This window comes from Ammodytes marinus (genome assembly GCF_949987685.1).
Source record: "Ammodytes marinus genome assembly, chromosome: 23".
NCBI classification, from domain to species: Eukaryota; Metazoa; Chordata; class Actinopteri; order Uranoscopiformes; family Ammodytidae; genus Ammodytes; species Ammodytes marinus.
The window spans coordinates 22,112,330-22,184,418 of record NC_137227.1 but is presented as its reverse complement, the minus strand read 5'-3'; the positions used below and the strand labels follow the sequence as shown (position 1 = coordinate 22,184,418).

The 72,089-nt window shown below is 40.5% G+C and overlaps 3 protein-coding genes across 3 annotated transcripts in view; all 3 read right to left on the bottom strand.

The window, feature by feature from the left end:
- The window catches only part of LOC307269044 (uncharacterized protein), a 22,195-nt gene extending 4,556 nt beyond the window's left edge, over nucleotides 1-17,639 (bottom strand). Inside the window, exons 1-2 of the mRNA XM_080051867.1 lie at nucleotides 17,493-17,639; nucleotides 990-1,666 (exon numbers count right to left, since the gene is read on the bottom strand). Coding sequence (XP_079907993.1) covers nucleotides 990-1,666; nucleotides 17,493-17,543 — 728 coding nt within the window. The 5' untranslated portion in view covers nucleotides 17,544-17,639. The remainder of the gene's footprint in view (nucleotides 1-989; nucleotides 1,667-17,492) is intronic.
- A 14,372-nt stretch (nucleotides 17,640-32,011) lies between these two features.
- Nucleotides 32,012-59,318, bottom strand: LOC307269154 (serrate RNA effector molecule homolog). The gene is made up of 7 exons (XM_080052000.1): nucleotides 59,222-59,318; nucleotides 58,423-58,535; nucleotides 57,587-57,667; nucleotides 57,015-57,162; nucleotides 56,093-56,191; nucleotides 33,078-33,192; nucleotides 32,012-32,650 (listed from the first exon to the last, which is right to left on the bottom strand). The coding sequence occupies exons 1-7, from the start codon at nucleotides 59,289-59,291 to the stop codon at nucleotides 32,575-32,577; spliced, it is 702 nt and encodes a 233-aa protein (XP_079908126.1). The 5' UTR covers nucleotides 59,292-59,318; the 3' UTR covers nucleotides 32,012-32,574.
- Nucleotides 33,322-50,355, bottom strand: LOC307269420 (serrate RNA effector molecule homolog; the record flags this gene model as incomplete). Its single annotated transcript, XM_080052388.1, has 7 exons — nucleotides 33,322-33,456; nucleotides 33,952-34,032; nucleotides 34,942-35,054; nucleotides 36,647-36,800; nucleotides 37,761-37,871; nucleotides 38,314-38,373; nucleotides 50,272-50,355. 7 exons carry the CDS (start codon nucleotides 50,353-50,355, stop codon nucleotides 33,322-33,324), a joined length of 738 nt encoding a protein of 245 aa, XP_079908514.1.
- Nucleotides 59,319-72,089: the final 12,771 nt, after the last annotated feature.

Below are 72,089 nucleotides of genomic sequence, written 5' to 3'. Positions count from 1 at the left end.
GCATTAATGCAATAATTTCAACAGCATACAACTTGAAAGTTGCAAAGGGTCTAAGGGCAGAGGGTGTCGTACAGTATGGAATGTAAAGCCCACTGAGGCAAATGTCTATTTGTGATATTGGGCTATACAAATAAAACTGATTTGATTTGATAGTAATGTCACATGTTGTAATAATAAATGTTTTCAAAAATTACAAATTTTATAAAGTAAAAAATACACGAATGGTATAAACCATAGGCTAATTAAAACCATACAATGATATATAAATGCACAACCATATGAACACTATAAGTAGTCAACACAGATGGTTGTTCTGAGCACAACAAATATCAGATGAAGTCAGTCCTACTGTTTTTATCCACTTTTATCTTTAATATTTGGTATGTCCACCTTTTGCTGCAATCACAGCAGCACATCTCTCTGACACAAAGTCAATATATTTGCTGAGAACTTCAACACTAATGTTATCACACATGCCTTCTACAACTCAAAGCAAAGGCTTTCCTTTGAATGTACAATAGATCTGTCCAGTTTATTTTACAACTCGCCCCAAGTTTGCTTGATGTGGTTGAGGTCTGGACTTTGAGGGGGCCAGTCCATTATTTTCAATGTTCCAGCAGATTCCTTCTGTCCCAGGTAGTACCAGTAATAGTTATAGATAGATTATAGATAGAGTCTATTGTCAGACTACCAAGACGAATGTCAACACATATGAATAAAATACAAAAAGATGATTATTAAATGCAACAAAATGAATCAAATAAAAACATTAAACGTTGGTTATCCTGGGGCGCTCGTGGTACAGTGGTTAGAGGTCTGGAGAGTCGATTTCACATCTCAGTCTTTTACTATCGCTTCTAACTGTGTAACAGTGTGAACACATTCAGCAGTGTGCTCAGATGCTCAGAGTCAGATCATGATGTGTAAACCCCTCTCTGCATTTCATTTACAAACTCACTAAAGACACAGGGGTCCAGGTTTAAACACACTTGTGCTTCTTCAGGCTGGAGTTTGTGGTGAAGCTTTTCATACATTTGTCACAACAGTACGGTTTTTGTCCTGTGTGGATTCGCTCATGCACTGAGAGGTTAGACGATGAGATGAACCGTTTGTCACAGTGTTGACATTGGTGCTGTTTGTCTCCAGTGTGGATAAGCTCATGACTCCTCAATCCGGAGGAGAAACTGAAGACTTTCCCACAATACTGACATGGGTAGATTTTTTCCTTTGTGTGGATGTTTCTGTGATCATTGTAAGAACTTTGCAGGGTGAATCTCTGGCCACAGTCCTCACAGCTGTACGGCTTCTCTCCAGTGTGAATACGTTGGTGGACTTTGAGGGATCCTGCTCGAGTGAAGGTTTCACCACATTGGTCACAGCTGTACGGCTTCTCTCCGGTGTGAATACGTTGGTGGCTTTTGAGTTCTCCTGATTGAGTGAATGTTTTGCCACAGTGTTCACAGCTATACGGCTTCTCTCCAGTGTGAATACGTTGGTGGTATTTGAGGGTTCCTGATTGAGTGAAGGTTTCACCACACAGGTCACAGCTGTACGGCTTCTCTCCAGTGTGGATTCTCTCATGAGTCATTAAGGCCGACCTCGATATGAACTCTTTCTTACACTGTTGACAGCGGTGAGGTTTAGGTTTCTTTTTTCCTTTCTGTTTCTGTAGCGACAGACAGACAGAAATACAAAGACAGAGTATGAGTGAGGCAGAGATGTGCAGTCAGGGTCGGCAGTAGGGATGGGAATCGTCAGGATTTTACAACAGATAAAAAGAAGACAAGGACTTAAATACTCAAAGACATTGGAGAAACAGGTCACACACATTAGGGTGGGGCCAGTAATCACACAGAAGGGACACTTGACAGGAAGAGACAATGTTTACCAAAATAAAACAGGAAACATGAAAAGACGACACCAGAGAACACAGAGCTTGACGAGTCTTAACATTTGCCTATAGCTATACAGGTGAAACTCGAAAATGTTTAATATTGTGCAAAAGTTCATTTATTTCTGTATTTGAACTTAAAAGTTGAAACAAATATATTATATAGACTCATTACATGCAAAGTGAGATATTTCAAGCCTTAATTTGTTATGATTTTGATGATTATGGTTTACAGCTTATGAGAACCCCAAATTCAAAATCTCTGAAAATTTTAATATTACATGAAATCAATAAAAAGGGGATTTTAAATACAGAAATGTCAGCCCTCTATAAACTATAATCATACAAATGTACTCAGTACTTGGTTTGGGCCCCTTTTGCATGAATTCCTGCCTCAATGCAGCATGGCATGGATGCTATCAAAATCATCACTGACTGTTGAAACTTGGATGTTTTGCCTCTCCACTCTTCCTCTAGACTGTGGGACATTGATTTCCAAACGAAACGCAACATTTCATTAGGATTAGTGATGATTTGAGGTATCATGTCATCTGCTGGTGTTGGTCCGCTGTGTTATCAAGTCCAAAGTCACCACAGCCATCTACCAGAAGATTTTAGAGCACTTCATGCTTCAGTCTGTTGACAAGCTTTATGGTGATGACAATTTCCTTTTCCAGTAAGACTTTTCCAGTAAGACTGTAACAGTATAGATATTCCCTTTAGATTTGGTTATTTTTCTTTTAGTTAATTATATGAAATGTTGATATTGCTCATACACATAATATAAAACCAGGCAAACATATTGAATTTGAAGCCTACAACTGAAAGTATGTTGAAAGAGTGGGCCAGTATTTTAAAGTCCAGTAGTTTGATGATTGTTTTTATTCTTGAATTTGGGCAGTTTAATGAATAGTTCACCTGCAGAAGTCATGTTCAAACATAAAAAAAAACAAGAGATGAAGGTCTCTATCATTCTTTGTGGTGTGGTAGGCTGTTTTTATTACTTTCTCTATATGCATTAGGGATGTGAATGTGTCGACCGAATGACCGGTTTTCCACTTGCGCTCAAGTTGACTTTAAAAATAGAATAGAAATCCGAAAATCAGTGGGTTATGCCGTTTTTTTAAATGGGAGATTTCACCGTGTACGAGTTCACGTCTGGTCGTGAGCGCGCTGCAGGAGTGTCACTTCTCCATGAAGTGTCAGCTTCACATAAGAGTCCGGTGTGGGACCATTTTTCAAACTATTGATAAAAAACAATGCAGTGCAAAATATGCAGCATAAGTTAAACGCTCGTCTAAGACTATGACGTTAAATCACCTTAGAAACACACAATGCCTTCGTCCGATCACAGCAGCGTTTCACCGTGTGATCTCGCCAGCGAGTGAGCCGCCACGCAGATGAACTGTGGTTTGTGGCCAAAATAATAACCGGGGATATTCTCCCCGTTAGCGATTTCAATGGGAAAGACTTCCGCGATCTGATTGAGTGTCTCGAGCCTGAAAACACAGTGCCAAACTGCGCGACTATAGGAACTGTACAGTGAGCGGAGTCCCTCCGTTCGTTTCTGTCTACAACCGACACAATCACCGGAGACGCATTCACAGCCTCTCATTTGTATTACCATTGGGGCTTGGATGCAAATACTGCAACATTACGGCGGCAGATAAAGGAAAAGCGCAGTTATCATTTTCTGCACCTCAACCGCTGCTGTGGGAAGACAGAAAGGGGGCAAAGCAAGTCGATTGATTTGTCGACTCGCAGGCGGAGGGTAGGCAGCTCTGCCAACGGAGCGAGAGTGCCCCCGCTTGTTGCTCCGCCTGTCAAAACGCCCACGCATCGGTTGTCCACTGGCCTTTCATTAAAAAAATATATTTTATATTAGGTTTATTATATTGAGTCTTAAATAAACACTGCTTTCATTCTGACTCTCAACGCGCATTTCAATGAACCATGATGTAGTCTACAAAAAGATACTGAACTGTGATTGGCCTGCATATGATTTTACTGGCCCCGGGCCATCGGGCTATACATTATGTCGAACCCTGAAGGGAGAAAATATTTGGCTGCTCCACCTTAAGTCAGCCCAGCCAGGTCAGGAGAGTTCAGTTTCAGTTTTGTTTTCATCTCCGTATTGGAGCGGGAGTCAGACTAAAGCTTGATGATCACTAAGTAAAAATAACTAAATTATAAAATAAAGTTATCTCTTTTTCCCTCTGTCTGTCTGCATATCTTTCTCTCTTCACTGCACACTCAGTCACTACTATCCATGCTTAAAACTACTACGAGTAACTTTGTCCGTTGGCGGCCCCTTTGGACAAAAGCGGTGGTATTTTTACGACGCCAGCTGTCGTAAAGCTGTTTTCTAGCGCGTGCTGGGCGTGCGAGAGTCAAATGATCAGGAAACAATATAGTGCATGTCCGTGTGTTGAAAGTGTGAGGGCACCGGACTCTTTTCGGCTCCGTGAGAGTGGTTAGTGACTCTGCATCAACTAATGCCAGTCAGTGCCACACACACCTGATTGCAATGAGTTGATGCAGCAGTGTCACCTAACTACTCTCACGGAGCTGAAAGATTCCGTGTCCTCACAGAAAGCGAATGAACGAGAGACGGCAGTTAGTATGGATCACAATGAGGTAATGTGTTTATGTTGTTGTAAATAATGACTATTTCAGATGAATAATGGTCATCTGATGATGGTAAAGCAAAGTAAACTTTGTTTTAGTACCGCTCATTCATTTAGGAGTAAACACTTCAGTCTAGTTCACTCCCGTGGAATTGTGAACACGTTGCTTGGCAACACCCTTCTCCCGCCCGTCTATCACTCTCCCTTTTAGCTTATCTTCATTGCATTTTTTTTTCTTTGATGGTTCAGCCCCGTTATCAGTAGGGATGGGGATCGAAACCCGGTTCTATCAAGGACCCGGTTCCACTTTTTTCAAAACCCGAAAATCAATAACGTTTGGGCTTATCGATACCACTATCGAGTCTCGTCGTTTTTTTTTCTCCCGTAGGTCCTGTAACGCAATTGTGTGTCCCTCGAGTCACGTCACGGCATTTAAATCAAATCAAACCAATCACTGCTGCGTGTCCGCCAATGTTTATGAATGAAATGCAAACAGGTATTAAAAGTAAAACAAGTGAAGTCTGGCAGTTAACTTCGCTCGCGAGGATGGCTGAACGGGCGAAAAGGTCTAGGTTTGGCTTTATTTTACCAAGCTCGAATATAAAGCAGAAGCGAAATGCAACTTATGTTGCAAAATAATTTCTTGTAAAGGGGGGAATGCAACCTCAATGGCCAAGCACATCAGCATTGTGCATCAAATAAAGACCAAATGCAGTACCTTCGACTGTCTCTGGATTGAAAAGACTGTCAACTCCTCCTCCTGCTGCTGCTGCTGCTGCCGCCGCACCACAAACGGGCCCGTCTTCATCATCCACAAAGTACCAGCGGTAAACGCATACACACTATGTAGCTTGTTGTCCCGTCGGTTAAAAATAGCAATCCAATTGTGAAATCCGTGTTGTAATCGGCAGCATACAAGCTAGTTAGCTTAAAAAGTAAACAAAGTTTTCAGACGTGCTGCGTGATGATGTGTTCAGGATGGCTCAGTAAAACGACCATTAGGTTATCATGATGCGTTCAAGTGTAACGTAAAGGAATGGGAAATTGAGTTTTTGGCGAGAAACATGAGTAATATAGTTGTATAGTGCTCTCATCATTTTAAAATATATAATTAAACTACTGATGCCAATATTTTATTAAAAATGTAATTGAATTTAAAATACAATTATTTATTTTCTAAATATTTTCCTAATCACTAAAACATGATGAAAAGTGACAGTAGACAATACATTAACCAACAAGTGCGAACATTTATATATTTGTTTCATAGATAGTATACACTTGATTTTTTAAAACCAAAAATAAAATTTTCTTCAAAATATTTATAATAATAATAATAGAAAAGTATCGATAGTGGTATCGATAAAGACCCGGAGCGATAAGGCGTATCGATAAAGGTATCGATATCAATAAATATTAACGATCCCCATCCCTACCCTTATCGTCAAGTAGGTCTTATGACGTAATGTTAAATGTCAAGCAGAGTCGTGTCATTTAAAAATCTTATCACTTCAGTGTCATATCTTATCACAGTGGTCCGCATCATGGACTGCATTAAAAGTGTTCTAGGCCTACCTTCAATTGTCTTTGGATAAAAAAAAAACTCTTTCAACTCAGTATCGGTCTACCGGTGCTTGTGTAATAATAATAATAATAATATTACATTTAATTTATAGGCGCCTTTCAAGGCACCCAAGGTCACCTTACAGAGCATAAAAATCATAAAATCATTTAAAAACAAGACATTGTGAAAAAAAAAAAAAAAAACAACACAACAAAACAAAACAAACAAACAAGACAGGGACCAGTTAGACGTTGTGTGCAAGTTTGAACAGGTGAGTTTTGAGTTGTGACTTGAAGGTTGTAATGGTGTCTGACTGTTTTATGTGTGGGGGGAGGGAGTTCCAGAGCCTGGGTGCTGAACAACTGAATGACCGGGCACCCATTGTGCTGAGGCGTGATGTGGGGATGGATAGTAGTCCAGCAGAGGATGAGCGGAGGGAGCGGGAGGGAGTGTATTCTTGGAGGAGGTTGCAGAGGTAATTGGGGGCTACGTTGTGGAGAGCTTTGTAGGTGAGGAGTAGGGTTTTGTAATGGATGCGGTAAGGTACTGGGAGCCAGTGAAGTTTGATGAGGACAGGGGTGATGTGTTCAGATGATTTGGTGCGGGTGATGATCCGGGCGGTTGAGTTCTGAATGATCTGCAGTCTGTTGATGAGTTTGGTGGGGAGTCCGGTGAGGAGGGCGTTGCAGTAGTCTATGCGTGATGTGACAAATGAGTGAACCAGGATTTCAGTGCTGGATTGTGTCAGTGATGGGCGGAGTCTGGCGATGTTGCGGAGGTGGAAGAATGCAGTCCGGGTGATGGTCATATCCGCGCGAAAGGCTGCGATTTGCAGTAAATAAATGTGTCTCCAAGAGTCTCTGTAGGCTATTTAAAAAGAAATCAAGCAAGTAGACTAATAATAACATTAATGAATTATTGGTTATCGCATCACAGAAGGCCTATTGGCATATAATAATAAAAAAACACCACCTTAACTATGTTTACAGTTTTAAAATGTTTTGAATGAAATGCAAACCTCAGTGAATCATTTGCTCTTTTTTTTAATGTCTTTATTGAACATGGTTTAAAAAAATAATAAAAATAATACAAACAAAAATAAAACGATTGAGCAGTAAAAAAAGGAAAGAAAATAAATTAAAAACAAACAAATGGGATCCTCAGGATCCTAAGCAACAAATACATAACTCAAATAACATAGTTCATGTTCAAAAGGGATAGGAAGAAGTTAAGAAAAACTTTTCTGGTCCTACCCCCTCTTATTTTTTATAATTGTTTACAAAAAAAAAAAAATGTTCAGTTTGAATCAGTCAGTAAATAAATCAAAACTTTTCGACAAAACAATAACAAAATAAAATAATGGAACAGATGAACGAAAACCATCAAATTGAAAATAGCAAAAACAGAAATTCACTGCTCCAGGTCATAACAATTTAATGTTTGATTTTTGAAGAGTTTTTTTAGTTTTGATATTGTTGTACATTTTTTCAGCTCATCATTGCAGTTGTTCCACAGACTTACAGCCTTTGTCGTAATACAGTGTAGTTTTGTATTGGTTCTTATAGATGGTTTCTTGAATATACAGGTTCCTCTTAAATTGTATTTGCTCTCTCTCAGTTGGAACAACTCCTGGGTGCCATGAGGCAATTGGTGATTATTTGCTTTAAACATTATTTGAATAGTTTTATAGTCAATCAAATCTAGAAATTTAAGTGTTTTTAGTTCAACAAATAATGGATTTGTTGGTTCTCTGTAAGCGGTTTTATGTATAATTCGTATAGCTCTTTTTTGAAGGATGAAGATCGGATGTATATTTGTTTTGTATGTGTTTCCCCATATCTCCACACAGTAGGTCATGTAAGCAAGTATGAAGGAGCAGTACAATGTATACAGGGAGGTTTTATTCAGTAGGTCTTTGGTTTTATTCAGTATTGCTATTGAATGAATGAATGAATACTTTATTCCGGACTCAAAGTTCCATATAAAAAGACAATACAAATACATGACAACACAAATTAAAATACATACAAGCATCGATTCCAATGTTTCCACAACCCAGAGGAGAACCTTGTATCACTCTGTTTAGTGTCAGTGAGTGCAATTATTACTTTGTTTTTTGACTGTAAAAGTCGACACATAAATTTAAACATTAAATTCCTCAACACAGCATGAAAGGTGGGGACATTACTAGTCACAAACAAGGAGCTAGCACTTGTCCATCTAGGAAGCTTAAGGAGGATCCTAAACGCATCGTTATACGCTACCTGTAACTTTTTCAGTTTTGCTGTTCAATATTTACACCAGAGGTGAGCTGTGTAAAATGGAGTACAGTAGGCTCTGAAAAGACTAACTTTAACATCATCAGTGCACATATGAAATTTGCGTGCCAACATATTGGCCTGAGCATAAAGCTTACAGCACTGGCGCTGGACATCATCATCATCACATAGATCATCAGTGATGATGTGACCTAAATACCGTACCTTCCTAACCACCTCTAGAGTACGGTCAGACAGTAAGAATGAAGGAAACGTTTGCTTTTGATCCTCCTTAGTTTTAGCAATCATAATGACGCTCTTCTTAGGATTGAACTTGATGTCATATTGAACTCCGTAGCTAGAGCACACTTTAAGCAGTTGCTGTAACCCAGCACTATATGGAGACATGATGACCAAATCATCAGCGTAAATGAGGTGGTTGATAAGACTGTCTCCCACCATACAACCAGTCTTACATCCGTTAAGCTTCTTAGAAAGATCATCCATATACACATTGAAGAAGACAGGTGACAAGATGCCACCCTGTCTCACCCCATTGGTGACTTGAAAGGGTGCAGATAAACTACTGCCCCATCTAATTTGCATGGTTTGTTGTGTGTACCAGAACTGCAAAATCCTTATCAGGTAAGGTGGAACTCCTCGCTCTTGTAGTTTGGCAAACATCTTACCATGGTTAATCCTATCAAAGGCTTTTGATGCATCTAAGAAGCACATAAACATGGTAGAGTTCTGTCGTCTGTATTTACTTATGACTTCTTTAAGTGCATATATACAATGATCTGTTCCAAGTTTACTTTTAAAACCAAACTGGTTGTCAGTGGTTTCCACATACTCACTAATCCTATCCAAAATAATTATTTCCAAAACTTTAGATAGTATGCTAGCCAGAGCAATTGGCCTGTAGTTATCTATGCTGGAGATTTTCCCAGTTTTGACTTTAATCACTGGCACTAACAATACGGACAACATAGAGTCAGGTAGTATGCCATGCATCAACAAACCAGTAAAACACATAGCAAGCAAGACAGGTATTCTACCACAAGCATGTTTTAGATGTTCTGCTGTTATCTGGTCCAGACCACATGCTTTGTTCATAGACAGCTTCTCAATGGCATAGCACACCTCATCAGGTCTGATAATCACCCCGTCATTAAAAATAACCTTTTCAGCATTACATTCCTCACTCTTAACACAGTTAAAAATGTCACTATAATGTTTTCTCCAAAGCTCTGCAATATTTTCAGGTCCAGTGATTCCAGCAATACTAGACGGCAAGGGCACCTTACTGTTATTAATAACCTTTACTTCTTTCCAGAAATCATTGGAATTATTCTGCTGAAGCTTCTTAGCCATGGAGTTAGCCCTCATAGCCTGCTCGTTTCTTTTAATAAAGCGTACAGCATATTTGAATCTTGCATTTGCCTGTTTCTTGCGCTCACACTCAGGCCCATGCCTAGCTCTCCCTGATAACACCCATGTTTTAAAAGCTTCTTTAGCCTCTGCATGGAGTTCATACACATATTCATTCCATCCTGGTCTGACATTATGTTGTTTACCACTTTTATTGCAGAAAAGCTTACCACTACTAATAAGACAGTTCACAATCTTCTCATATATCATACACAGATCTTTCCCATGATTCTGGTCCTTACAGTTAATGTCATCACATAGGATAGCATCAGATGGGATATCAGCATTACTAAAAACATTTTCAGTCAATGACTTGTAATGCCACAGGTCCTTTTCTGTCATCCTTGCCCAATTTAGTTTTCCTATTGGTTCATGGTTATCATAGCTGGACAACTCAGGTATATTCTTAACATTTAATACCAATGATACAGGTATGTGATCAGTTGTAGCCATCCCATACATGATCTCAATTTTATCTAAACAGTCATGAGCATCATCTGTGCATACACAGTGATCCAGCCAGGATGTTGTATGCCATGCTTCACTTGTATATGTGTAGCTATCTACAGGCAAAAGTACTTTGCTGGAGAGAACCAGCTTGCTGTCATCACAAAACTGCACTAAGTGTTGGCCAAACAGGGATTTCTTGTCAGAGATATCAGCATTCATGTCGCCCACAATAAATATACATGTACATTCGTTTTCTTTAATAAAAGAGCTAATAAAACCAAGCCGGTTAATATATTCATCCTCATTTTTGTAACATTCATATGGAGTATAAACATTTAAAATAACAAAAGCTTTGTCATTATGAACAACTTTGATGGCAATACCCCAGTCAACCTCAAGCCGAATCACACTGATCAGTGGATCGTATTTCTTATGCCAAAGTATGGCCACTCCCCCAGGAATTCTTCCCCGCAATATTCCAGTGCTTAGATCTGTTGTAGACTCCCCTGCCCCATGGAAGTCATTATTGACAGAGTTCAGCTGATCTAGGTCTTGTTTCGCTAAAAATGTTTCTTGTATGCACAAGATGTCTGTGTTCTCCAAGAGCTTGTCAATTACAATTCGCTGCGCTTTGTCCCCTGCCCCATGTCCGAGGCGTAGGCCACGCGAGTTGTATGACAACTCTAATACCGGTCATAGGAGACACAGACATATCTACATTACAGTCTCGTTCACAGACACCACATTCCCTGCATGATCACCCACTGGACATGCGGCAACCCTGGGTGATTTAGATATTTTAGCTTTAATATAATTTATGTGAGGTTTCCAACTTAATTTGTTGTCAATTAATACTCCCAGAAACTTTATTTCAGATACTCTTTCTAGTTCTATGCCATTTATCATGAGTTTCTTTTCTGTGTTGGTTGGTCTATTCCCAAAAATTATGAATTTAGTTTTACTTAGATTCAATGTAAGTTTATTTTCATCAAACCAGATCTTCATCCTGTTCAATTCCTTTTCCATAGTATCCAGAAGCTGTTCCAAGTTGTCTCCAGAGCAGAGTACATTTGTGTCATCAGCAAAAAGAACAGTGTTGACAGTTTTTGATACTTCACATATATTATTGATGTACAGAATGAATAATAATGGCCCTAACACTGAGCCCTGGGGCACCCCACATGTAACCTGTTGCAATTGTGATTTATGATTTTGAATTTCGACATATTGTTTCCTGTTCTGTAGGTAGCTGGATAACCATGCCAGTGCAATGCCTCTAATGCCATATCTTTGTAGTTTTTTTATTAACAGCTCATGATACATACATACAATACACCGGTTTGAAGAGACTGATTGCAGATGTGAGTTAGAGGCCTTGCTATACATTCAATTACATTTTTGACAGTGCACATATCAATATCATGACAGTCTGTGGACTTTTTGCTCTTAAGTTTTTTAACAGTGTCAATAATTTATTTTTCCTCAGTCCCTCTCAGAAACATTGTTTCATCAACATATATATCTTTACTTTCTACACCATCACTAATACCAGTCTTTGGAATTTCCTCGGCCAAACCAGGACCAACCCCGACAAAGAATTTATTAAATTCCTCTGCGGCTGAAGCCATATCAGTGATTGTTTTGTTATTTGGAGACATGAAAGAGTTAGGATATTCTGCCTTTCCATTTTGTTTTTTGATAATGGCATTTAATACATTCCATGTATTTTTAATATTGTTTTTGTTGTCCTCCAGTAACTTGCTATAGTGATCCATTTTGCTGCGTCTCATAATTTTTGTTAGCTTATTCTTATATGTCTTATATTTTTGTTCAGCTTCTGTTGTTCTTTTCTTTTCTTCTTACATGCTTTTGATATTCCTTTAGTTATCCATGGTTTCTCAGCATATTTTGGTTTCACTATTTTCTTTACAAGAGGACAATTTTTTTCATACAGTTCTGCTACAATTTCCAGAAATGATTCATAGACTTCATTTGCACCTTTAACATATACCTTGTTCCAGTCTTGTTTCCCTGTCCTGAGATGCACACAGACTGAGCAGTCTTGTTTAAATGTTACAAATTGAGCTAATAAACTGAACTTTGAATTTTTTTGCTGCAGAAGTTATCTCAGCTAATTTGATAATAAGGTGATTGTATGCAGAATGCTCCTGCCAGAAACTCATACAGTGGTTTTGTACAGATAAATAAATAAATATTAGCAGGTTCTCAATAGTATTTCAATTTAGGGGGGGCGCGAAAACATTTCTGTTTCAAGATGGCGGCCGCATTTCTCGTCAGCGCCAATAGGCAGTAGCGGCCAACGCGGCGTCTATCCTTTATAAAGTCTATGTTCAAAGTCTCAAGCAGCCGAGCCGCAGCAAGTTGGACAAAAAGGCTAACCATAATGCAGTGCGCTCAGCAAGACGAGCGTCATAATTGCGCAGGTCTTAGCAAGACGGCAACAGGTCGAACGTATGGAATGAAATCAGTATCAATATTAATGAATGCACAGAGAAGGATTCACACTTGTATTTTGTGATTTATATATAAATGACTCTCTTCTCACAAATACATTTCAGTGCACACACAAATGAAAACCGTCATATATAAATGTAAAATAAATCCATCTATAAGAAAAACGTTTCACAAACACATTTCCGATCCACACACAAATGTGTATTGTTTTAAATAAATGTTATATAAATCCATAAATATATTAATTTAAAAAAGATTTGCAATTTTCATCAAAAATGTGTTTGGATGTTGTTACATTTATATACAAACTGTTACATTTGAATTTACAAAATGCTTTTAATTTGTGAACTTCCTTGCATTCATGTGTGAATTGGTCTGTATTTGTGTGTGGAATTTTGAGACTCGCCTGAGGTCGCTGGTTTCACAAATGTGTTTTTTTCAACCAGGAACTACCTTTAGCCAATCGGATGTCTTCCTCGTTTTTAGCCAATCACATGAGCGCAGTCTCACAAGGGTCCGTTTACGCCCAGAGACAGAGGACTGTACGGCACGAGTCGCACTACTGAATGAGTTCAACCTCAATGCATTATTTTTAAAACTGCTGTGGAGTTGTTTAGCCGCAGTGGACCACGTTTTTGGTGAATCATAAACGAGTCACCAAAAATTCCAGCATTTGCAGCGTCCATTTCTCCAAAGAAGAGTTTAGTAACTTTGGCTAGAAGGCTGCTGGCTTTGCAGAGCAGCTATGACTAGCTGATGCCTGCTGGAGCTGCCTTTCTTTACTTACTACCGACCCTGTGCTGATTGCCGATCATGTAAGTCACTTATCAGCTTAGCTGTACATTACATTTTACTGTCTCATTAGCTTTAGTTATGCTACTACAGTGTATTTTACTTGTGTGTGTTGCTAACATTTAGCCCTAGGCCCAGTGTTTGAAGCTAACGTAGCTAACATTGTTATCATAGTAGCCTACTACCGAATGTTTATTTTTAGCAGGTCATGCTAGCTACCTTGATGACAATCACACAAAATATAGCCACTGAATTAAGAATTATATTATACCCTAACAGAATATCTCTGTATTACAGCATTACAGACAGCCTATGCCAGAGTGAATGCTAGTGTTGAGGGCTAATGCGACATTGAGCCTGAACCTCTCATCTCAACCCGGGACCCTGGAAGACAGACGATGTGACCTACACATGCAGTAGTTAAAGAACCATGGAGACGAAAAGGAACAGAGGTATGATGAAGAATCTACTCATGCTAATGTAATTAAAGATATCCTAAACTGCATAGAACTCTCTGTATATTATATTTGATTGTTTCACTTAATAAGCTTATTAGGTGAACAAGCAGACTGCATTTATTCTTCTCATAAGGACTGTTTTCTTCAGTGTCATCATTGTAAATATATTCAATTTCTTCTTAAAAGCAGAAACAAGGTTTTACTCAAAGACATCTCGAAGTGCATCTTCACAATCTCACAAAAGTATTCATACCCCTTAGACCTTTCCACATGGATAAATCACACGTACATTTATTTTATTGGGATTTCATGTAATAAACCAACACAGCATTGCTTATAATTGTGATGTGATGATAAATAGTTTTACATTTTTTATATTTAAATAAATTAAAAAAACTGAAAAGTGTGGCTTGTAAAATAAGTTCAAGTGGTATGAATACTTTTGCAACCCACTGTAGATCATTTGACAACAGTTAGCCAGGCCTGTGTGTGTTAACCATAAGCAAACCTTTACCTATTTTCTGTCACTGTGCTTTTGTTTTGCAGTTATCAAGAACTGGACGAGAAAGGACAAAGTGTTTTTGTGGAAGTGTCCTGCTCAAAGACCTACTGACTTCAAACTCTTTAAATAAAGCCTCACATATTTTCATTCAACACTGTGTGCATGTGTATTTATGCATTTTCAAATAATTATTTTAATTATAATATAATTGAAGTGTAATAAATGATGAAGCATTTTCAAATAGTAGATACAGTATTATTGAAGAATGATGGATATTGAGTTATCTAGTAAGCTGCTTTCCCTCTCAAAGGCAGGGTTCCATAATGTGCCCTATATATACGTAGAGCAGCTTCTAAGGCATAAGGGTTGAGAAACATTTGGTTCAAGGCCTTGAAGAAGCGTCCTGCACTTTGGAGGCTCCTGAAGCACCTCGTTCCTGACCTGGAGAAAGTATTATTGTACAGGGACATGCACTGGTACAGCAACAATGTTTTTCATAGTAAAAGTAATTTAGTTTATGCTCCTTCAGCCAAGGTAAGCCATCACAGAATATAGATAAAGAGATTTGAGAGGTATAATACATTTATTATTTACTGCACACCAATGTTACAAACTGCGACATACAATTTCAAATAGTTACTGTCGTCGTCTGGCACTCTCCACGGGAACACCTGCAAGTACAATATGTTGTTTGTTAATTGTTTATTGGGCATTTATTGTACATACACTATAAGATTAGCATATGTATTCATCTGCATCCAAAGTATGAAAATGAGACAACCAGAGGACACTCCTGGACAACACCTTGACGACTTCCAAGTTGGAGGTCTGGTACAGTGGGCTGAGCTTCAAGATGTCTTTGAGTAAAACCTTGTTTCTGCTTTTAAGAAGAAATTGAATATATTTACAATGATGACACTGAAGAAAACAGTCCTTATGAGAAGAATAAATGCAGTCTGCTTGTTCACCTAATAAGCTTATTAAGTGAAACAATCAAATATAATATACAGAGAGTTCTATGCAGTTTAGGATATCTTTAATTACATTAGCATGAGTAGATTCTTCATCATACCTCTGTTCCTTTTCGTCTCCATGGTTCTTTAACTACTGCATGTGTAGGTCACATCGTCTGTCTTCCAGGGTCCCGGGTTGAGATGAGAGGTTCAGGCTCAATGTCGCATTAGCCCTCAACACTAGCATTCACTCTGGCATAGGCTGTCTGTAATGCTGTAATACAGAGATATTCTGTTAGGGTATAATATAATTCTTAATTCAGTGGCTATATTTTGTGTGATTGTCATCAAGGTAGCTAGCATGACCTGCCAAAAATAAACATTCGGTAGTAGACTTTAGACTTTAGACTTTAGACTTTATTGTCCCCAAGGGGAAATTCTTTTCCACATCACATGTACATTTATGGGCTGCACGCCGACAGACAATAGACAGACACAAAGTAAACATACATACAGGATATATAAACAGGGTGGGACTGGGGTGATTTATCTTGGCCTTTTGTTGAGGGCTGCTATGGCTGCAGGTACCAGGCTTTTGCCATAGCGAGCCCTCCGGCACAACAGGGACCTGTACCTGCGTCCGGAGGGCATGACAGTGAAGTGGCAGTTGAGTGGGTGAGTGTTGTCCTGTGCTATTGTAAGTGCGATGCGTGAGATGGCCTTGACATTGAGCTCTGACAGTGTGGGTGTGGGGAGACCGATTAATTTGGCAGCAATGTTTGTGACACGTGCTACTATGATAACAACGTTAGCTACGTTAGCTTCAAACACTGGGCCTAGGGCTAAATGTTAGCAACACACACAAGTAAAATACACTGTAGTAGCATAACTAAAGCTAATGAGACAGTAAAATGTAATGTACAGCTAAGCTGATAAGTGACTTACATGATCGGCAATCAGCACAGGGTCGGTAGTAAGTAAAGAAAGGCAGCTCCAGCAGGCATCAGCTAGTCATAGCTGCTCTGCAAAGCCAGCAGCCTTCTAGCCAAAGTTACTAAACTCTTCTTTGGAGAAATGGACGCTTCAAATGCTGGAATTTTTGGTGACTCGTTTATGATTCACCAAAAACGTGGTCCACTGCGGCTAAACAACTCCACAGCAGTTTTAAAAATAATGCATTGAGGTTGAGCTCATTCAGTCGTGCGACTCGTGCCGTACCGTCCTCTGTCTCTGGGCGTAAACGGACCCTTGTGAGACTGCGCTCATGTGATTGGCTAAAAACGAGGAAGACATCCGATTGGCTAAAGGTAGTTCCTGGTTGAAAAAAACACATTTGTGAAACCAGCGACCTCAGGCGAGTCTCAAAATTCCACACACAAATACAGACCAATTCACACATGAATGCAAGGAAGTTCACAAATTAAAAGCATTTTGTAAATTCAAATGTAACAGTTTGTATATAAATGTAACAACATCCAAACACATTTTTGATGAAAATTGCAAATCTTTTTTAAATTAATATATTTATGGATTTATATAACATTTATTTAAAACAATACACATTTGTGTGTGGATTGGAAATGTGTTTGTGAAACGTTTTTCTTATAGATGGATTTATTTTACATTTATATATGACGGTTTTCATTTGTGTGTGCACTGAAATGTATTTGTGAGAAGAGTCATTTATATATAAATCACAAAATACAAGTGTGAATCCTTCTCTGTGCATTCATTAATATTGATACTGATTTCATTCCATAGAACGAGCCTAATGCAGTTACAAGGCACGGCTTCCCCATTCCAAAATGGCGGCCGCTGCGATGCATCGTTCCAACGTACAACAGAGGCAAAGGCGGCTTCGATGATCTATGAGTCCAGATCTATGGGTCTCTCATTCTGTCCATGTGGCCAATAACAACAGTTCATCAGTACAGATGATACTTTTTTCATATAGTTTTTCTTAATGTACAACCCGAGCGATGGCTTCAGATATTTGATCAACACGTGGTCTGGATGCTACAGCTAAAGGCTAACTCCACTATAGTCTGTGTATAAATCCTTCTATTGATCGCTGACGTCATGAGCACTGACCTGAGCGCCGCGTGAGCCCGCTGTCTGTCTGGTGGGGACGTCCTCCTCCATTCCTGCTCTGTCTGTATCCAGCAGTGTGTGAGTGTGTGTGTGTGTGTGTGTGTATCCAACAGATGTTCTCTCAAAGTGCGACCGAGTGCGACACAAACGTTCTTCGTCCTCTTCTACGTGTAATGGCGGCGGGCTACAAACTGACTTCCGGAGTATGTATCAACACGCCCCGTAAACAGTCTACTAGCAGAGAGGTGGCTGTGGACTCAACGGCGTTCCCATTTGGCAGAACAGAGAGAGGTAGTTACCTCTTCTAATAGGTCAATAGTAGTTACCTGCATTACTGGGAGATGCTGATTGGCCACATCACTTTGGACTCCACCCACTTGTTTGCATAAAGTGCACCTCAGCTCAAACATTTACATGTACACCGCCATCTCTATCACAAGCAGGCAAACTAAGTTCTGACATTGATTCATGCACTGGACTAAAACATGTGTGGAAAAAGTACTTGCATGTTTAAAGCGGTTTCCAATAATCCCACTAAGGGCCAGCGTTGCTCCAGGTTTTCATTTCAATGAGGCAAGACCACCTGACTCGATATTAAAAGTTCCAATATCACAGGGATAACAGTGTTACAATTAAAACCATGAAATCAAAATCTTACAGTACAAGTAGCCTATTAGCATTAAAACTTGAATCACCAAAAGCAAAAGTTTTAATGCAGAACTCATTTTAAAAATCACATCATTGGATGCTGCTGGGTAATCTAAATCTACAAACGTATTTAAATAAGGTGTAGTGTAAACAGCATAACGTGTAAATACCAAAGAAAAGTACCTAAAAATTCACCTAAATTGCCTAATTTGTAGGCTTGGTATTTGTCCAATCTAATGGATTACTTGCACATATTTCACCTTGGTGTAACACTGAAAAAAGTACAGTTCTTGAATCAATGTCTGTCAGATTGATGCAACACAAAGAAAAACAAACGCATGGCAGGAGGTTTTATTCAATTTTTTTTTAACTTTATTATCCCAAAATATGTCGTAGTCCATTTCAATGGCTAACCACTTGTCTGGAGACTGCAGATATGACAGCCGTGGGGGAAGGGGGAAGGAGGAAGAAATTAATTTGAGCTTGTCCTGGAAAGAAAAACAAGACATTACAATCACTGTCAAAGATTATAACATGTCAAAAAACTAATTTGGTGAAGTTTGCCGTGTTTGTGGTCCGTGGTCACACACATTATAAGCAGGGGACATACATACATACACGCACACACACACACACAAGTTAAAAACTGAGCAGGGATTGAGAGGACACAAAGAACGAGACGGGATGGAAATGTGTGTGTGCGACACGTACATGTGTGTGTGTGTGTGATAGAGCGTGTGTGTGTGTGTGCGTCTGTCTGTCTGCCCCCTGCTTCATGTGTGTGAGTGTGTGTCCCCAATTTTAAAACGAAACCTACGCCCTTGTCTCTGTGTGTGTGTGTGTGTGTGTGTGTGTGTGTGTGTGTGTGTGTGTGTGTGTGTATATGTGTGTGTCTCCAGAATCACTGACTACACCTAGACAAAAGCACTGGTGGATTTATTTTGGTCAAATACTTAAAAACTGGAGCAGATTGTCACGTGATCATATTAAAAAAATATTTTATTTGGAATGACTGAAACTAATAGGAATGCGTGTCCAGGGTTTTTCCTGCTTAGATAAATGGTGTAGGCTACTATCTATGGTTTGCCCCCAAAGACAATGAGTGGCGCAAGGACGAATACACAGAATAATAGGCAATGCTGCCTTACAAACTATAATGCAACTAACATAATGCAACGATAATGCTCCCCACATTACATTGTTAGAAGGAAGTTGTGCATTTGGGTTTTGAAACTAGTTTCCCCTTCAGCTGTCCGGGGCAGGACTCGGCAAGATTCGTAAACCTTCGGCAGATCTCGGAAACACTCGGCGGGTCTGTGTTGTTAGCATGTAGCTCGTCTTATGTCAGTTAGAAGTGTAGCGTCCGAAGTGTATGGGCTTGAAGACACTGTTATCAAAACAAAAACTCAGGAACCAACAGCCTGGACGAACAGCATCTCCCTTTATTTACTACTCAGTCAGCCTCCTCCCTATCTCTTCTGCGCATGCTCCAATAACTCAGTTACTAGTTTCAGCAGTTAGCTTGTGTTAGCTCTTACCTGTTTAGCTCAAACTGGAGTTGTCTTGGTCCTCGGCCTAGCAGCTACCGGTAGCATGACGTGTCCAGACTATAAACGGAGCCGGTGTGTGTCTGTCCGTGTCTGTCTCCGGTCCGTGGTCGGTAACGGCCCCGGTTCCGCTGTTTACCTACGAGCTGCGTCACAGCGAAGCGAACACAGAGAAGCCGCTGGGAACTACAGAACTACATTTCCGGGTTGCGTCACGACGTAAGCGTGATGTTGTGGAAGTGTCTTTGATTATGCGAAAATATCAAAATATAAAATAAAACAATTAAAAGTATAGTAGTTCATTGGCTATTTATTTATTTATTTATGTGTGTTTCTATGTTAAAAAAAAGATTAATGTTGAGGATTTTAATTTATTGTGTTATCTAAGATAAAATTAGAAATATAATATTTTACTATGAAGGAAATAATTTTCCATTTTAAATACTTGATCGTATTTAGTAAATTATTTTTTCATAATTTGAAATGGTCTGGAAAAAAACTAATTATTCACCTATTTAAAAAATATATATTCAGAAACTATAAATGACTGAACAATAAGAAAGGCCTCAGAACTCTGTAAAATCTATAATGCCTTAATACCTTTAAGTTCCTGTCTGTATTTCTATTCATGCTGTATTTCTCATGTTATTAAATTGTTTGAAAATGAAAAGTGTTTGGAATAAAAAGTAAAGGCTTTTTATGAAGGTTATTATCATCATTGGGTGAAAAAGGAAAAGTCAGTGATTTTTCTTTTCTTTTCTGAAACTGAAAATTTTATTTTTTTGTCCAAAAAAAGGTGCTCTGAGGAACTTTTTTTTCACAATATATTTATTGCAGTTTTTCTTATTTTTCACAACACACACAAACAAACACCTGCAACATCACAACATACAATAGAAAAAAAATTAAAATACCCCCCCCCCCCAAAAAAAAAAAGGCAAATCTATCCCATATTCCCGCCCGCCATGTTGCTTATGTCTGGCTCCCAGAGCTCGACAAAGCCCCCCCCTCCCCCCGCTTGCCGCTAGCAACATGTGTCAAACTTTAAAGTGGAAATGAAACAGTTGATTTAGTAGGGATAATCACAAGAGGGATACTCACTGTAAACATCATTATAACTTTTAAGACTGTCTGTGCAACTGTATTAAAGTAATTTAAAAAATAAAAGGTCCCTTTCAAACGTGTGTAGCGCCATCTTGTGCTAGTGTGACCTTTGTAATACTGCTTCTGCTGCTATTGGAATGAACCTCAGGAGAACAGGTTGGATGGAGCACTGGACTGGTTTTATTTCTTATATCTGCAACATGGGACAGTAAACACAACCAGTGTGCAATTAATGGAAAAGCCTTGCAGTCTGTTCTCGCTCGCACCACAGCGTAACATCATTTTACTTCTAACAGTGATCGTATAGTGGTAACATTTGGTTTGAAAAACATACTTGTAAATGAAATATAAAAAAAAACATAAAATATCCTAATGATCTGTAATAGTGAGTAACAGTCAATAAATAAATGCTATTATTTGTATTGACAGCATTCAGAATTAGCTCAATTTACATAACATTAGTCTAACATCAAAACAGAGCATTCACATTTATGAGCAACACTCAGTTTCAGTCCGAAATAAAGTGTTAAAATAAAATACTGAAGAAAATAAAAGTAATTTAATCCACAAGGTTATACAGAGGTAAAAAGACAAGCAAAGTGGGATTATGGTTGTAGTTTTCCTGCTTATTTAACTGTAAAGGCCGCCTACAACACCCATTCGTGATAACCATCAAACTACATCGTGCACATTTACTGAGTGACGATTGTGTTTCATCTCTCACACACAACAATGATCATCTCACAACGATTTATGCTCTTCGTAGCTCAGGGCTGCCGCTAGAGGCTCGTTTCGCGTCACGTGACATTCCTCGACATTGATTGGTTTGTAGAGGGGCGTGCGTCTGACGTCACCAGTTTGAATGAACGAGATCAGCTTTTTTTCCTGCAGCGCTGTGCAGTTCAGTAGTTTAACTTTATCAAGCTGACAGAGTTGTTGTTAAGGAATGTGACATTGTGTCTGTTGGTCAAATTTTAACTAATTTACCTCTGATCGTTTTCTTTTTGTTGTTTTGGGCCGCAACTGTGCACGTGCGGCTTGTTTTCCCCCCAAAGGGAGCGGGGCCATTATGTCAGAACATCGATCGCCGACCTCATCATTTATTAGGCTACTATCTAAGCATGGGACCCGATGTAGGCTGAATGAATGAAGTAAAATATGAACAGATTCATTTCCTGCAGCCTTGTGTAGTTCAGGCAGCCGCCCAGACAACACACACCTCCCGCTCTGACAACAGTTGGATAAAAAAAAAAAATTGCCCGTCTCCAACCCCTATTTGCAATATGTTCAATAAAACGTAATCACGGACAAAATACGTTTGTCAGCCAAACGTAATTGAGAATGCCGAATAGTTCTCTGGGAACGTAATTTTGATGAGACAGGGTTGGAACAATCCAGTGGGACAGCCCCTGCTTTGTTTAGAGCCTGACCCTTGTCAGGGCCACAATAGCAAACAAAGAGCTGCTCCAACTGACGAATACAGGTGGTAGCAGAAATATAAGCCCAAAGAGCCTGTATCGGGCACAGTAGCTCAGCTACTTTAGCTATACAATCAGACAGCTAGCAGGTAGCAGGATGAAGCTATTAAAAAAAATACTCTTCAGTTTCCAACACACCATACAGTTTCACCGTCTGTTTTTCACACAGGGGCTGTCACGGCAGGACTAACGTGAGCTCACAAAAGAGCCAAATAACAGTCACTGCGAAAGACTCACAGCTAGCGGGCGCTAATGCTAACGACTAAACCCCGCGGCATTCTCTCATTTCAGTCGGTGTTGGTTATTATAGGAGGGATAAAATAAAGCACATTACAGACATTGAACTAACAAACGGCCAGAATTATTTTTATTTTAAAATAGGACTACTTACATTTCGGACGGATGGTGTCTCAGTCTTCCTGGCACAGTCTCCTCCACCGTCCAGTAAAAAGGCTTTGATCACACTAACAGATTGCAAACCTTTGCTGGAGATAGCCTAACAAAAAATGAAGTAAATCCATTCAGCCCTGGTCTGCTTTGAGGCTGGGGTGTGTGATGGTAGCTTGAGGTTGAGCTCACACTGCAGCTTGCTTCTACTCTGTTGTTGCATGAGCGAGTGGAGGCTCATCCAGGTGTGTGTGGTTACCAACGGGGCGTCTTGATTTGCCAATCAACTGCCGAGTTTCTGGTGAGCTTTCCCGTGGGAGTATAATATAATATGATAATGAAAACCGACCAATTTCGTCATCAGTCGGTGTATTTTGGAACAGACCATCAAATCCCCCCTTTTTCTAAATAAGTGTCCCAGAAGAAACTGACATATTTGTCTTTTTGTTGCTTGTGTGTGCTGGTAGGGACCCCAATAACCTAAAAAGTGTGCCCAAACACCGGAAATGTTTGGTTTTTCATAATATGTCCCTTTAACATAAACGCTGATCAACATGGAAAACAAACAAACAAACAAACACACACACACACACACACACACACACACACATATAACACAGTAATGTTAAAAATGCCACAACATAGTGCAATTACATTTTTCGTAAAGTTTATAATATGGTGGTCAAGAACATTAGACTTACATGAGCAGGAAGACCAGTGGGAGTCAATGTGCTGGCGGTTTGGTCATCGGTCTACAGTGAAGCAGTAAAAATAACAATTGTGAGCATATATCGCTTTGTTTGTAAAGTTTTATAATTATTTATATTAACGGTATGGAGTGGCGACAATAGTTACACATCAACAACAGTACAATACGTAGACTACTCAAGTTACCAAAATGTAAACACTGTTTCTCCTAGGATTGAGACATTGCCCTGGGGGGTTTGTTGTTGTTTGTCTAAGTTACATTATCTCCTCCATCAATTTAGGTATAGCCTTGCTTCCAATCAATTCGGACCGCATGTCCCGTACCATTTACATGAAAAGCGGCGGAGTTTCCCTTTAATGGTTGTAATGATGAGTGTTAAATCTTTCCAGATTACAGATTAACAGAAGATGGAAAAAGACACATTTGTTTCCAAATAAAATAGTGCTGGATCCATTGTATGGGAGTGGTGAAGGATGTGGAAGAATGAAGTGTGTTTTATCTGTTCTACAGAAACAAGATGAAATTTGTTTTAATTATTCAGTCCAATCTTTAATAAAAGGCAAAAACAGCTCAACACTTTAAGCAGTATAATAATATGGAAATAACATGGTATAATGCTAAATTCAAACATTCAAAAATACTTCAAGATGAAAACAAAGAAACAGTATTCATAAACAAGTTGCTAAAAGTGAATATGGTTAAGGAAGGGTGACTCGTTCTGCCCATTAAAGGATTATTCCACACTTGAAAATGTCATGTCATTCTTTAAATATTTCTACTAGAAAAAACATTAGAATTTCTAAATATTCAACATCATTCTTACATTATGACAGTTTAACTATTCACTCCCTTTTATACTCCTTCAGCTGATTCATATCAATCCAAGCTAGCAATTTAGTTTAGCTCCAAGTCAATTGAAAGGACTTTTTTAGTTTTTCAGAATGTTCATACTCATTCAGCTATCCAGTTTAGAGTCAGCTTTTCAGCATCCAACAATACAACTTAACTTTGATTCAAAATAACAAAGAAAATAAATGGTTTCAAACAATAAAATGACAACTGCATGCAGAGCGATTAAAACATTTAAAAAACAACATAACTATTGTAACATTTGACAAGACAGACCTTAACAAAATGTAAAATAATTATTCTGATGGGATCAGATACACTCTTGGAAATGGGTTTACTCAGATGAAGGAGGGTCTGCAACAGAATCTTTTAAGACTCATTGATAGGTGGAATTTCACATGAAAACAGGGCTCTGAATGTATTACATGATATACATATGCTGTGATAAAAAAAATCCTCATATATTGCAGAGTGAAATACAGATGTGTGTCTGTGTGTTTTATCTGTTCTAAAGAAACAAAGCTGAAATTAATTGCATTTATTCAGTCCAATCTTTAATAATATGCCAAAACAGATCAACACCTTCAGCAGTGAGAGGATATGGAAATTACATAAAATGTTGAATTCAAAAATTAAAAAAAAATCAACTTTTGGGACTGGACTATATTTTGAATTTGAATAGATATAAGTAATGTTTTACAATGGTCACAAATTTGTTATGGACACAATGGAAATGGCTTCGTCACATATTGTACTTGTACTGCTGTCACTGTTAAAACAAGTATCAAAAACATATCTCACTGAAGTATTTATATCATCTGTAATATTTTACTATATGGACCGGTCTGGTAGCAATGTTTATTGTTGTTTATTGTGTTGTCTGTACATTTGTCTTAAAAAAAGAAAAATTTAATAAACAGAGCTTTTAAAAAAAAATCACTTCAAGCTTAAATCGAAGGATCAATCTGTAACCTGTTTATTAACAAGTGACTATAGTAAACGGACTGCACTTGTACATCTCTCTTTTTTTACATAGTTTCTCCAAATAGAATCATTTAAAAAAAACTATTAAGTAATTAAATGAGTTTGACATTAAAAATGGATAACTGCAAAGACTAGCCTATTGTAAGATTTCCAAGACGAATGTCAAAACACATGAATAAAATATAAAAAGATGATGATTAAATGCAACAAAATTAAACAAATAAACACGTTAAAAGTTGGTTATCCTGGGGCGCTCGTGGTACAGTGGTTAGAGGGGTCTGGAGAGTCGATTTCACATCTCAGTCTTTTACTATCGCTTCTAACTGTGTAACAGTGTGAACACATTCAGCAGTGTGCTCAAAGTCAGATCATGATGTGTAAACTCCTCTCTGCACTTCATTTACAAACTCACTAAAGACACAGGGGGTCCAGGTTTAAACACACTTGTGCCTCTTCAGGGTGGAGCTTTGGGTGAAGCTTTTCATACACTTGACGCAACAGTACGGTTTGTGTCCTGTGTGGATTCGCTCATGCACTGAGAGATCAGACAATCTGTAGCACCGTTTGTCACAGTGTTGACATAGGTGTAGTTTGACTCCAGTGTGGATACGCTCATGTTTCCTCAGTCCAGAGGAGGAACTTAAGGCTTTCCCACAATACTGACATGGGTAGATTTTTTCCTTTGTGTGGATGTTTCTGTGATCATTGTAAGAACGTAGCATGGTGAATCTCTGGCCACAGACCTCACAGCCGTACGGCTTCTCTCCAGTGTGAATACGTTGGTGGCTTTTGAGGGTTCCTGAGTGAGTGAATGTTTTGCCACACTGGTCACAGCTGAACGGCTTCTCTCCAGTGTGAATACGTTGGTGGAGTTTGAGGGATCCTGAGTGAGTGAATGTTTTCCCACACTGGTCACAGCTGAACAGCTTCTCTCCAGTGTGAATACGTTGGTGGATTTTGAGGGATCCTGATAGAGTGAATGTTTTCCCACATTGGTTACAGCCGTACGGCTTCTCTCCGGTGTGAATACGTTGGTGGATTTTGAGGGATCCTGACTGAGTGAATGTTTTCCCACACTGGTCACAGCTGTACGGCTTCTCTCCAGTGTGAATAAGTTGGTGGATTTTGAGGTTTCCCGAGTGAGTGAATGTTTTCCCACACTGGTCACAGCTGTACGGCTTCTCTCCAGTGTGAATACGTTGGTGGATTTTGAGGGCACCTGAGCGAGTGAAGGTTTTCCCACACTGGTCACAGCTGTATGGCTTCTCTCCAGTGTGAATAAGGCTGTGTCTTTTCAGGCGGGATGATTGAGAGAAAGTTGTACCACAGTCCTCACAGCTGTACGGCTTCTCTCCAGTGTGAATACGTTGGTGGCTTTTGAGGTGTCCTGCTTGAGTGAATGCTTTGCCACATTGGTCACAGCTGTACGGCTTCTCTCCAGTGTGGATTCTCTGATGAATCGTTAAGGCTGACCTCGATATGAATTCTTTCTTACACTGTTGACAGCGGTGAGGTTTAGGTTTCTTTGTTCCTTTTTGTTTCTGTAGCGACAGACAGACAGAAATACAAAGACAGAGTATGAGTGAGGCAGAGATGTGCAGTCAGGGTCGGCAGTAGGGATGGGAATCGTTAGGATTTACAATAAATGAAAAGAACACAAGAACTCCTCAAATACATTGGAGACATAGGTCACACACATTAGGGTGGGGCCAATAATCACACAGATGGGACACCTGACAGGAAGAGACAATGTTTACCAAAATAAAACAGGAAACAGGAAACATGAAGACAACAGAAAACAGGGAGCTTGACGAGTCTTAACAATTGCCAATAGATATCAATAACAGAGAAGTATCAATAGTCTTTTTGATACTTCTCTCCATAAGAACTTATTACATGATAGTGTTGCAACAGACCACGGCTGATCCGTACGGACCAACACTAACGGAACGCACGTGAATATGGAAAAAATAAAAAGATGAATGTGTGTTCACGTGATTGCCGCGTGTGTAAAATGGAACAGTTAGTTGGGAGTGAAGAATGTGGGCTACTGACGCAATCACAACACATTATTTGCAAATTCAGTCTCACAGACAGGGCACGTGCAGGAGTGACACCACTGTGTAGACTTCATACACATTCCTTTTGAGCTTACTACTTAAACAGAGGAACAGGCCAAATATTCACCATGAATGAACTATTATCATTATTTGCCAGAATGTTATAGTGACTATAAAGTTATTAATGTGTTTGTTTGTTTGTGTGAACGAGCCCGTTCTAAAATGTTCCCGCCAGAAAGAAAAAGTAACATCTGCTGTATGTCTCTCTTTCATTTATGTAACACATTTCTCATTGAAGTTGTACAATACAAAAATAGTTTATTTGCCTATTTTAGATTAGTTTTTAATCGGTTTTCGGAGGAGTGGGAGAGAGAGAGAGGGAGAAAGAGAGAGAGGGAGAAACAGAGAGAGGGAGAGGGAGAGAGCAGGCCAGCAAACTTTAGACAAGGGGTCTCCAACCTTTTTTCAACTGAAAGATATTTAGAAAGAAATAGTGGCCAAGAGCTACTTTCATCACATCGCTTGTATTTAATTACAAGGGAAATTAGCTTCTGTTTGTACATGTGTGAAATCTCAATAGCCAATGCTTATCAAAAATAATTTCACATAAAAAGTCCAAGAAAACATTACTACTTTAAACTTCTTGAGGGCCTTAGCATCTTATTGTACACATTGGACTTCAGTACATTCACTCTTTTTTTAAAGTTAATGAGATGAATGGCACTGCATGGACTCCACCATAGAGGTGTATGCACTCAGGTTCACTCCTATACAGTAATTTAAATGTTCATCTGTCAGTCCTGTTCTGAATTTAGATCTAATGAATTCATGTCAGAAAAAGCAGCTCCACAAAGGTATGTCGAGCCAAATAAAGCAAAACAATTTTAGTGCTGCTTGGTGAATGTTCTTATAGTTTTTAAGATGTTGTGAGTGTTGCTGAGACTTAAAACCACTACGAGGAACTTTGTCTGTTGGCGGCCCCTTTGGACTAAAAGCTGTTTTCTAGCACGTGCTGGCCGTGCGAGTATCAAATGATTAGGACGCTCCCCTTCCCTCACCTGGAGGGATAGGCTTCTCAAATCGCGTTGCTGCACCACACTGAAATCTGCGACCAATACGATTATGTGACCATAGAGCCTGCATGAAAATCAGACTGCGTGTGCGAGTGCGACCAGACCAACTGCAGTAATAAAAACTATATAAAAATGTATTTCTTTGCAATCATTTAAAGATCAATTGAGGGTGACCCTCATTTACACTGATGTCGAGACTAAATATTATTACTAAACACAGTAATGTGTTGTGTGATTTTCGTCAGCCTACAGTAGACCTAGATTCTGCGCTCCGATTGCCACTAACGGTTCTGTAATACACTATCACCGATCACATGATCACATGAACACACAGACAATTTTTATTTAATTTTTGACCTGTGATGGTTGGTCCGTACAGACCACTAGGGACATGTGAACGTAAGTGGGAAGAGGTGCATTTACTGTCTTGGATTTAAAAATGTTTTCCCCCCTGTGTTCCGGGATCTCCTACATTACACATTGGCCCTCATTTATCAATTTTGCGTGGAAACTGGTGCAGATTCTGGCGCAAATACCTCCCTACCCCAGGTGTCGCGTGGTATTTATCTAACAGTCGTATCTCGCCAATCTCATTATTGATAAATGCGGCGGCTGAAAACGATCGTACCACGCCCCTCTCAGTTTAGAGGCCTCGCCCAGAGGTTTTACGACATGGATATGCGAATTACGGCACAGAAGAGGAATTTATCTGAAGTAGAAATTGACAGAATAACAGCGAAAGTAGAAAAAAAAGAGTTTCATTTCGGAGCATTACAAGCGGCATCAAGAACAACAGAAGGCAGCAGTTAGGAAGGAAATAACTGCTGCGGTCAACAGCGTTGGTGTTGACAAAACGATCTCCAGCTGAGGATTTTGCATTTTAGGTTTACATCAGTAGGCTACTATCGCTCAAATGCTATAAAACAGCATATACAATTATATGTCGCCATTTCTTTACATAGATGAAGAAAAAGTGGTCTGACCCAAACATCGCGTGTTGCTGTTCTGAAATGCAACCAACTGAGGGTGCGGGCATAATATAGCCTAAGTGGTAGAGGAGAAACAGACGCACCAACTGTCCGGTAATGGTCCCCATGAGGTCTGCAGAGATTTGAATGATTAGAATGTATTGGCCCTTTTAGATAGCACTACTCAAAAGGGTTGTAAAAACTAAAAATAACACATTTTGCGTTTTACTGTATGACAGCAGGAGTGGTCAGCCCGGCGGTCAGCTGCACAAGCCGACCCGGCAACGATCAGCTGTGAGAGTGCCCACAGTCCTGCTCCACCAGCAGGTCGGAAAAACGTGCCGGTTAACGGTGGAAATAAATCGCTCGCTTAAGCGATCAATAACACATTAAAAGAGGAACTAACATCTAAAAAGTGCGTCAAATAAATAAAATGTTAAGCTGAATGTTGTGCCGTGTATTTTTTATCATAAAGAGCAGTGTAGGCCTACTACATATTTAATACTGTGGCTAACATTTTGAATGAATGCAGCCCCCGTGCCTCAGTGTCCCCCCAGCAGCTCCAGACGGAGATAACTGCCCTTACGCAGTCCCAGTCATAAGTGGCCGGTGTGTGCACTATTGAATCAGTGCTCCTACTCAGTTGCGCACCATAAGCTGCACAATTTTAAGTGATTAATATCTTTATTTCGGTCTGAGCAAACACTGCATTTGTATTATCTTCTTATAATTGTCCAACAAAGTCATCGGCTACCCGGCACAGCCTGCACTGCGAGTCCATGCTGTTCACAAAATTGCGTACACGAGCTGAGAGCTGGCGTGGGATTTGAGCGTATCCTACGCTCACGTCCATATTGATAAATGCCGAGATTTGCGTGGAAATGTACGTACACCCATTTTTCTGGTCTACGCAAGATTGATAAATGAGGGCCATTGAGTGCACAATCGAATACCAGACGGACCAGCGTCAAATACAATAGAGAATTATGTTATCCATCCAGACACAGAATATTAATCACTGCACTAATCGCCGATCTTACACAAATAACCATATGGGAGAGAGACAGAGACAGAGAGAGCGAGACAGTAAACTGTAGGCTATACAGTTCAATTGTAACAGTAGTATCATGTTTCCGATTTGTCTATATACATATACTGTATATATCCTTCTTTTGCTCCATTACGTCATGATCACTGACCTGAGCGCCGCGTGAGCCCGCTGTCTGTCTGGTGGGGACGTCCTCCTCCATTCCTGCTCTGTCTGTATCCAGCAGCTTTTCCTCTCACACACGTTCTTCTACCTCTTCTCTCCAAACCAAAGTCTACACACACCCACCTGAACAGATCAAGCCCACAATGACCCTTCCCTTCTGGCCCCTCCTGCTACAGCCACATCTCCCCCAAACTCCTTATAGTGGCTGATGGTCATCTCCATAAAGTAACACACTAACTATGCAGATGGTCTGTGTGTGTGTGTGTGTGTGTCTCTCTCTCTTCATAGGGTATCACACTAACTATGCAGAAGGACTGTGTGTGTCTCTCTCTCTCTCTCTCTTCATAGGGTATCACACTAAGGAGGACTGAATACAAACAGACTTCATGAATACTGAACTGTCTCTTTGATGAGCTGGTAGACTAGACGTTATCACAGACCCCGCTGTGTTGTGAAATGCAGGATCCTCCTCTGAGGCACTTCACACGTTCACACCCTGTTGTTAACACCCTGAGTGTTACCACACAATGAATCGGTCCTTGCGTTCCTAATCGCATACTGTCTACTATATAGTTTGGTAGAAAAAAGATTTAGGATGTCCCGATTCTTGTGGCCAGATTTAGGATGGTTAGAAGTACCCGGATGTCCTACTTCATCCGGCCAAGATTGTTAGTGTTGAAAACTGCATCCTATTTGGGCGATTCTGACCCACAATCCGGTGCGCACGTGAAGTGACGTCACATCGACGAAGCCTCCATATGAAAACAAACGGGGATGCGACGGATATAAAAGCAAGAGGCATGATCAAGGCGCAATGTTATGATGAAATAAAAGAGTAAAAGTATATCCCGATAGTATGCCTACTGCATCCTAACTAGATTATTTTCATCATCGGATGTAGTATGTTGAATAGAAAAAAGAAAGAGTATGCGAGTTTGCTCTGCCTCTGAGCAAACAGACAGAAAGGCATTTATTTGGTAATTTAAACCCAAATCAATGGATAAATCTGGGTATTTTCACATGTGGGGATGACATAACATTCAATCATTTCGCAGTCAAGTTTTGCATTACGGCAGTGGCGAAGTGGGTAGGGTGGTCAACCGATAGATTGCATGCCGGGTAGGAGGTTCGATCCCCCATCTGTCTGTGTCTGTGTGTGTGTGTGTGTGTGTGTGTGTGTGTGTGTGTTCAGAGAGCACCTTGCATGAAAGCTACTGCCATCGGTGTGTGAAAGTGGTAAGAAAGTATGAAGCGATATGGGCCTGAGACAATCGGCTTAAAGGCGCTATATCATTTAAGTCCATTTAACATTCCTGCATACAACTTGATTGCCGTCTGTGGGGGAGGGAGCCTGTGTGTGTGTGTGTGTGTGTGTGTGTGTGTGTGTGTTGCGGCATGTGGGTCAGTTCTAATCAGTCAGATATCTAGAATTGTAAATCTCCATAAACAAACACAAACAACTTTGAAAATGTAGGATCAAAAAACACACACGAGTCGTCTGTCTTCCTGTGTCTTTATTGGAAAAAGTTTAAATCAGATTATTTTCACCTGACAGCCGACAATTAGGTTGGTCCTGACACACACACAGTCTCTCCCACTCACACACACACACACACACCCACATTCTCTCTCACACAGTCTCTCTCACTCACACACACACACACACACACACAGTCTCTCACACACACACAGTCTCTCACACACACACACACACACACAGTCTCTCTCACTCTCACACACACACACACACACAGTCTCTCTCACACACACACACACACACACACACACACACACACACACACACACACACACACACACACACACACACACAGTCTCTCTCACACACACACACACACACACACACACACACACACACACACACACACACACACACACACACACACACACACACACACAGTCTCTCACTCACACACACGCCTAACACAAGTGAGGGGGAGGGAAAAAAGACAACAATAAATGGTGGGAAGATGAAAAAAAAAAGTTAAAATAAAATTGTTTAAAAATAAACACTGAACAACGGTGTGGTTTCTCTCCGTCCAGATTAAAAGAAGTCGAGATCATCTGGAGCGTCGAGGTCTCTGTACTCAATAATGGAGCGGGGGTCTCCTCTCTGCCCCCTAGACAGACAGACAGACAGACACACAAAGACAGAGAGAGAGAAACACACACAAAGTTACATATAAAGATTTACTTTATGGGCATTTTTTGCAACCCGGGCTGGATTCTAACCCGGGTCTGCTGTGAAGAGGACTGAGACTATGCGGGGGGGGGGGGTTTAACCACTACACCACGAGCGCCCCTCGTTGGATGATTACATTATTTTACTTTGCACACAGAAACAACATTATTTCACAAAAACTACCAAACTGACTAGCCCCCCTGATGCTAGTAGTCAGTTGTGTTTATATACCTGTTATGACCAGTGTGTATATACATATATGTATAAATATTAGTGTGTGTGTGTGTGTGTGTGTGTGTGTGTGTGTGTGTGTGTGTGTGTGTGTGTGTGTGTGTGTGTGTGTGTGTGTGTGTGTGTGTGTTTACCTGTTGTTGTTCCGCGGTTTGGGGGGGAAATTTCCTCCTCCTCCTAAATGACCTCTAAAGTTGTCATAGTTACCACGACCCGCCCCAAACTGGTTAGGGAAGGGAGGTCCTCCGCCTGTAACGCGCACACACACACGCACACGCACACATACACACACACACACACACACACATTAATACAACACTTTGAAGACAGTTGTTTTATTATGAACAAAGATTTTTACATGGCATCTGGTGTTGTGTGTTACAATGTGTGTGCGTGCACCGCCGGTCTCTTTGCGTCCGACAGGAAGTTGTTGAAGAAAACCACTTCCTGTCTGACGGCGGACACTTTGTCTCTGTGTTTGTTCAGGATGTGTTTACGCACAAACTCTGGGGCCTAGACCACCACCACCACAACAACAACAACAACAACAACAACAACAACAGCTGTTAACATAGTACAAGGGTCTAAGGGCAGGGGGTGTCATACTGTATGGAATGTAAAGCCCACTGAGGCAGATGTCTATTTGTGATATTGGGCTATACAAATAAAACTGATCTGATTTGATTTGATTTGATATACACACACACACACACACACACACACACACACACAGAAAAAAGTTTTTAAAAAATGTGGATGTCGGAAGATTTAGATAAGTTGGAAAACATAGTATAAAAAAAAATTATTAAAAAAAATCTCAAAAGTAAAAATTGTAGAGGAAAAACAACGAAAAAAAAAAGTCTAAAAAGACTAAGCTCAATATGGTGGACGGGCACACACAGATACACACACACAGAGACACACACACACACACACACACACACAGACACACACACACAGACACAGACACAGACACAGACACAGACACACAGACACAGGTTTACTCACCTTGAACTTTTTCCCGCTCAAAGGACAAAGCCACTTGTCTTTACTGAGTTCCTGAGCGTTGGCAGCCAGGAACTTCTCCACCTGAGAGAGACAGAGAGTTAAAATAATATAATTATTATTTTTGGCTTTTTCCTTTTACTCCCTTTACTACAATACATTCAACTTATACTCTATGGAGAGGGGGGGGGGGGCGCTAACCACTATAATACATTCAACTTATACTCTATGGAGAGGGGGGGGGGGGCGCTAACCACTATAATACATTCAATTTATACTCTATGGAGAGGGGGGGGGGGTTTAACCACTATAATACATTCTCTATATAGCGCTTTTCTAAAACTCTGTCCAAAGCAAAAAGAAAAACGAAAAACAGACAATTATGCACAAATTGATGGGGACAGGGGGCTTAGAGTCTGGAGCTACCCGCTCTGACACAGACAGACAGACAGACAGACAGACAGACAGACAGACAGACAGGTCTGAATGGCTGTGGGGGTTGGTAGGGTGTGAGGAGGACAGTGAGATGGGGGGGGGGGATATATTTATGGCACAACACCTCAAACAAACACAAGAGTTGCAGCAAGGTGACAGAATTCAGCCCAGACAGACAGACAGTCAGACAGACAGGGAAACAGACACACATACAGACAGACAGACAGGTAAACATACACACAGACAGACAGACAGACAGGTAAACATACAGACAGACAGACAGGTAAACACACAGACAGACAGACAGACAGGTGAACAGACAGACAGATATACAGAGAGACAGAAACACATACAGACAGGTAAACAGACACACACACAGACAGGTAAACAGACACACAGACAGACAGGTTAACATACACACAGACAGACAGACACACAGAGAAACACAAAGACAGACAGACAGACACACAGGGAAAGACAAAGACAGACAGACAGACACACACACAGGGAAAGACAGACAGGTAAACAGACAGACGCACAGACAGACAGACGTCTCACCTCTTGCTCCGGGTCTTTCTTGCCCAGTCTCACTGCGTCTTCTTCACTCAGAGTTTCTGACACGGAGAGAAGAGGAGCCAGACGCTCCTCACACATACGCTGGTGTTCACTCACTGGAACGCACACACACACACACACACACACACACACACACACACACACACACACACACACACACACACACACACAGAGACACACACACACACACAGAGAGAGACACACACACACACACAGACACACACACACAACCACAAACACAAACACAGATACAACCACAAAACAGACACACACACACAGTAAAAAAAATATTATTCACTCACTGTCCAATAACAGCACAGCAACGTATTACATCACCACTTTTAAAAACTAGTGACAAACGGAGGGACTAGTTCCCCCAACGTTTAACGTCTAGGAGCAAGACATCACTGAGATAAACAAAGAACAGTTTTAGCCTAAACCAGTGGTTCTCAACCCCGGGGGGGGGGCGCGGACACTCTATCGGGGGGGGCGCGAGGGGGATGAAAAAAAAAATAAAAAAAAATAATCTTTTTTTTTTTTTTTTTTTTTTGTAATTTCAATTTTTTTCCTGATATGTAGCCTAGTTCAGAGATGATATGTATTTTTTTTCTTTCTCAACTTTTTTTGATAGGTAGTTGCCAAGTTCATCACACAAACACTCCAATCCACTGATATGAGATCAGTTTGCAATTTTCAAGTACTGAATTTATGTAGGACTGTGGCCACTAGAACTGGTCTCTGGTCAGCAAAGGTCTTGAAAACAGCATAAGTGTGCTTGTGACATGCGTGCCACCCATGCATGTGTATGGGCACGTGTCCCAGCAGATTTTTGAAATCTGAATAAAAAAATGTAAGTTTGTAGTTAGCAAGTGTAACATGTTCTTAGGGCAGAATTTCATAAATAAAGGTTTATTTTTTTAGCAAGATATTTGGTCAAAACCTAGTTTTCATCCGTCCCTCTGTCCAGTTGTTAGGCATCTGGCTGCTAGCAAGTTATGTTGTCTTGCTAATTTTACTATTCATCTGAACTGAAATAAATATTGACTTTTTCCTTTATTATCTTCGCCAGAATGCACCAGAATGCTTAGATTACATGTTAAAAACACTAAAAAATCTTCTGGGGGGGATGCCCCCAGACCCCCCTTCAGGGGTTTAGTTTTCTGACAAACATTACAATGGATACTAACATGATTTGGGCATTTGGGATTATAAATCATCTTTGAATTGGTTGTACAGCATATCACATGCTATTCATTCAGGGGTGCGATGGCCACCCCACTCTAGCTCTGTGGCCTCAACTATACAGCTAATGTTTGTATCATTGAAAGCACAATGCATTCATATATTGCACCTATCTGCTGGACTACTAAGGTTCAAACATCTTAGAAGACCTTCCTTAGCCTTAACTTTGTAAGACAATTTCTAACTTGTTTATGTAAATGACCTTCTAACCCCTTCATGGGGTGTTTGGATGGCCTCGACTAGAGGAAAGGTGGCCGACCAATAATCATGAGGTCTCTGGTTTGATCCCCGGCACCTGACAGGTGGGTGTTAGTTGTAAAACTAGTGGTTGCTGCTATTACACGTGTGTGTGTGTGTGTGTGTGTGTGTGTGTGTGTGTGTGTGTGTGTGTGTGTGTGTGTGTGTGTGTGTGTGTGTGTGTCTGTCTGTCTGTCTGTCTGTGTACCTTCAGTAGCAGTGATCTTAGCGGTGGGTATTGGTCCCCTCACGTGGATCAGTCCACAGCGATGCGGCATCTCGTCTTCAGACGGATATTCACAGAAGTTATAATAATCTACAGAGTGAACCAGACGCAGGTACAGCAGCAGCCTGTCCAGAACCTAGAGAGAGAGGGAGAGAGAGAGAGAGAGAGAGAGACAGACAGACAGACAGACAGACAGACAGACAGACAGACAGACAGACAGACAGACAGAGACACACAGAGAGAGAGAGAGAGAGAGAGAGACACACACACACAATGTAGCAAACACACACACACAGACACACAGTAACAGAGATTAAACCGATGGAGTCAAGCTTTATCAAACAGCGAGACATTAAAGGGACACTGTGTAATGTGACATCATCAAGAAAGTTCTAGAATGCAACGCTCACTGGGTAACCCCACCCCTTTTGAATAATAACAGAAGCTACAGTGGCCTTCAAGGACAAGAACAATTCTAAAAAATGCACCTGATGACATTCCAAAAATATGGATTCCTCCATAAGACTTACCCTCTCAACGTACAAAATGTGATATTAAACCTGCAGTGTAGAATTTTGGGTTTTATTTCCTAGCAGATTTTGTAGAAAGTAATTATAATATCCATAAGTAAATTTAATTTAGTGCATAATAGCTGAAAAAAATGTTTTGAATTATTATTTTTTTCCTTAGAGAGGGTCTCATATATGTCCATATTTCTGCATATCTTGGACCAAGGCCTAGTGCCGCCATCTTGAAAGTGTCATAGTTGGAATGTCATCAGGTGCATTGTTTAAAATTTAGAATTGTTCTTGTCCTTGAAGGCCACTGTAGCTTCTGTTATTATTCGAAAGGGGTGTGGTTACCCTTGGAGCGTTGCATTCTAGAACTTTGAAGAACTTTCTTGATGATGTCATATTACACACTGCACCTTTAATATTTGTAATTCTCCGCTCAGGAGGATAATTCAGATTATTGGCAGAGGTGATTTTACACCAATGAGGACATATTTATGAATGAGGATATTGATTTTAGCTAATGAATTACTTAAAATGTTACACAGTGTCCCGTTAACATAATCATTCTTAGCTCCTCCCACCTTCAGCAGCGTGTCATCGGTCTCCACGGCGACGTCAGAGGAGGCGGAGTCTTTGGCGTCGCCGTCGCCATGCTCACCGTTGCCCCCGGAGACGCCCGTCAGCTCCTCCTCCTCGGCACATTAGGGGCGGCAGTGGCGAAGTGGGTTGGGAGGTCGCCTCTGGTGTGCAGGGTCGGAGGTTCGATCCCCCGTCTCCCCGCCACATGTCGAAGTGTCCCTGGGCAAGACACTTAACCCCGAATTGCTCCCGATAGTTAGCTTAGCACCCTAGTGCTAAGCCTACCCTGCGTGGTAGCTGCTGCTATCGGTGTATGAATGTGTGTGTGACTGGGTGAATGTGTACAAAAACAATGTAAAGCGCTTTGAGTCTGTGATAAACGGAGATATAGCGCTATACAAGTCCATTTACCATTACCACTAACCTCCTCGATGAGGTAATCAGTTATGTTCTTCAGGACGGGGTTGGTCTCCATCTGACACACACACACACACACTGCTAATTACCAATACAGACGGTGGCTCTAACAGTTGAGAGACAAGCGTCTGTTGTGACCATCTCCCGGCGGAATGGAATGGCGCCCATGGGCACGCCGCCGACAGATATGCCTTCTGTCTACATGGAGACAGAGAAGGGGAGACACTGCCGAGGTACTCTGAGCCTCCTTTGCCTGTGTCTCTGTAATGGTGACAGGGCTGCTGACACACACCACTTAATATAAAAGCTACAAACTGATGAAAATATATTTTTTCTTCAATTATTAAATAAGATAGGCTACTAATAAATTCAGTATAGCCCTTGCTCAAGAAGCAACAAGTTCTGAGTGATACTGTGTGCTGTTTGAAATATAATGGACAGGAAACAAACACCAGCAGAGGCAGCTTACAGTATTCCTGTCTATGTGTACATTACACTGGAGATCATGTAATAGGCCTACTGCTGCTTGTACCACACCTGCTTATAACTACACACTGTCCGCAGACTTATTGCGGTGTGTACTTGAGCTATACAATCAGACATCTAGCAGGTAGCAGGATGAAGCTATTGAAAAAAATACTCTCCAGTTTCCAACACACCATACAGTTTCACCGTCTGTTTTTCACTCAGGGGCTGTCACGGCAGGTCTAACGTGAGCTCACAAAAGAGCCAAATAACAGTCACTGCGAAAGACTCACAGCTCTAACCGTTAGCATAAAGCTAACGGTAAAGCTAGCGGACGCGAATGCTAATGACTAAACCCCACTGCATTCTCTCATTTCAGTCGGTGCTGGTTATTATAGGAGGGATACAATAAAGCACATTACAGACATTGAACTAACAAATGGCCAGAATTATTTTTATTTTAAAATAGGACTACTTACATTTCGAACGGATGGTGTCTCAGGGGCACTTTACACGGTGAAAACGTGACAGTTTTCCCGTTTTTGGTTGAAAACACATGTTTTCAGAGGAAACGGGACGAAATCGCTGTAGTAAGCATGCCAGGCCAGCAGTTGGCGGTACAAGGTAGTAGTAGATAGCTTTTCTGGTACAATTTGATGCATAAAACCTTACTGTAACCGAAAATTAATGCCACTAACGTTCATAAAGCAGTTGGTGTAAGCTTGGGGTTACAAGTGTTGTAAATGACAAGCTTTCTGTCCTCTTATTTCACCGCATTGAACTCGTGAAAACAGAAGACATGCTGGTAGTGAAGGGGCTTTGTGAGCGGCTACTTTCCTGTTAGGCGTACTTCAAAATAAAAGTCAACTCACGTTTGTCCAGTGAAATGCTATTAATGTTTAGCCAGTGAAATGCTTTTACTGTGAAGCCGTAGCCTTAATGCTCCTTTTGTTGAACAGTAACTTAACCGCTGCGCGCTGAACTATGGATAGGCGTTTTTTAATGTAGAGAGAGCCGTGTCCCTGGCATATAGAAGCTACACACGTTTATTTTGCTAGAAAAACCGGCAGCGCACAAATCTTTCCCCAGACAAAGTGGCGGGTGCATGGTATCAATAACTTACTAATAGACTATAGACTAAATTGGCGAGTGTTATAGGCCTATTTAAGCCCTGCATGACACTCTCCGCTGATCACAGTGATGGTGCCGCGGAGACACCGTGCATGTTATGTTGTCTTCTAACTTTATAACTCGCGTGTGGGTATTTTGACAGGAAATGTTATAGACTAGGGGAGAACGGGGTAAGTAGGCACACTTTTTACTCTAGTGAGAATTGCTTATCACCTAAACATCTTTCAATAGTCATTCCTATATTAAATTGAAGCTTAAGGTGTTGGCTTGAAATGTGTACCCCTCACTTTTTCTATCGTATTGTAATAAAGAAGAAATTAATCATCAAAGACACCCTTACACATTGTGACAACCAACCCCATCAAGGGGTCGGTTGTCAAACACTATGGGGTTGTTTGTCACAATGTAATCTTAATGGGAATAATCTTAAAAAGAAGGCAAGAAAGTAGAACTAAATTTGAAAGTTTAATTGCATGGTCAAGTTGACAAATAGGCCTACATAACGTTCTGTAGCCTTGGCAGCTGGTCTAGTTTGGGATGCACTGGGTTGTTTTGATTTTGTTGCCCTTTTTTCTTTTGCTTGCTAGCTGCCTTTTCCTGCTCTATTCTTTCCTTCTCTGGGGTGTCAGTGAGGATACAGCTTGACAATTTATTTCGTTATTGGGTTCCTTTTCTGGCTGCAGCCTTGAGATAACATGTGACAACCAACCCCCCAAAAAATTTGACGACCAACCCCAACTTGAATTTCTTGCTCGCATCAAGGCCAACAACCATCTGACAACTAATTAGCTTGCTAACCACAATCTAAACTATAGTTTACCCTTCACACTTTGTATGGGTAACAAGTGTTTTGTTATAAACCCATTGTGTAAAAGCCTAGAAGAAAAATACTGAGGAGCTAAATATTTTCAATTTGACATGAAAAACACAAACAGTCATCTCACCTCAAATTCAGCAGTCAAACTCCAAGGAAGACTATGTAGGTGACCTCTGATCCCAATTCTGGATATTTACATATCAAAATTTCACAGACAGCGCCTTCTGGTTCCGAGATATAACGATTGTGACAACCAACCCGTGTGACAAATTACCCCGTTCTCCCCTATGCATACGTGAAGTGGAGCCGTGACGTCAGCGTTACAAGGGAAAATGCTTTTGGTGTTTACAAGAAACCAAAACCGTTGTGTTTTTTCCAAAAAATCCTCCCTGGGAGGTGATCTCAAAAACCTGCGGTTTCATGCCTGCGTTTGCTGTTTTCATGTACATGATATAGTGCAACCGCGGGAATATTTCCGCGTTTGCACCGTTTCGTATTGTCGTGTAAAGTGCCCCTCAGTCTTTCTGGCACAGTCTCCTCCACCGTCCAGTAAAAAGGCTTTGATCACACTAACAGATTGCAAACCTTTGCTGGACATAGCCTAACAAAAAATGAAGTAAATCCATTCAGCCCTAGTGTGCTTTGAGGCTGGGGTGTGTGATGGTAGCTTGAGGTTGAGCTCACACTGCAGCCTGCTTCTACTCTGTTGTTGCATGAGCGAGTGGAGGCTCAGCCAGGTGTGTGTGGTTACCAACGGGGGCGTCTTGATTTGCCAATCAACTGCCGAGTTTCTGGTGAGCTTTCCGTGGGAGTATAATATAATATGATAATGAAAACCGACCAATTTCGTCATCAGTCGGTGTATTTTGGAACAGACCATCAAATCCCCCCTTTTTCTAAATAAGTATCCCAGAAGAAACTGACATATTTGTCTTTTTGTAGCTTGTGTGTGCTGGTAGGGACCCCAATAACCTAAAAAGTGTGCCCAAACACCGTAAATGTTTGGTTTTTCATAATATGTCCCCTTTAACATAAACGCTGATCAACATGGAAAACAAACACACACACACACACACACACACACACACACACACACACACACACACACACAACACAGTAATGTTAAAAATGCCACAACATGACAATAGTTACACATGAACAACAGTACAATACGTAGACTACTCAAGTTACCAAAATGTAAACACTGTTTCTCCTAGGATTGAGACATTGCCCTGGGGGGTTTGTTGTTGTTTGTCTAAGTTACATTATCTCCTCATCAATTTAGGTATAGCCTTGCTTCCAATCAATTCGGACCGCATGTCCCGTACCATTCACATGAAAAGCGGCGAAGTTTCCCTTTAATGGTTGTAATGATGAAATCTTCCCAGATTACAGATGGAAAAAGACACATTTGTTTCCAAATAAAATAGTGCTGGATCCATTGTATGGGAGTGGTGAAGGATGTGGAAGAATGAAGTGTGTTTTATCTGTTCTACAGAAACAAGATGAAATTTGTTTTAATTATTCAGTCCAATCTTTAATAAAAAGGCAAAAACAGCTCAACACTTTAAGCAGTATAATAATCTGGAAATAACATGGTATAATGCTAAATTCAAACATTCAAAAATACTTCAAGATGAAAACAAAGAGACAGTATTCATAAACAAGTTGCTAAAAGTGAATATGGTTAAGGATTGGTGACTCATTCTGCCCATTAAAGGATTATTCCACACTTGAAAATGTCATGTCATTCTTTAAATATTTCTACTAGAAAAAACATTAGAATTTCTAAATATTCAACATCATTCTTACATTATGACAGTTTAACTATTCACTCCCTTTTATACTCCTTCAGCTGATTCATATCAATCCAAGCTAGCAATTTAGTTTAGCTCCAAGTCAATTAAAAGGACTTTTTCAGTTTTTCAGAATGTTCATACACATTCAGCTATCCAGTTTACAGTCAGCTTTTCAGCATCCAGCATTCACACGCATTTTCAAAAGGAAATTCATTCAAATTCATTTTCTAAATAAAACAAACTAAAACAGTTCATTAGAATAAACATATGCATGATTGAAAACAACAATACAACTTAACTTTGATTCAAAATAACAAAGAAAATAAATGGTTTCAAACAATAAAAAGACAACTGCATGCAGAGCGATTAAAACATTTAAAAAACAACATAACTATTTTAACATTTGACAAGCCAGACCTTAATAAAATGTAAAATAATTATTCTGAAGGGATCAGATAGACTCTTGGAAATTAGTTTACTCAGATGAAGGAGGGTCTGCAACAGAATCTTTTAAGACTCATTGATAGGTGGAATTTCACATGAAAACAGGGCTCTGCATTTATTACATGATATACATATGCTGAGATAAAAAAAAATCCTCATATATTGCAGAGTGAAATACAGATGTGTGTCTGTGTGTTTTATCTGTTCTAAAGAAACAAAGCTGAAATTAATTGTATTTATTCAGTCCAATCTTTAATAATATGCCAAAACAGATCAACACCTTCAGCAGTGAGAGGATATGGAAATTACATAAAATGTTGAATTCAAAAATTTTTAAAAAATATTTTTTTGGGACTAGACTATATTTTGAATTTGAATAGATAGAAGTAATGTTTTACAATGGTCACAAATTTGTTATGGACACAATGGAAATGGCTTTGTCACATATTGTACTTGTACTGCTGTCACTGTTAAAACAATTATCAAAAACATATCTCACTGAAGTATTTATATCATCTTTAATATTTTACTATATGGACCGGTCTGGTAGCAATGTTTATTGTTGTTTATTGTGTTGTTTGTACATTTGCCTTAAAAAAATAAAAATTTAATAAACAGAGCTTTAAAAAAAAAAAATCACTTCAAGCTTAAATCAAAGGAACAATGTGTAACCTGTTTATTAACAAGTGACTATAGTAAATGGACTGCACTTGTACATCTCTCTTTTTTTACATAGTTTCGCCAAATAGAATCATTTAAAAAAAACTAATAAGTAATTAAATGAGTTTGACATTAAAAGGGGATAACTGCAAAGACTAGCCTATTGTAAGATTTCCAAGACGAATGTCAAAACACATGAATAAAATATAAAAAGATGATGATTAAATGCAACAAAATGAAACAAATAAACACAATAAAAGTTGGTTATCCTGGGGTGCTCGTGGTACAGTGGTAAGAGGGGTCTGGAGAGTCGATTTCACATCTTAGTCTTTTACTATCGCTTCTAACTGTGTAACAGTGTGAACACATTCAGCAGTGTGCTCAGATGCTCAAAGTCAGATCATGATGTGTAAACCCCTCTATGCATTTAATTTACAAACTCACTAAAGGAACACAGGGGTCAAGATTTAAACACACTTGTGCTTCTTCAGGTGGGCTTTTTGGGTGAAGCTTTTCATACATTTGACACAACAGAACGGTTTGTGTCCTGTGTGGATTCGCTCATGCACTGAGAGGTTAGACGATGAGTAGAACCGTTTGTCACAGTGTTGACATAGGTGCTGTTTGACTCCAGTGTGGATACGCCCATGATACCTCAGTCTGGAGGAGGAACTGAAGACGTTCCCACAATACTGACATGCGTAGATTTTTTCCTTTGTGTGGATGTTTCTGTGATCATTGTAAGACTGTAGCCGGGTGAATCTCTGGCCACATTCCTCACAGCTGTACGGCTTCACTCCAGTGTGAATACGTTGGTGGAGTTTGAGGCTTCCTGATCCCGTGAAGGTTTTCCCACATTGGTCACAGCTGTACGGCTTCTCTCTGGTGTGAATACGTTGGTGGAGTTTGAGGGCTTTTGATCGAGTGAAGGTTTTCCCACATTGGTCACAGCTGTACGGCTTCTCTCCGGTGTGAATACTTTGGTGGAATTTAAGGTTTCCTGATCGAGTGAAGGTTTTCCCACATTGGTCACAGCTGTACGGCTTCTCTCCGGTGTGAATACGTTGGTGGACATTGAGGGCTCCTGCTTGAGTGAATGTTTCACCACACTGGTCACAGCTGTATGGCTTCTCTCCAGTGTGAATACTTTGGTGGTTTTTGAGGCTTCCTGCTTGCGAAAAGGTTTTCCCACATTGGTTACAGCTGTACGGCTTCTCTCCAGTGTGAATACGTTGGTGGCTTTTGAGTTGTCCTTTTTGAGTAAATGTTTTGCCACATTGGTCACAGCTGTACGGCTTCTCTCCAGTGTGAATACGTTGGTGGTATTTGAGGGCTCCTGATTGAGTGAAGGTTTCACCACACAGGTCACAGCTGTACGGCTTCTCCCCAGTGTGAATACGTTGGTGGACATTGAGGTGTCCTGATAGAGTGAATGTTTTGCCACATTGGTCACAGCTGAACGGCTTCTCTCCGGTGTGGAATCTCTGATGAATCATTAAGGCCGACCTCCATGTGAACTCTTTCTTACACTGTTGACAGCGGTGAGGTTTAGGTTTCTTTGTTCCTTTTTGTTTCTGTAGTGACAGACAGACAGACAGAAATACAAAGACAGAGTATGAGTGAGACAGATTATGAGTGAGGCAGAGATGTGCAGTCAGGGTCAGCAGTAGGGACGGAAATCGTTAGGATTTTACAACAAAGGAAAAGAAGACAAGGACTCCTCAAAGACATTGGAGACACACGTCACACACATTAGGATGGGGCCATGTTTACCAAACAGAAGGGACACTTGACAGGAAGACACAATATTTACCAAAATAAAACAATATTTATTATTTTAGGCTGTATTTGGCTGCTCCACCTTAAATCAAAGTCAGGATAGTTTAGTTTAGAGTTTAAAGAAAGTATTCTCCATTTGAGAGCGGCACTGGACAAGATGACGATCAGTCTCCCCCCCCTCACATGAAAGCATGGAAAAACGCTACGTGGACACAGGCACTATCTATCTATCTATCTATCTATCTATCTATCTATCTATCTATCTATCTATCTATCTATCTATCTATCTATCTATCTATCTATCTATCTATCTATCTATCTATCTATCTATACTCAGAGAGGCTGTTGGAGTTCTTATATTACCCAAGGGGAAAAACACAAAGACACAGACAGACACACACACAAAATTTGTTCTCAAAACATTGTTGTGAATAAAGCCGGTGAGTGCTGTAAAAGGTTGTTCACCAGAAATGAATTCTAGGACCTTCAAGGATCACAAGATAGATAGCAATGAAAGGTTGAACTCAGATTTAAACATTAGGCCTACACCATTTAGCCTAATTGATAATCCTACACTTAAGAATGTGATTCAAGTCTGACACTGTCCCCTAATGAATAGCCTATATGTGGAAAATCACTTTAGTTTTGGGCCACATCAAAATTAATAGGCTACAATTTTGAGTTTGATTTAGGCTAATAGCCCTTTATCTGCATCTTACAAATACCAATAAAATAAATAGCCTAGATACAAAACCTGTATTCTGTATTTTCCGGACATGTACGAATCTACTGTGAGAAGCTTAACTTGCGAGTCTGCAGCGATGTCCGAACTGTGACAGCTGTCAGCTGTCACGTCCCAACTGTAATCACTACTGAAAGAAAGAAGCTACAGTGAAATAATGTTGCAACCTGTGATTGTATAGAACGCTTCATTAAGAGCCAGTGTGTGTAGATCGCCAGGTAAAATCATTTGAGGTGAAAGCATCTAGTGGCGCTGCGTACAGGCTATTTTACATGTTCTGCATCAATAACTATGCATGTGGCAAAAAGCCGCAGCGCGATGTTACAGTTCACTCTGCTGTAAGCCTTTTGTCACGGCTTCGTTTTGTTCATTAACTTACTGATCAATAATTCTACTTATTTAACGAGTTTCCTCAGTGAGAATGTAGGCCTATCGCTCAGACAATATAGTCAGGTCCGCGGGATTTCAAAATGTGTAGTTTTCAGGGGTGTAAAGTAGCGAATTACATTTACTCGCGTTCCTGTAATTGAGTAGTTTTTTCGTGTACTTGTAATTTTTCTATGTGATTTTTAAAACCTATACTTTTACTTTGAGTCTAATTTAGCTTTCAGCTTAACAGTGCAGAGTAGGATGGAGACGGTGCGTGTTGCCAGGAGCTTTGAAAAACTTCCAGAAGACGGCAGAAATTCAGCCTTTGCTCGAGAAGAAAGGTAAAAGTAATAGACTAAAACAATGTGCAAGATATGTTATGCTTAGTCAGATGACATGCGCGACCGTGAGAGAGAGAGAAAAAAAATCATATGCGACCCAGCCGCACCTCAAAACATCACGACCAATTAGTTTACTCACTTTAAGTCGAATCCAAGTGGTCTATGAGCAAGCAATAAAGGAATAAAAAACACAGGAAGCTCCTTGACTCTTGCCACCACAACAGTCATCAATTAAGAACACTGTAGCCTACAATGCAACTTGCTTATCCAGCCAGCTCCATGAGATATACAGTCCCCTCCATAAGTATCGGAACAGTGAGGCCAATTCCTTTATTTTTGATGTAGACTGGAAACATTTGGGTTTGACACCAAAAGATGAATATGAGACGATAGCTCAACATTTCAGCTTTCATTTCCAGGTATTCACATCTGGATCTGATACACAACTGAGAAGATATCATTATTTGTAAAGGAACACCACATTTTTAGGTGAGCAAAAGTATTGGAACAGATAGACTTTAAATAAATTAAAGTGAATAAAACGTAATATTTTGTCGCAAATCCTTCACTTGCAATAACTGCATCAAGCCTGTGATCCATTGACATCACCAAACTTTTGCATTATTCTTTTGTGATGCTTTTCCAGGCTTTCACCGCAGCCTCTTTCAGTTGCTGTTTGTGTTAGGGGGTTACTCTCTTAAGTCTCCTCTTTAGCAGGTAAAATGCATGCTCTATAGCGTTTAAATCTGGAGATTGACTTAGCCAGTCTAAAACCTTTCACTTCTTGCCCCTGATGAACTCCTTTGTTGTGTTTTGGGTCATTATCTTGCTGCATGATGGAGGATCTTCCAATCAGTTTGGTTGCATCTTTCCTTAAATTGTCAGACAAAATGTTTCTATAAACTTCTGAGTTCATTTTGCTGCCATCATGTGTTACATCATCAATGAAGATTAATGAGCCCATCCGAGAAGATGCCATGCAAGCCCAAACCATGACATTGCCTCCACCGTGTTTCACAGATGAGCCTGTATGTTTGGGATCATGAGTAGATCCTTTCTTTCTCCAAACTTTAGCCTTTCCATCACTTTGGTAAAGGTTCATCTTGACAACAACACAGTAACACATGATGGCAACAGCAAAATGAACTTAGAAGTCTACAGAAACATTCGGTCTGCCAATTTAAAGAAAGATGCAACCAAACTGATTGGAAGATGCTCCATCATGCAGCAAGATAATGATCCAAAAAAACTGCAAAAACAACAAAGGAGTTCATCAGGGGCAAGAAATGGAAGGTTTTAGACTGGACAAGTCAATCTCCAGACTTAAACCCTTTAGAGCATGCATTTTACCTGCTAAAGAGGAGACCGAAGGGAGTAACCCCCCAAAACAAACAGCAACTGAATGAGGCTGCGGTGAAAGCCTGGAAAAGCATCACAAAAGAAGAATGCAAACGCTTTGTGATGTCAATGGGTCACAGGCTTGATGCGGTTATTGCAAGTAAAGTATTTGCAACAAAATATTACGGTTTATTTACTTGAATTTATTTAAAGTCTATCTGTTCCAATACTTTTGCTTGCCTAAAAATGTGGTGTTCCTTTACAAATAATGATATCTTCTCAGTTGTGTATCAGATCCAGATGTGAATACCTGGAAATGAAAGCTGAAATGTTGAGCTTTTGTCTCATATTCATCTTTTGGTGTCAAACCCAAATGTTTCCAGTCTACAGCAAAAATAAAGGAATTGGCCTCACTGTTCCGATACTTATGGAGGGGACTGTACATTAAAATATGCCCTCACATTCCTGCTAGCAAAAGATGTGCCCTATCGACAACATTTGCAACGGTTTATTTTGATTTTGACACTTATTCTATTTAATTATAAAAAATATGTTTTACTTAGGCTATTTGCATTTTCCTTGTTTTCAGTTCAATTATATATATGTATATATGTTTAAAGTCAAAAGTCATGGTTTCAAATGTTAAATAAGTGCATGTTGCAGTTCTTAAATCAAAATAATCATGATTATGATTTTTGTCAAAATCGAGCAGCCTAACCTTGCAATGTCCATGGTTTAGATCAATTATACACAATTACATTATTAGAACTGCAGCTGCAGTCTGTTTAGGTCTGTAGACCGGTTACATTCCCATTCCCCCATTAACAGACAATTTGCTCCATATTTGCTTATCTAAAGTATAATGACACAGTATACATCCATACATGTGTGGTGACATGATTTGTTTAATTTGTGCAATTCAATTTGTAAGTGTTGTATTAATCAAACAACTAGTTTGAGATGTATATCCCCTTGTCTATATATATATAATGCCCTACACTGAAGAGACCCCTGCCCCCTCCCGCTGTTAAAAAGTAACTAGTAACTTGTACTTTAATTACATTTTAAATCAGCTACTTTTACACTTTTACTTCAGTAGATTTTTAGACCAGTACTTTTACTTAAGTAAAATTCCATCCAAGTAATCATACTTTTACTTGAGTAGAATATGTTTGTACTCTTTCCACCTCTGGTAGTTTCCTTAAAGCTCCCATATTATGCAAAATGCACTTTTTCGATGTTTTTGAACATAAACATGGGTCCACGGTGTGCGTACAGACTGCCAAATTATCAAAAATAAGAACTCTCTCCTTTTCTCACTCTAACCCTTTCTGAAAACCCTCCTTTTTTAAAAAAAAAACGTACTTTGTAAATATTACTTTTTAACCCTATATTTCTCTTTCTGTGATGTCACAAGAAAGAGAAATATAGAGTTAAAAAAACACTCTTTCTGCCTTTTCTCAGGCTAGGATGAACCGATTTCAATTTTTTTCGCACATTTATACTACATAGGATCTCAGAATTCAATACACCTTCATATTCAAACCGGTGAAGTAGGCCTTTAAGGAACCTTTCAGAAATCATTAAATCCCTCCAAAACGCCATCAAATGATTGTCTGTGATTTACTCTTAGTGACTTAGGACTCTAAGCTTTCCATTTAGCGCTAAAATGCTGTGAATAACACTATCGCCGATCACATGAAGACACAGCCGTTTTTTTTTTTTGTTTTTTTTTTTTGCATTTCACTCAATCCATGATTCACGTGCGTGCCTACACTTGAGGGTTGGTCCGTACAGACCACGGAACAACCGTGATCTGTTGCACCACTAAGGACGTGTGACCTGTCGTTGGATTTGTTGAATCCCCCGTGTTCCAGGATCTCCGACATTAGCCTACACATTGAGCGCAACGCGATAAATAGAGAATTAAGTTATCCATCCAGACACAGTAGCCTATATATTACTCCTCCCATTGACCGCTGATATTACACAAATAACCATATGAGAGAGAGAGAGAGAGAGAGAGAGAGAGAGAGAGAGAGAGAGAGAGAGGAGAGAGAGAGAGACAGAGAGAGAGACAAAAGAGAGAGAGAGAGAGCAAGCCAGTAAACTGTAGGCTATACAGTAAAATTGTAACAGTAGCATCATGTTTCCGTTTTGTCTATATACATATATATCCTTCTTTTGATCCCTGACGTCATGAGCACTGACCTGAGCGCCGCGTGAGCCCGCTGTCTGTCTGGTGGGGACTTGGTTGCTCCGGTGCTCCGGGTCCTGGTTGTCCACCTCCTCCATTGCTGCTCTCGGATCCAGACCAGACTAGCAGCTTTCCTCTGGAGCTAGTGACACACGTTCACGCTGAGCTGCGAGATCTCCAACAAGTCTCGCGGTCACTTCGCTAAACCCCGCCCTCCTTAGTTACTGTTGCTCAGACTAGCAGCTTTCCTCTGGAGCTAGTGACACACGTTCCTAACCCCGACGCCTTCCTGTAGATCTGAGCTGCTTTCCTATCTGTGAGCCATGAACGCTGGGGTGGAGAATTTGGGGAGAAAATGGCAGTTGGGATAGAGATTTGAATTCAAATACCTCAACCGCTCCACTTGTTCTCTTTGGTCCCTCCCTGACACGCTCTAGTCTACACCAACAACGTCGGTGCCAAAGTGAATGGACAGTCCCAACAGCCAATAAGAACAGATAATAGTTTTTTTTTTAGAATCTGAGCCTCGCTCTGATTGGTCAAAGTGTACCGCAACACACTAACTATGCAGAAGGTGTGTGTGTGTGTGTGTGTGTGTGTGTGTGTGTGTGTGTGTGTGTGTGTGTGTGTGTGTGTGTGTGTGTGTGTGTGTGTGTGTGTGTGTGTGTGTGTCCATAAGGCAACACACTAACTATGCAGGAATATGTGGGTGTGTATGTGTGTACATAAGGTAACACACTCACTATGCAGAAATACTGTTTGTGTGTGTGTGTGTGTGTGTGTCCATAAGGTAAGCTTTATAGAGCGCCCTTCACAGACCAGGGTCACAAGGCGCTTCCAAAGCACTTTACATATCTTAACACATTGTATACACACACTCAAACACCGATGGTAGTAGCTGCCATGCAAGGCGCTTTCTCACACTAACTATGCAGAAGGACTGTGTGTGTGTGTGTGTGTCTCTCTCGCTCTTCATAAGGTAACACACTAACTATGCAGGAGGACTGTGTGTGTGTGTGTCTCTCTCTCTCTCTTCATAGGGTATCACACTAACTATGCAGGAGGACTGTGTGTGTGTGTGTGTGTGTGTGTGTGTGTGTGTGTGTGTCTCTCTCTCTCTTCATAGGGTATCACACTAACTATGCAGAAGGACTGTGTGTGTGTGTGTCTCCATAAAGTAACACACTAACTATGCAGGAGGACTGTGTGTGTGTGTCTGTCTCTCTCTCTTCATAGGGTATCACACTAACTATGCAGAAGGACTGAATACCAACAGACTTCATGAATACTGAACTATCTCTTTGATGAGCTGGTAGACTAGACGTTATCACAGACCCCGGTGTATTGTGAAATGCAGGATCCTCCTCTGAGTGGCACTTCACACGTTCACACCCTGTTGTTAACACCCTGAGTGTTACCACAACATGAATCGGTCCCTGCGTTCCGAATCGCATACTTTCTACTATATAGTTTGGTAGAAAAAAGATTTACGATGTCCTGATTCTTGTGGCCAGATTTAGGATGGTTAGAAGTACCCGGATGTCCTACTTCATCCGGCCAAGATTGTTAGTGTTGAAAAGTGCATCCTATTTGGGCGATTCTGACCCACAATCCGGTGCGCACGTGAAGTGACGTCACATCGACGAAGCCTCCATATGAAAACAAACAGGGATGCGCTGGATATAAAAGCAAGAGGCAAGATCAAGGCGCAGTTTTGATGAAATAAGAGTAAAAGTATGTCCCATTAGTATGCCTACTGCATCCTAACTAGATTATTTTTGTCGTCGGATGTAGTATGTAGAATAGAAAAAAGAAAGAGTATGCGAGTTTGCTCTGCCTCTGAGCAACAGACAGAAAGGCATTTAGTTAGTAATTTAAACCCAAATCAATGGATAAATCTGGGTATTTTCACATGTGGGGATGACATAAAATTCAATAATTTCGCAAGTCAAGTTTTGCCTTACGGGAGTGGCGAAGTGGGTAGGGTGGTCAACCGATAGATTGCATGCCGGGTAGGAGGTTCAGAGAGCACCTTGCGTGTGTGTGTGTGTGTGTGTGTGTGTTGCGGCATGTGGGTCAGTTCTAATCAGTCAGATATCTAGGATTGTAAATCTCCATAAACAAACACAAACAACTTTGAAAATGGAGGATCAAAAAACACACACGAGTCATCTGTCTTCCTGTGTCTTTATTGGAAAAAGTTTAAATCAGATTATTTTCACCAGACAGCCGACAATTAGGTTGGTCCTGACACACACACACACACATTCTCTCTCACTCACACACACACACACACACCGTCTCTCACACACACACACACACACACACACACACACACACAGTCTCTCACACACTCACACACACACACACACACACACACACACACACACACACACACACACACACACAGTCTCTCACTCACACACACGCCTAACACAAGTGAGGGGGAGGGAAAAAAGACAACAATAAATGGTGGGAAGATGAAAAAAAAAAGTTAAAATAAAATTGTTTAAAAATAAACACTGAACAACGGTGTGGTTTCTCTCCGTCCAGATTAAAAGAAGTCGAGATCATCTGGAGCGTCGAGGTCTCTGTACTCAATAATGGAGCGGGGGTCTCCTCTCTGCCCCCTAGACAGACAGACAGACAGACAGACAGACAGACAGACAGACAGACAGACAGACAGACAGACAGACAGACAGACAGACAGAGAGAGACACACAAAGTTAAATATAAAGTAGTGCTGTCAAACGCTTAAAATAATTAAGCGTGATTAATCACATAGTTATTTCATAGTTATCTCGCGATTAATTGCACATTTTTTAATCTATTCGAAATGTTCCTTGATTTCTTTTTGCCCCATTACTTTTTCTCATTTTAATGCTCTTATGACACACATTCTCTACACCCCTGTAATTCAGTGTATCTTAAAAAAAATATATATACAGTCATATGAAAAAGTTTGGGAACCCCTCTCAGCCGGCATTATAATTGACTCTGCTTTCACAAAAAAAATATAAAAGTGGTATGTCTTTAATTTACCAGGAACAGTTAAGTACTGGGATGTTTTCCAAACAAAGATTTTTTGAAAAGCAGTATTTGGTTGTATGAAATAAAATAAAATGTGAAAAACTGGCTGTGCAAAAATATGGGTACACTTGTGGTTTTGTTGATTGTAATGCCTGTAACAGCATGTAAAACTGATGACTTTAAACACAAAGTTGGTTGGATTATGTTGTTAAGCCTTGAACCTCATATAATTGTCTGTTTAATCATGAGAAAATGTATTTTAGGTGCCTAAATGCAAGTTGCACTTCTCTTTGACTCTCTGCTGAAGTGAGACAGAATGGGATCATCAAAACAGCTCCCAAAAGATCTGAAAAACAAAGATTGTTCATTGTCATGGTTTAGGGGAAGGCTACAAGAAGCTTTCCCAAAGGTTTCAATTGTCAATTTCGACTGTAAGGAACGTTGTCAGGAAATGGAAGGACACAGGCATAGTGGCAGTTAAACCCAGGCATGGCAGACCAAGAAAAAAACAGGAGCGGCATATGCGGCGGATTGTGAGAATGGTTGCACACAACCCACAGATCACCTCCAAAGGCCTGCAAGAACATCTGGCTGCAGATGGTGCATCTGTACATCGTTCAACAATTCAGCGCAATTTGCACCAAAACATCTGCTTTTTATAAAGACCAAATAACTTAATTTTTGTCTCATCAGTCCAAAGCATTTTCTTCCAATATGAAGCTGGCTTGTCTAAATGAGCTTTTGCATACTCCATGCAACTGTATCTGTGGCGTGGGCGCAGAAAAGGCTTCCTTCTCATCACCCGGCCATACAGATGTTTTGGTGCAAATTGCACTGAATTGTAGAACCATGTACAGATACACAATCTGCAGCCAGATGTTCTTGCAGGTCTTTGGAGGTGATCTTTGGGTTGTGTGCAACCATTCTCACAATCCGCCGCATATGCCGCTCTTGTACTTTTCTTGGTCTGCTAGACCTGGGTTTAACTGCAACTGTGCCTGTGTCCTTCCATTCCCTGACAACGTTCCTTACAGTAGAAATTGACAATTGAAACCTTTGGGAAAGCTTCTTGTAGCCTTCCCCTAAACCATGACAATGAATAGTCTTTGTTTTTAAGATCTTTTGGGAGCTGTTTTGATGATCCCATTCTGTCTCACTTCAGCAGAGAGTCAAAGAGAAGTGCAACTTGCATTTAGGCACCTAAAATACATTTTCTCATGATTAAACAGACAATTCTATGAGGTTCAAGGCTTAACAACATAATCCAACCAACTTTGTGTTTAAAATCATCAGTTTTACATGCTGTTACAGGCATTAAAATCAACAAAACCACAAGGGTACCCATATTTTTGCACAGCCAGTTTTTCACATTTTATTTTATTTCATACAACCAAATACTGCTTTTCAAAAAAATCTTTGTTTGGAAAACATCCCAGTACTTAGCTGTTCCTGGTAAATTAAAGACATACCACTTTTATATTTTTTTTGTGAAAGCAGAGTCAATTATAATGCCGGCTGAGAGGGGTTCCCAAACTTTTTCATATTGTTGTAACCTTTATTTAACCTCGAAAGATCAATTGAGGGGTGACCCTCTTTTACAATGACGTCGAGTACAGATACACAATATACAATGAGAATACATAACAAGTTTACACACACACACACACACACACACACACACACACAGACAACAACAATTTAAAACATTCAGATCAATTGAATGAAATAAATAATAGCCTAATTAAAACAGTTACAAGTGTGGAGGGGTTGATTCAAAATAATACTTTTAAATTGGTTAACAGATATGAGTGTATTTATTTTAATTGTATGTTGTAGGCTGTTCCAGGAGTCAGGGGCACTATAGCTAAAAGCGGTTTTACCATGATCATGATATGATTGTATATATCATAATTTTCCAATTCAGTGTAAATAGCCCACAATGTAGATGCAGAGAACGACCCGGGCTGGATTCTAACCCGGGTCTGCTGTGAAGAGGACTGAGACTCTATGGTGGGGGGAGGGGTGTCTAACCACTACACCACAAGCGCCCCTCCCCATATACAGAATTATGAAAATTAAATTTCTTAAAAAGACCATCTATGGTTTGCACACAGAAACAAAATTATTTCACAAAAACCAAAAACTACCAGGGTCAAACTGGCCCCCCTGATGCTAGTAGTCAGTTGTGTTTCCTTTTTATATACCTGTTGTGGCCAGTGAATGTATATACTGTATATATATACTGTATATATATATCTGTGTGTGTGTGTGTGAGTGTGTGTGTGTGTGTGTGTGTGTGTGTGCTGGTGTGTGTGTGTGTGTGCTAGTGTGTATTTTACCTGTTGTTGTTCCGCGGTTTGGGGGGGAAATTTCCTCCTCCTCCTAAATGACCTCTGAAGTTGTCATAGTTACCACGACCCGCCCCAAACTGGTTAGGGAAAGGAGGTCCTCCGCCTGTAACACACACACACACACACACACACACACACACACACACACACACACACACACACACACACACACACACACACACACACACACACACACATTAATACAACACTTTGAAGACAGTTGTTTTATTATGAACAAAGATTTTTACATGGCATCTGGTGTTGTGTGTTACAATGTGTGTGCGTGCGTATGTGAGTGAGTGAGTGAGTGAGTGAGTGAGTGAGTGAGTGAGTGAGTGAGTGAGTGAGTGAGTGAGTGAGTGAGTGAGTGAGTGAGTGAGTGAGTGAGTGAGTGAGTGAGTGAGTGAGTGAGTGAGTGAGTGAGTGAGTGAGTGAGTGAGTGAGTGAGTGTTACCAGGGAAGCCGGGCATGGGCGGTCTGACTCCAGGCGGATATCCCAGAAGACTCGGCTGCTGCTGCGACTGACCAGGAAAACCTTGAAGACCGGGAGGAGCTGAGAGAGAGAGAGTTAGTGTGTGTGCGTGTTGCTCTAACTGTCTGTCTGTCTGTCTGTCTGTCTGTCTGTCTGTCTGTCTGTCTGTCTGTCTGTCTGTCTGTCTGTCTGTCCGTCTGTAGTGTATATATACAGTCATGGACAAAAGTGTTGGCACCTCTGGAATTCTGTCAGATAATTCACTGCTTCTCCCAATAAATGTTTGCAGGTACAAATGTTTTGGCATTAATATTTTGATGTTATTCGTTTGCAATGAAAAAACAAAAACAAAAGTGAATCGACAAAAAGCCAAATCGGATATAATTTATTTGGTAAAAGACGTCAATGTGAGTCCATGACTGTATATAGTATAGTAAGCTGGTGCAGGGAGCCTGTCTGTCTGTCTGTCTGCCTGCCTGCCTGTCTGTCTGTCTGTCTGTCTGCCTGTCTGTCTGTCTGCCTGTCTGTCTGTCTGTCTGCCTGTCTGTCTGTCTGCCTGTCTGTCTGTCTGCCTGCCTGCCTGTCTGTCTGCCTGTCTGTCTGTCTGTCTGTCTGTCTGTCTGTCTGTCTGTCTGTCTGTCTGTCTGTCTGCCTGCCTGCCTGCCTGCCTGTCTGTCTGTCTGTCTGTCTGTCTGTCTGTCTGTCTGTCTGTCTGCCTGCCTGCCTGTCTGTCTGTCTGTCTGTCTGTCTGTCTGTCTGCCTGCCTGCCTGCCTGCCTGTCTGTCTGTCTGTCTGTCTGTCTGCCTGCCTGCCTGCCTGCCTGCCTGCCTGTCTGTCTGTCTGTCTGTCTGTCTGCCTGTCTGTCTGTCTGTCAGCATAGCATAGCATATTAAAGTATATTTACCTGGTGGAGGGGGGAGGGGTTTGTTCTCCGGCACCGCTGGTCTCTTTGCGTCCGACAGGAAGTTGTTGAAGAAAACCACTTCCTGTCTGACGGCGGACACTTTGTCTCCGTGTTTGTTCAGGATGTGTTTACGCACAAACTCTGGGGCCTAGACCACAACAACAACAACAACAACAACAACAACAACAACAGCTGTTAACATAGTACTAAGGGTCTAAGGGCAGGGTATCATACTGTATGGAATGTAAAGCCCACTGAGGCAGATGTCTATTTGTGATATTGGGCTATACACATAAAACTGATTTGATTTGATTTAATATACACACACACACACACACACACACACACACACACACACACACACACACACACACACACAGAAAGAAGTTTTTCAAAAATGTAGATGTCGGAAGATTTAGATAAGTTGGAAAACGTAGTATAAAAGAAAATGATAAAAAAAAGTAAAAATTGTAGAGGAAAAAAAACGCAAAAACAAAGTCTAAACAGACTAAGATCAATATGGTGGCAGCCCACGCACGTGCACACACAGACACACACACAGGTTTACACACCTTGAACTTTTTCCCGCTCAAAGGACAAAGCCACTTGTCTTTACTGAGTTCCTGAGCGTTGGCAGCCAGGAACTTCTCCACCTGAGAGAGACAGAGAGTTAAAATAATATAATTATTATTTTTGGCTTTTTCCTTTTACTTCCGTTACTACAATACATTCAACTTTTACTCTATGGAGAGGGGGGGGGGGGGCGCTAACCACTATAATACATTCACTATATAGCGCTTTTCTAAAACTCTGTCCAAAGCAACAAAAAAGAGAAGAAAAACGAAAAACAGACAATTATGCACAAATTGATGGGGACGGGGGGCTTAGAGTCTGGAGCTACCCGCTCTGACACAGACAGACAGACAGACAGACAGGTCTGAATGGCTGTGGGGGTTGGTAGGGTGTGAGGAGGACAGTGAGTTGGGGGGGGGGGGTATATTTATGGCACAACACCTCAAACAAACACAAGAGTTGCAGCAAGGTGACAGAATTCAGCCCAGACAGACAGACAGTCAGACAGACAGACAGACAGACAGACAGACAGACAGACAGGTGAACAGACAGACAGATATACAGAGAGACAGACAGACAGGTAAACATACAGACAGACAGACAGACAGGTAAACACACAGACAGACAGACAGGTGAACAGACAGACAGATATACAGAGAGACAGAAACACATACAGACAGGTAAACAGACACACACACAGACAGGTAAACAGACAGACAGACAGGTTAACATACACACAGACAGACAAACACACAGAGAAACACAAAGACAGACAGACAGACACACACACACACAGGGAAAGACAGACAGGTAAACAGACAGACAGACGTCTCACCTCTTGCTCCGGGTCTTTCTTGCCCAGTCTCACTGCGTCTTCTTCACTCAGAGTTTCTGACACGGAGAGAAGAGGAGCCAGACGCTCCTCACACATACGCTGGTGTTCACTCACTGGAACACACACACACACACACACACACACAGAGACACACACACACAACCACAAACACATGCACACAGAGACACACACACACAACCACACACACACACACACACACACACACACACACACACAGACACAGACACAGTAAAAAAAATATTATTCACTCACTGTCCAATAACAGCACAGCAACGTATTACATCACCACTTTTAAAAACTAGGGACAAACAGAGGGACTCGTTCCCCCAACGTTTAACGTCTAGGAGCAAGAAATCACTGAGATAAACCAAGAACAGTTTTAGCCTAAACTATACAGCTAATGTTTGTATCATTGAAAGCACAATGCATTCATATATCGCACCTATCTGCTGGACTACTAAGGTTCAAACATCTTAGAAGACCTTCCTTAGCCTTAACTTTGTAAGACAATTTCCAACTTGTTTATGTAAATGACCTTCTAACCCCTTCATGGGGTGTTAGGATGGCCTCGACTAGAGGAAAGGTGGCCGACCAATAATCATGAGGTCTCTGGTTTGATCCCCGGCACCTGACAGGAGGGTGTTAGTTGTAAGACTAGAGGTTGCTGCTATTTTGTGTGTGTGTGTGTGTGTGTGTGTGTGTGTGTGTGTGTGTGTGTGTGTGTGTGTGTGTGTGTGTGTGTGTGTGTGTGTGTGTGTGTGTGTGTCTGTGTGTGTACCTTCAGTAGCAGTGATCTTAGCGGTGGGTATTGGTCCCCTCATGTGGATCAGTCCACAGCGATGCGGCATCTCGTCTTCAGACGGATATTCACAGAAGTTATAATAATCTACAGAGTGAACCAGACGCAGGTACAGCAGCAGCGTGTCCAGAACCTACACAGAGAGAGAGAGAGAGAGAGAGAGAGAGAGAGAGAGATAGAGACAGACAGACAGACAGACAGACAGACAGACAGACAGACAGACAGACAGACAGACAGACAGAGAGAGAGAGACAGAGAGAGAGAGAGAGAGAGAGACAGACAGACAGAGACACAGAGAGAGAGAGAGAGAGAGAGAGAGAGACACACACACACACACACACAATGTAGCAAACACACACACACAGACACACAGTAACAGAGATTAAACCAATGGAGTCAAGCTTTATCAAACAGCGAGACATTAAAGGGGGTGTAATGTGACATCATCAAGAAAGTTCTAGAATGCAACGCTCACTGGGCAGGGCCACCTTAATGCACGGGCTTACCTGGGCTGAAGCCCCAGGGCCTACGAAGATCAGGGGCCTCTATCAAAAAAAAAAAAAAAAAAAAAAAAAAATTTTTTTTTTTTTTACTATCTCAATATAGGCCTCTGATCTAAGAAGGCCCCGAACATTGTCATTTAAAACAATAAATTATTGACTGGCTCATGATAGGCCCCTAATCTTCGTAGGGGGGCGGACGTACGGAGAACAGGGGCCTATCATGAACCATTAAAGAAAAAGGAAAAAGAATCACATTATTTTTGGCCTATGAAGATCAAGGGGCCTATAATTCACCAGTACATTTTTGTTATTTTTGTTTAATAACATTGTTCGGGGCAACGCAGATCAAGGGCCTATATTGAGTTGAGCCATTAAAAACAAAACAAATAGTTCAAAGAGAGAAGTAGCTTTGGGATAAGGGATTATTTTAAAAAATTGGAATGCTGACTGACTGGATTTTTTAAACCTGTATATTTTTGTTTCTGCTTTTTGGTATTTCTGTCTCCAAATTATTCCAGAAACTAGCTCACATAGGACACAGTTGATTTAGCCTTAGTTTTCTTCTCAAAGTGCACCAGATTGATGCATTTTACTTTAAAAGGTTCAAATTTTTCTTCCGGGGGGGCATGCCCCCGGACCCCCCTAAAAGGTCCTGGGACCCCACCGCTGTCTCCTCAATAACTTGGAAAAACACTGTAACCAACCATGTGTGTTTGGTTATTAAAAGTCATTAGACCAGGAGGGGGTTATGTACATGTTACCTTAAGTGATTTTGTATTTCATCAATAGAGATATTGTGGTGTAGACAAACATGGCTTTAACGCATCTGTATTGTAAGACCGCCGCCCGGGGGGCCTACGAAACCTCTCAGCCCCAGGGCCTAGTGGCAGGTAAAGGCAGCCCTGTCACTGGGTAACCCCACCCCTTTTGAATAATAACAGAAGCTACAGTGGCCTTCAAGGACAAGAACAATTCTAAAAAATGCACCTGATGACATTCCAAAAATATGGATTCCTCCATAAGACTTACCCTCTCAACGTACAAAATGTGATATTAAACCTGCAGTGTGTAGAATTTTGGGTTTTATTTCCTAGCAGATTTTGTAGAAAGTAATTATAATATCCATAAGTAAATTTAATTTAGTGCATAATAGCTGAAAAAAATGTTTTGAATTATTATTTTTTTCCTTAGAAAGGGTCTCATATATGTCCATATTTCTGCATATCTTGGACCAAGGCCTAGTGCCGCCATCTTGAAAGTGTCATAGTTGGAATGTCATCAGGTGCATTGTTTAAAGGGGACATATTATGAAAAACAAAACATTGCAGGTGTTTGGGCACCCTTTTAGGTTATTGGGGTCTCTACCAGCACACACAAGCTTCAAAAAACAAATGTGTCAGTTTCTTCTGGGATGCTTTTTTAGAAAAAAGGGGGATTTGAAGGTTTCTTCCAAAAAACACAGACTGGTGACGAAACCGGTCGGTTTTCATTATCATAAATACTCCCACGGGAAAGCTCACCAGAAACTCGGTAGTTGATTGGCAAATCAAGACGCCCCGTTGGTAACCACACACAGCTGAGCCTCCACTCGCTCATGCAACAACAGAGGAGAAGCAAGCTGCAGTGTTAGCTCATCCTCAAGCTACCATTACACCCCAGCCTCGAAGCAGACTGGGGCTGAATGGATTTACTTCATTGTTTGTTTGGCTATGCCCAGCAAAGGTTGGCAATCTAGTGTGATCTGCTGTTATACTGGAGTGTGGAGGAGATTGTGCCTGGAAGACAGAGAGACACCATCTCTCCTCTGGAAATGTAAGTAGTCCTATTTAAAAACAAATCTGTCCGTTTATGAGTTCAATGTGTGTAATGTGCTTTAATTTATCCCTCCTATAATAACCAACGCCGACTGAAACGAGAGAATGTCTCTGGGTTAAGTAGTTAGCGTTAGCGTTAGCGCCCGTTAGCTTTTATGCTAACGGTTAGATCTGTGAGTCTGTCCGTGACAGCCCCTGTGTGAAAATAGACGGTGAAACTGTATGGTGTGTTGGAAACTGAAGAGTATTTGTTTGTTGTTGACAGTGTGTAGTTATGCAAGCAGTCGTGGTACATGCAGCAGTAGGCCTATTACATCTCCAGTGTCATATAATAGACAGGAATAGCCTACTGTAAGTTGCCTCTGCTGCTGTTTGTTTCCTGTCCATTATATTTCAAAAAGCACACAGTATCACTCAGAACTCGTTTCTCCTTGAGCAAGGGCTATACTGAACTTATTAGTGGCCCATCTTATTTAATAATGGAAGAAAAAATATATTTTCATTAGTTTGTAGCTTTGCCATAACTACAGATGTATCATGTATGTAGGCTACACATGATGTAACATTGAATGTGCCATGTTTTACAGCTATCTGGGTGACCTGACGGAGCGTTGACCCACAAGGACCGTCACACTATCTGTTCCATCAGAGGACTGTTCACTGGGTGGAACAGGTGGTCTTCTTCAGGGCCCACCAGCAACAACTGGACAATTACATACTATATGGCTTTGCTTCTGTTTGAATTATGTACACTTTATATTTCCATTTCACTGGCTATGAATAAACTGCTTTATTTTTAAGTATGGTTTTGGTCATTTTAAAATGTAATGATACTGTTTCAAAGAAAAAATCTTCAGAGAGATAAAGGGTTGAATTAAAAAACGTATAAGTCAATGCATGTAGATCGGTCTGAAAACTAGTCCAACATCCTGACTATGAAAATGTGAGTTTCAAGTAATCCTTTACTACACGAAGCAAACAGTGACAGTAAGCAACACAATACATGTTTTAACAGTAAAACTTTATTATAAATGAGTGATCACAATACAAATGATACATTACCTACTAGATATTGAAAGGGTGTCAGATAATTTGCAGCTCTGACTGTAATTGTTTCTATATATTTTTTTTTACAAAAGATAATGTCTTTCCAGTGGATCTTGACATGATACATTCCTTTCCTGCCACGTTACTGTACATTTACAGCATGGCTTCACAACCAAAGCTTTTTCACTCCACTGGGTTGTAGATCATTCCCCAGTTTAACCTGTAGAGACATACATAAAATGTTATATGTTACAAGTTTAGAGAGTTTATTCATAAATACTTAGCTCATATTCTGTTACTGACTGTGACATATTTAAACTGTATTTACCTGAGGATAATGTCAGGGAAACCAGAAATCTTGATGCAATTTTCACAGTTTTCAGCTCAGACTCCTGCCTGACCAGGTTCAGTTGTAAAGCTTTTGGTTTAGAAGTGATAAGTGTGCTGATATTTGCTGTAGAAATGAAGGTAAACATGGTAACATCGATCTCCATGCTGCATTGGCCAAAAGTAAACAAAACTGACAGCTGGGCGTGTGCCATGCCCATATAGGTAGGTATAGAGTAAATGAGCAGGGCGGTGCATGCACGCCCATGTAGATAGGAGGGGGGTAGATGTCAAAACCAAATTTTTTAGGGAGAGGCCAAAAAAGGCCTGAAAAGGCAATGAAGAAATGGGCATTGGTAGAAAACTAATGGGCTTTTTGTACAATAGACCATTAAAACCTTTTCTAGTAGACCTCGGAAATACACATTTAAACCCGAGTTTTTGCATAATATGTCCCCTTTAAAATTTAGAATTGTTCTTGTCCTTGAAGGCCACTGTAGCTTCTGTTATTATTCGAAAGGGGTGGGGTTACCCAGGGAGCGTTGCATTCTAAAACTTTGAAGAACTTTCTTGATGATGTCATATTACACACTGCACCTTTAATATTTGTAATTCTCCGCTCAGGAGGATAATTCAGATTATTGGCAGAGGTGATTTTACACCAATGAGGACATATTTATGAATGAGGATATTGATTTTAGCTAATGAATTACTTAAAATGTTACACAGTGTCCCGTTAACATAATCATTCTTAGCTCCTCCCACCTTCAGCAGCGTGTCATCGGTCTCCACGGCGACGTCAGAGGAGGCGGAGTCTTTGGCGTCGCCGTCGCCATGCTCACCGTTGCCCCCGGAGACGCCCGTCAGCTCCTCCTCCTCGGCACTAACCTCCTCGATGAGGTAATCAGTTATGTTCTTCAGGACGGGGTTGGTCTCCATCTGACACACACACACACACACTGCTAATTACCAATACAGACGGTGGCTCTAACAGTTGAGAGACAAGCGTCTGTTGTGACCATCTCCCGGAGGAATGGAATGGCGCCCATGGGCACGCCGCCGACAGATATGCCTTCTGTCTACATCGAGACAGAGAAGGGGAGACACTGCAGAGGTACCCTGAGCCTCCTCTGCCTGTGCCTCTGTAATGGTGACAGGGCTGCTGACACACACCACTTAATATAAAAGCTACAAACTGATGAAAATATATTTTTTCTTCCATTATTAAATAAGATAGGCTACTAATAAATTCAGTATAGCCCTTGCTCAAGAAGCAACAAGTTCTGAGTGATACTGTGTGCTGTTTGAAATATAATGGACAGGAAACAAACACCAGCAGAGGCAGCTTACAGTATTCCTGTCTATGTGTACATTACACTGGAGATCATGTAATAGGCCTACTGCTGCTTGTACCACACCTGCTTATAACTACACACTGTCCGCAGACTTATTGCGGTGTGTACTTGAGCTATACAATCAGACAGCTAGCAGGTAGCAGGATGAAGCTATTAAAAAAATACTCTTCAGTTTCCAACACACCATACAGTTTCACCGTCTGTTTTTCACACAGGGGCTGTCACGGCAGGACTAACGTGAGCTCACAAAAGAGCCAAATAACAGTCACTGCGAAAGACTCACAGCTCTAACCGTTAGCATAAAGCTAACGGTAAAGCTAGCGGACGCGAATGCTAATGACTAAACCCCACTGCATTCTCTCATTTCAGTCGGTGCTGGTTATTATAGGAGGGATAAAATAAAGCACATTACAGACATTGAACTAACAAACGGCCAGAATTATTTTTATTTTGAAATAGGACTACTTACATTTCGAACGGATGGTGTCTCAGGGGCACTTTACACGGTGAAAACGTGACAGTTTTCCCGTTTTTGGTTGAAAACACATGTTTTCAGAGGAAACGGGACGAAATCGCTGTAGTAAGCATGCCAGGCCAGCAGTTGGCGGTACAAGGTAGTAGTAGATAGCTTTTCTGGTACAATTTGATGCATAAAACCTTACTGTAACCGAAAATTAATGCCACTAACGTTCATAAAGCAGTTGGTGTAAGCTTGGGGTTACAAGTATTGTAAATGACAAGCTTTCTGTCCTCTTATTTCACCGCATTGAACTCGTGAAAACAGAAGACATGCTGGTAGTGAAGGGGCTTTGTGAGCGGCTACTTTCCTGTTAGGCGTACTTCAAAATAAAAGTCAACTCACGTTTGTCCAGTGAAATGCTATTAATATTTAGCCAGTGAAATGCTTTTACTGTGAAGCCGTAGCCTTAATGCTCCTTTTGTTGAACAGTAACTTAACCGCTGCGCGCTGAACTATGGATAGGTGTTTTTTAATGTAGAGAGAGCCGTGTCCATGGCATATAGAAGCTACACACGTTTATTTTGCTAGAAAAACCAGCAGCGCACAAATCTTTCCCCAGACAAAGTGGCGGGTGCATGGTATCAATAACTTACTAATAGACTATAGACTAAATTGGCCAGTGTTATAGGCCTATTTAAGCCCTGCATGACACTCTCCGCTGATCACAGTGATGGTGCCGCGGAGACACCGTGCATGTTATGTTGTCTTCTAACTTTATAACTCGCGTGTGGGTATTTTGACAGGAAATGTTATAGACTAGGGGAGAACGGGGTAAGTAGGCACACTTTTTACTCTAGTGAGAATTGCTTATCACCTAAACATCTTTCAATAGTCATTCCTATATTAAATTGAAGCTTAAGATGTTGGCTTGAAATGTGTACCCCTCACTTTTTCTATCGTATTGTAATAAAGAAGAAATTAATCATCAAAGACACCCTTACACATTGTGACAACCAACCCCATCAAGGGGTCGGTTGTCAAACACTATGGGGTTGTTTGTCACAATGTAATCTTAATGGGAATAATCTTAAAAAGAAGGCAAGAAAGTAGAACTAAATTTGAAAGTTTAATTGCATGGTCAAGTTGACAAATAGGCCTACATAACGTTCTGTAGCCTTGGCAGCTGGTCTAGTTTGGGATGCACTGGGTTGTTTTGATTTTGTTGCCTTTTTTTCTTTTGCTTGCTAGCTGCCTTTTCCTGCTCTATTCTTTCCTTCTCTGGGGTGTCAGTGAGGATACAGCTTGACAATTTATTTCGTTATTGGGTTCCTTTTCTGGCTGCAGTCTTGAGATAACATGTGACAACCAACCCCCCAAAAAATTTGACGACCAACCCCAACTTGAATTTCTTGCTCGCATCAAGGCCAACAACCATCTGACAACTAATTAGCTTGCTAACCACAATCTAAACTATAGTTTACCCTTCACACTTTGTATGGGTAACAAGTGTTTTGTTATAAACCCATTGTGTAAAAGCCTAGAAGAAAAATACTGAGGAGCTAAATATTTTCAATTTGACATGAAAAACACAAACAGTCGTCTCACCTCAAATTCAGCAGTCAAACTCCAAGGAAGACTATGTAGGTGACCTCTGATCCCAATTCTGGATATTTACATATCAAAATTTCACAGACAGCGCCTTCTGGTTCCGAGATATAACGATTGTGACAACCAACCCGTGTGACAAATTACCCCGTTCTCCCCTATGCATACGTGAAGTGGAGCCGTGACGTCAGCGTTACAAGGGAAAATGCTTTTGTGTTTTTTCCAAAAAATCCTCCCTGGGAGGTGATCTCAAAAACCTGCGGTTTCATGCCTGCGTTTGCTGTTTTCATGTACATGATATAGTGCAACCGCGGGAATATTTCCGCGTTTGCACCGTTTCGTATTGTTGTGTAAAGTGCCCCTCAGTCTTCCTGGCACAGTCTCCTCCACCGTCCAGTAAAAAGGCTTTGATCACACTAACAGATTGCAAATCTTTGCTGGACATAGCCTAACAAAAAATTAAGTGAATCCATTCAGCCCTAGTGTGCTTTGAGGCTGGGGTGTGTGATGGTAGCTTGAGGTTGAGCTCACACTGCAGCCTGCTTCTACTCTGTTGTTGCATGAGCGAGTGGAGGCTCAGCTGTGTGTGGTTACCAATGGGGGCATCTTGATTTGCCAATCAACTGCCGAGTTTCTGGTGAGCTTTCCGTAGGAGTATAATATAATATGATAATGAAAACCGACCAATTTCGTCATCAGTCGGTGTATTTTGGAACAGACCATCAAATCCCCCCTTTTTCTAAATAAGTATCCCAGAAGAAACTGACATATTTGTCTTTTTGTAGCTTGTGTGTGCTGGTAGGGACCCCAATAACCTAAAAAGTGTGCCCAAACACCGTAAATGTTTGGTTTTTCATAATATGTCCCCTTTAACATAAACGCTGATCAACATGGAAAACAAACAAACACACACACACACACACACACACACACACACACACACACACACACACACACAACACAGTAATGTTAAAAATGCCACAACATGACAATAGTTACACATGAACAACAGTACAATACGTAGACTACTCAAGTTACCAAAATGTAAACACTGTTTCTCCTAGGATTGAGACATTGCCCTGGGGGGTTTGTTGTTGTTTGTCTAAGTTACATTATCTCCTCATCAATTTAGGTATAGCCTTGCTTCCAATCAATTCGGACCGCATGTCCCGTACCATTCACATGAAAAGCGGCGAAGTTTCCCTTTAATGGTTGTAATGAGTATTAAATCTTCCCAGATTACAGATTAACAGAAGATGGAAAAAGACACATTTGTTTCCAAATAAAATAGTGCTGGATCCATTGTATGGGAGTGGTGAAGGATGTGGAAGAATGAAGTGTGTTTTATCTGTTCTACAGAAACAAGAAGAAATTTGTTTTAATTATTCAGTCCAATCTTTAATAAAAAGGCAAAAACAGCTCAACACTTTAAGCAGTATAATAATCTGGAAATAACATGGTATAATGCTAAATTCAAACATTCAAAAATACTTCAAGTTGAAAACAAAGAAACAGTATTCATAAACAAGTTGCTAAAAGTGAATATGGTTAAGGAAGGGTGACTCATTCTGCCCATTAAAGGATTATTCCACACTTGAAAATGTCATGTCATTCTTTAAATATTTCTACTCGAAAAAACATTAGAATTTCTAAATATTCAACATCATTCTTACATTATGACAGTTTAACTATTCACTCCATTTTATACTCCTTCAGCTGATTCATATCAATCCAAGCTAGCAATTTAGTTTAGCTCCAAGTCAATTAAAAGGACTTCACACACATTTTCAAAAGGAAATTCATTTAAATTCATTTTCTAAATGAAAACAGGGCTCTGCATTTATTACATGATGTACATATGCTGAGATTTAAAAAAATCCTCATATATTGCAGAGTGAATTACAGATGTGTGTCTGTGTGTTTTATCTGTTCTAAAGAAACAAAGCTGAAATTAATTGTATTTATTCAGTCCAATCTTTAATAATATGCCAAAACAGATCAAAACCTTCAGCAGTGAGAGGATATGGAAATTACATAAAATGTTGAATTAAAAAATTTAAAAAAAAAGAATTTTGGGACTGGACTATATTTTGAATTTGAATAGATAGAAGTAATGTTTTACAATGGTCACAAATCTGTTATGGACACAATGGAAATGGCTTTGTCACATATTGTACTTGTACTGCTGTCACTGTTAAAACAAGTATCAAAAACATATCTCACTGAAGTATTTATATCATCTTTAATATTTTACTATATGGACCGGTCTGGTAGCAATGTTTATTGTTGTTTATTGTGTTGTTTGTACATTTGTCTTAAAAAAAGAAACATTTAATAAACAGAGCTATCAAAATAAAAATCACTTCAAGCTTAAATCGAAGGATCAATGTGTAACCTGTTTATTAACAAGTGACTATAGTAAATGGACTGCACTTGTACATCTCTCTTTTTTTACATAGTTTCTCCAAATAGAATCATTTAAAAAAAACTAATAAGTAATTAAATGAGTTTGACATAAAAAGGGATAACTGCAAAGACTAGCCTATTGCAAGACGAATGTCAAAACACATGAATAAAATTTTAAAAAATTATTAAATGCAAAAAAATAAAAACATTAAAAGTTGGTTATCCTGGGGCGCTCGTGGTACAGTGGTTAGAGGGGTCTGAAGAGTCGATTTCACATCTCAGTCTTTTACTATCGCTTCTAACTGTGTAACAGTGTGAACACATTCAGCAGTGTGCTCAGATGCTCAGATTCAGATCATGATGTGTAAACTCCTCTCTGCATTTCATTTCATTTACTGTATGTCCAGGTTTAAACACACTTGTGCTTCTTCAGGTCGGCGTTTCTGGTGAAGCTTTTCATACATTTGATGCAACAATACGGTTTGTGTCCTGTGTGGAGTCTCTCATGCTGTGAGAGGTTAGACGGTGTGTAGAACCGTTTGTCACAGTGTTGACATTGGTGCTGTTTGACTCCAGTGTGGATTCGCTCATGTTGCCTCAGTTCAGAGGAGGAACTGAAGACTTTCGCACAATACTGACAAGGGTAGATTTTTTCCTTTTTGTGGATGTTTCTGTGATCATTGAAAGAACTACTGTGGGTGAATCTCCGGCCACAGTCCTCACAGCTGTACGGCTTCTCTCCAGTGTGAATACGTTGGTGGACTTTGAGGACATCTGATTTAGTGAAGGTTTTTTCACATTGGTCACAACTGTAAGGCCTCTCCCCAGTGTGAATACGGTGGTGGCGTTTGAGGGATCCTGCTTGAGAGAAGGTTTCCCCACATTGGTCACAGTTGTACGGCTTCTCTCCAGTGTGAATAAGGTGGTGGCGTTTGAGGACTCCTGAGTCAGTGAAGGTTTTCCCACACTGGTCACAGCTGAACGGCTTCTCTCCGGTGTGAATACGGCTGTGTGTCTTTAGGCCAGATAAACTTGAGAAAGCTTTACCACATTGATCACAGCAGTGTGGATTCTCTCCAGTGTGAATACGTTGGTGTTTTTTGAGGGATCTTGCTTCAGTGAAGGTTTTGCCACATTGGTCACAGCTGTACGGCTTCTCTCCGGTGTGAATACGTTGGTGGCATTTGAGGTTTCCTGATATAGCGAAGGTTTTCCCACATTGGTCACAGCTGTACGGCTTCTCTCCTGTGTGAAGACATTGGTGGACTTTGAGGGATCCTAATGTAGTGAAGGTTTTCTCACATTGGTCACAGCTGAATGGCTTCTCTCCAGTGTGAATATATTGGTGGATTTTTAGGCTTCCTGCTTGAATGAAGGTTTCCCCACACTGGTCACATTTGTATGGCCTCTCTCCAGTGTGAATACGTTGGTGTTTTTTGAGGTATCCTGATACAGCGAAGGTCTTCTCACATTGGTCACAGCTGTATGGCCTCTCTCCAGTGTGAATACGTTGGTGGACTTTGAGGGCTCCTGAGTGAGGGAATGTTGTCCCACACTGGTCACAGCTGTACGGCTTCTCTCCTGTGTGAAGACGTTGGTGGACTTTGAGGTTTCCTAATATAGTGAAGGTTTTCTCACATTGGTCACAGCTGAATGGCTTCTCTCCAGTGTGAATATATTGGTGGATTTTGAGGTATCCTGCTTGAGTGAAGGTTTTCTCACACTGGTCACATTTGTATGGCCTCTCTCCAGTGTGAATACGTTGGTGGACTTTGAGGGCTCCTGAGTGAGGGAAGGTTTTCTCACATTGGTCACAGATGTATGGCCTCTCTCCAGTGTGAATACGTTGGTGGACTTTGAGGGCTCCTGAGTGAGGGAATGTTTTCGCACACTGATCACACTTGTACGGCTTCTCTCGGGTGTGAATATGTTGGTGGCTTTTGAGGGCTCCTGAGTGAATGAAAGTTTTTCCACAATGGTCACAGCTGAACGGCCTCTCTCCAGTGTGTTTACGTTGGTGGTATTTGAGGTGTCCTGATTGAGTGAATGTTTCACTACATTGGTCACAGCTGTACGGCTTCTCTCCGGTGTGAATAAGTTGGTGGATTTTGAGGTATCCTGCTTGAGTAAAGGTTTTCTCACATTGGTCACATCTGTATGGCTTCTCTCCAGTGTGAATACGTTGGTGGCGTTTGAGCTCTCCTGATACAGTGAAGTTTTTCCCACATTGGTCACATCTGAACGGCTTCTCTCCGGTGTGGTATCTCTGATGAATTGTTAAGGCCGACCTCGATATGAACTCTTTCTTACACTGTTGACAGTGGTGAGGTTTAGGTTTCTTTGTTCCTTTTTGTTTCTGTAGCGACAGACAGACAGAAATACAAAGACAGAGTATGAGTGAGACAGAGATGTGCAGTCAGGGTCGGCAGTAGGGATGGGAATCGATAGGATTTTACAACAAAGGAAAAGAAGACAAGGACTCCTCAAAGACATTGGAGACACAGGTCACACACATTAGGATGGGGCCAGTAACCACACAGAAGGGACACATGACAGGAAGAGACAATGTTTACCAAAATAAAACAATATTTATTATTTCCCACCACTTAGAAACCATATAAAACATGAATGTGTTCAAGAAAAACAGTTTTCATTGATATGAGAGATTATTTAGTGTTGCTTTCGATGAAAAAAGCTATTTTCAATAATTTAAGTACATTTTTAATAGGTTTTATTGCATATGAAAGATTCAAACCTTCTCTGAGGACACACTGTTTTGGACGTCGTGAGAAGATAACAAGTGTCATATATTTGACATAATAATGATAAAATTAAATTTAAGGGGATAATTGTGCTCCAGACATTCTATTCTTAATCCCTAATAACATATACAATTTAAAATATTTTTAGTTTTAAACATAACAGCAGTTACATATGCGAGACAGCCTTTTGTCCCGGTTCTCAAGAATCACTGATGTATCAATATCAGAGTAGTATCAATAGTCTTTTTGATACTTCTCTCCATAAGAGATTATTACATGATGGTTTTGCAACGGATCACGGTTGATCCGTGGTCGGGTTTGGAACGCACTTAATATGGAAAAAAAAGACGACTGTGTGTTCACGTGATCGGCGCATGTGGGCTACTGACACAATCACACAACACATGATTCGTGTTGACAAACAATATTTATTAGTTAAGGCTGTATGTGGCTGCTCCACCTTAAATCAGCCCAGCCAGGTCAGGATAGTTTAGTTTAGAGAAAGTATTCTCCGTTTGAGAGCGGCACTGGACAAGATGACGATCAGCCCCCCCCCCCCCCCTCCTCA

Bases quoted from the DNA above. Each gene is read 5' to 3' on its own strand.
- LOC307269154 (XM_080052000.1), bottom strand. From the start codon at position 59,291: ATGCCGCATCGCTGTGGACTGATCCACATGAGGGGACCAATACCCACC. The intron at 57,163-57,586 runs GTGTGTAAACCT...GTTGTGGTCTAG, and splicing joins TGAGCGGGAAAAAGTTCAAG to GCCCCAGAGTTTGTGCGTAA. The intron at 33,193-56,092 runs GTAACACTCACT...TGCGCGTTACAG, and splicing joins GCCCATGCCCGGCTTCCCTG to GCGGAGGACCTCCCTTCCCT.